Here is a 67,473-nt window from a genome sequence, read left to right on the forward strand (position 1 = left end):
TATCTGATCATTCCTTCTTTGTATGGTTTATTTGCTTCGATTTTCATCATGAAATGGGTGCCATTTTCAGAGGCTACAAATTAAGAAAATGTTTCACACAGTTTCTATCAATATTATGGATGGTTATATTTAAGGAGTGATGCATTTTGTAAGGCTAGTCACTGAGGATTGAATCTACTAGTGACTGAGTGGTAGGGTTTCCTTTTTACTGTCTTACATGTCTTACATGCAAGCCTGTTGAAAGATACAACTGGACCAGTCTTAAAATTGGACCAACTAAGCTATCAGAATATCCTTCTAAGCACTAAAATTTCTAGCAAATGTACTTGTGAATCATAGAAAGTAGCAATGCCTGGATAGTAAAAGAAGTCAGTTCAATAAAAAGAATTGAAATTGAGGTCAACTGTAAATGACAAGTTTGATTATAGAAATAAAGAAAAAAATGTGTTAAGTGGTGAATCAGAGAGGACAAGAATTCAGCTCAATATTTACTAAAGGATGAGTGCAGAAAATGGGGAGCCTGGCTCTTATTGGAACCCTGAAGAGGGAACGTTTTAAATATATTTTAAATACTGATGTATTTGTCATATTAAAAACTCTTTTTTAGCTTGCATATTTTAAAATTTGTGTAGAAGTATCTAGAAAATACGGTTAATGTTTTAAGATGGTATAAATTTGAACACATTTGACTATGAAACAAAAGATGTAGTCTGAGGAAAGATACTGGCAAAAAGCAAACAGATTATGTATAAATATACCAACACATCTCCTGCAAGAGAGTCAATGTAACTTGTTTAAGTTGACAAATCAGGAGAGATTTTAAATGTAGAGAAAGCCAGAAGAAATACAGAGCCAGTAAGTATTTCAAGTGTTTCTGTGTCCAGACTGTCAGGCTAGGATAGGAGGCCGTTTGTCCTAGCTCCAAATTTTTCTTGATGATTTCTTACCACGCTGATGTATCATTTTAATTCAAATTAAGAATTGAATTGCAGGGGCTGGGAAGGTAGCTCAGTGGTAGAGTGCTTGCCTTGCATGCATGAGGCCCTGGGTTCAATTTCTTAGCACCACATAAGTAGAAAAAGCCGGAAGTGGTGCTGTGGCTCAAGTGGTAGAGCGCTAGTCTTGAGCTGAAGAGCTGAGGGACAGCGCCTAGGCCCAGAGTTCAGGCCCCATGACAAAAAAAAAAAAAAAAAAAAAAAAAAAAAAAAAAAAAAAAAAAGAATTGAATTGCAAACATTACTCTATAAATAGTAAAAGGTAGACAAAAACTCAACGAATTATTTAAGATGCTCTATTATTCTGTGATTTCACTAACTTTATAGCTAAATCAAGAAGTTTCCATACTAGAGAGTGGAGCAATCCTGCCTTGAGAGCCAGACAAATACAGTGATTGAAACACTGCCATCCCGATCCTGAAAGAATAGACTTTCCCCCTCCCACAGCAGCGGGGAAGGCACCCACTCACACAACACAATGCAGTCTTTTGGCATGAAAGTGACATCTTTTAACTCTATTCTTTATACGTTGGCAGATCTCGTCTTCAGCCTTCTTTACTTACTTGGAAGGAAATTGAAAGCATATGTAAATTGCAAGTAATCCTGTCTTATGCTGCTAAAAGAGAGGGAACTGATGTACTCAAAAGGCAAACACTAGCTATTTCCATGAAAATCAATGCATTTACATGTAAGGATTTTTCATTGGTACATTTTTATTTGGTTCTACTAGTTCTATGTTCTTCCTCAAATATCTTTGTTTCTCATGCATCTGTGTTACTAAGACACTTGTCTCATTTTCTGTTTCTTTCTTCTTAAGTGTATTAGACTCTGCATAGGATTTAAATGTGCCGAAGCGTTTAATCTGATCAGGAAATCTTGTTTGCTCATTCTCTTTCTATTTACGTGAAGTGTCTCCCTCAATCTAGACAATCTACCAACATGCTCAATAACAAACAGCTTGGATGTCATTTTTAATACAATCAAAATGCCTGAAAAATGGAATATACAACAGAGCCCTTGCCCTATAGAAACAAATCCTGGCACCATAACCTTCACAATGGATAACTTTACAGATGGATTTGGCAAAAAAAAAAAAAAAAAAAAAAAAAAAAAAAAAGCTGAAATCAGTCCTGTCTGTGATTTTACTGTTCTGATCTTTTTTTCAGGATATTTATCACATGTTTTGTATTCCAAACTGTAGGAGAGAAATCCTAGCTGCATCCTGCACATGCAGTCTTAATTTCTCTTGAACTGTTTTGCTCACGATTTTTGGAGGAATCTAAGCACAGACACACAATTGCCAAATTTCAGGATTTCTTTTGGGCCCCTTACATGTTCTAACTTATTGAATCCTCACTACACAGTCAGTCCCTATTTTGGAGATGAGGAGAAACTGAGGTAGACTTTGAAGACTCTAGCCAGGACCATATGGATGCTGTGTGTAGAGGCTGAGATTTAAGCATAGCTACTTTAGCTTTAGAGTTGTTTGTAACCACTATAGGGTGTTATTCCTTTAAAAAAAAGCATATTCCTGTCAGTTTGAAGTTCCTATAATTTCTAAAATGTCCCTATGGATTCTAGCCTTTACACCTTGCCTATTTTCCCAAACTTGTATTGTTTTGGCCTTTTTTTTTAGTCTACAATATCTATCCTATCACTGAGATTACCACTCATTCTGTACTTGAAAATTTCTCATGATGAACAATTGAAGTGACAAGAAAAAATGTGGTGACAAAAATAAATGGTGGGCAACTCTGAAAACCATAATCATTCACCTTTCTATATTCCAGCATCCCCAGTGGATCCCTCAGACTCCAGAGAGGGATATGAATAGTGAGTTTTTCTCATTAATATCCACCTATAATAAAGTTTAATTTATATCCATAACAACCACTATGAATACAACAGAACAGATTTAGCAATATACTTCAATAAAAGTTATGGGAATGTGGTATTTCCCCCCAAAGTCTATTATTGTAATATACTCTCTGTTCTTGTGAAAGTTATGAAAAGTTTGCCATGCCTATGTGGAGTGATATGAAGTGAGGTGAATGTGGGCATTTGACGTAGTGCATGTCTATTGTGGAAAGGTCACCAGAACACAAACACAACAGATCTGCTAACTCAGAGGGTTGAGTGACTAATAGGCAGGTAAGGAACACATAGTGATGCATACTCTAGACAAGACGATTTATGTTCCAGGTTAGATGCAGCAGGAAAATGAACATTTTGTCATGATAATCAGAATAGCACACCACTTGAAATGTATTTTTTTACTTTATTTCTACAGAATTCTATATTTTTAGTCCATGGCTGACCAGGTATACTCAAACTAATACCACTTCTTCAATTCTTCTATGTCTTTATTCTTATTCCTTCTTCCTCACTGCATTAATATTGTTGATACATTGTTTGCACAGGCAAATTTGGGACATACACAAATATGTCAGCCTTTTATTGTGTCATAATGTAGAGGGATCGTTTGAATATTAGTCGTGAAAGAGACAAAAATAACTACCTTTGAGTTGATAGACTATCTTAACTCTGTGTCTGTTAAAGAAAAGCAAATGGATAAAATAGTAGTAGCATCTGTGAATAGAAAAAAATAATCTGCACACATGAAAATGGTGGCCAAGAGCAGCTAGGAATATGCTTTTCATCCTAACACTATAAAAGGTGACCAAATTTCATATCAGAAACATTAACTCTTAAGCCAGTTTTGGATTTAAGCAAAGATATGTTTAAATGATGACAGCTTGAAGAAGCTTGAAGCATGCCATGAAGTCCATTGGGATTGGTGATTTGATTTCGTTTCCATCCAGACGAAGGTAGCTCAGTTGAGGTCCATAAATGAAGGCATCTTGATCTGCACGCAGTATGGTAGGGCATATTACAGAGACGTTCACACCTATGGAGACAAAGACCATGAATGAATGGATGAAAACACTAGAAGCACTAGAGGCTGAAGACCAAGAAGTTATTGTAGTGGTCCAATAGGAGAACCTTCTGACCTGATATAAGAAACTGGTACAAATGTGTGATTACTCATAAATATTTTATATGAATAATATGCATGATGCATATTTATATGATTGACATTTTATTTTATATTTTAGCTGATTATTCACACACTCTCTCTCGCGCGCGCACACACACACACACACACACACATATATATTATAGAAATAGCCCTGAAAAAGTGCAATCCAGGTACAGTCAACTTTTCTCATTCTATAGTCTGCTATACTTACTAAAGAACACAAAAATAAAATATGTAATGAGCTGTGATAGAGACAAAGGTTTTTCAGTATAATTTTTTGACTAAGCTTTCAGGTGAGATAAAGAATGTTTATATTATCATAGGATGACAATTGTCATATTCAGGGGATTTAAGGTGGAGTTCAGACCTGATCCTGATAAAAATGAGTAGTAAATGGGTGAGTGGAAAGCATGGATGGAAAGCCTTATGGTTGAGTGAGTGGAAATTCAGTGTAAATTACCTTTACAAATGCAAAACAGAGTGTGTTGACAATTAATAAAAAGTGCAATTGCTGTAACTTTGCATATTGATTTCTAAAACAACCTTAAACCTTCACATTTAAGTACATGTAATTCAGAACAAAACACTTGACAAGAATTGAGTTACCAAAGACACAAGCCAGGAAATATCCCATCAACACTTTCACCCAGTTAGCATTGGAGAAATTGTGCACCTGCCTTAGATCAGAGCCTTTGGCACCAATGATTACACTAGATTTAAATTATTAGAGCATCCTCAAGAGAGAAGGTGCAATCAACTCATACAAATTAGAGGGGTGTGTGACAATTGATCTAAAATACAAATCTATGCATTCTGCTGCCATTATGAAATGATTTTGAGGAAGGACTCTCTCCTGATTAAAACTCCCAACACCTGAGCAGTCTCTTTCTTCTGCATCCTCATAATGCAGAGAGATTTGTGATTATATGTGATTTATGATTGGTTCTGCCCACTTGGGCATTGTGGAAACAACATCAAGCCCAGTTTTTCTGATGCTACCTAGAGTCCATTGCTTAGCTGAGAAAATTTGTTCCTTTCAGTGTTGTGATTCATATCCTATACCCTTCATTCCTAATAACACATAACTGAATGAAAAAAATATGAGAAACCAAAGTTCTAAATTTAATCATATATTCATAAATTGTAGTACTTCTCAGAAAATGTTGTGAACTTCCTTGAATAGATACATTTTTCATCAATATTTGTGTTCCTTCTGATGTTTGGAAATAGATCTTTTTATAATACTGCATGAGAAATTTACTGGTAAATTTTCAGGACTTTTTATATGAGTTACATTTCTTGGAAACTATATTATTAACAACTATTTGGCTTTTACTACTCTGTTCTTTGGAAAATATCCTCATCTCACTGAACTTCAGTTTTCCTTTTATAGAATTTCTAATTTTATCCCATTTTTTAAACTTTAGTTGGTCACCAGTTATGAACCAAGAGATTAATACCACTGGGTAGCAAAATTGCTTGCCTCATCCCAGACCTCAAATCAGAATTACTTGGAGTAGAACCTAGAAACCTGTTTTACAAAGCAATCTAAGGGATTCTGATGTTGACCGAGTTATGAAAACAACTGGGAAATAGAAATGTCTGAGCAAACCCTCTTAAACAAACCTTTCCAAAATGTGAGTAATAGTAGTATGCACTACTACTTAACTGTACTTTGAATAAAATGGAGCCTCATTCTTAAACATACTCATTTTCAAATTCTCAGGCTGATAACTCCAGTTCACAGTATATGTGATCACCTGAAAGTAACATCCCACACTGAGTATTTGAAAATAAAGAATGAACATAAAAGCACATAAAATGAACATAAAAGTTCATAAAAATGAACTTTTGAGAAGAAAATTGTGCCCTTATATCAGTCTTAGGTATTATATTATTTGGCTCAGCTAAAGATATTCATCTGCTAACCCTGTTTTTCCTGCTACATTTTTGTTTTTGACTACAGGTTTAAACTATGTGTCCTCACTCTGGAAAAATAACCGCAGTGATGGTAGCCATTTAATTCCTGGATTGTATGCTTAAGTATCTGGTTACCAGAAAGCAAAAAGAGAAAAAAAAATGAGTATAGGAACAGCTCCCAGTAGAAAAACAAAAAATAATATTTTCATGTGATCTTTTGCTCTAATGATACATTGGAGCATAAATTATTAAGAGTACAATCTTCTCACATATCTTCAAACCCTCTTATTGAATCTAATTTAGAAATTTACTTCCAAGTGGTATTCAGGAGAAATCTCTGCAAGTTTTGTCTTCCTAAAGGGGCTGTGGTTGAAGATAAACAGATAGCTGCTAGGCTATCTGTATCCCCATGTCTGAATTGAGATGTTGCCCATATTTATACCAGATGCACTTGACATGGGCCAAATGGTGAAGAAAGAGGTCAGGTGTCTTTCTTTTATGCACAGCCTCTGCTGTCTGTAATCACTTCTTTCCTTGATGGCATCTTTACCTTCAGGACTTCATACTCATTCCCTGCGTCCTTACCAAACACTGCTTGCAGGAAAGGAGAGGCTTGCGAGATTGCTACTAAGCTATCATGTCTAGGAAAATGGACTTTCATTTCAATTAAGGAAAGTCTTAAGTGGAAGTAATTGGCTCTCAAGATGTCGCGGTCAGAGTAGCAGTCAGTATCACTCGAGAAGGATTAAAATTCTGACATCCTTTCCCCAGACCTCTCAGTCAGAAACTCAGAGGGTGCAGACACCAACTTGCACACTTAGAACTTTGAGAAACACACACTACTTTGTAGTTGAAGCAGATACTCTGTACAGAGTTCCAGCCCTCCATTGTTCTATATCTTTTAGGATGTTATGGCTTTGCTATTGACTCTGAAATCACATTTTATCTTTTTACTCTTCATGAGGTTATTTTTGTCCTGCTTACTTTCTTAAATAAACCTAGCCCCAGGTATACCTATATGGTGAAACATGCCTATAATTACAATACTTCAGAGGCTGAAGGGAGTAGGCTGATCATGAGTTCAAGGTCAGTCTACCCTCAGAGGCAGAGATTTTAGAATCTCTAAGAGTAAAAGAAGATGGAAACAGTTCAGCTCTACCTAGATAATAGTGCTCTTGGGATTACAAAGGTCTTCTTCGCTATCTTGAATTTGGAGAATTGGACTTCCTGGATCATTGAAACAGACAAAATGTAGTCATTAAAATTGAAAATGCATTAGAATTTTAGCTGATGTTCTATCATTTGAGCACCACCAGCCTTGTTCTTTGCTGGTTATTTTTCTAGTGAACCTTTCTGATGTAAATGGCCTCAAGACATGATCCTCTGGATCTCAGCTTTTTGATTAGCCAGGATGGCAGAAGTGAGCCACCAATGCCTGGCTACGATTGCTACTTCTAAAGAGGATACAGAATGGATATGATGAAGATGAGCATTTTAATCATGGACACCTCCCCCCCGCCCCGTTATCACTTACTTTTAATTTTGTTGTGATCCAGGTGAAGGTGCTGCAAGTGAGCATTGATTCTGGGAAACTTCGTGAGTCGATTGTAAGACAGTTGAAGATCTAAAATAGATGTTACATCGAAACCACTTGATGGGAGACCTGCATCTGATAGTTTATTGTGGTTGAGTCTCAGGAAGGCTACTTTGGGGATCACATTGAAATAATTCTCTGGAATTCCTTCAATGGAATTGTTGTCCAGAAACAGCTGCATGGTGTTGGCTGGTAACCTTGGAGGCATGTTCCTCAGGGCATTCTTGGCCATATTCAGCTGCATGAGGTTCTTAAGTCCCTTGAAGGTATCTCTTTGAAAGGCATTGTCAAATAGTTTATTGTGCTGTAGATCTAGAAGGGTCAGGTTTTCTAGATTGCTGAAGGTCCCTTGAGGAATTCTGGATACCTTGTTTCTAGCTAGTTGTAACTGTTCTAAACTCCTCGGCAGAGGAGAAGGTACCTCCTCTAGTTCATTATCTTCCAGAAATAAGAAAAGAAGCTTCTTCAGCTGGCTCAGGGCCCCCTTTTCTATTCCATAGTTGGTTATTTTGTTTTTGTTCAAGTTTATCCATCTCAGTTGGGTGGCATTCTCAAAAGGCTTCTCAGGGATGGTTTCTATCAGGTTGTTTTCAAGGTAGAGGTACCTGATCCTTGAAGGGATTGCAGGAATTTCTTTGAGACCTCGATTTTCACAGTATAAAGCAGTAGGGAAACTAGGTGGACAGAAACATTCCATAGGGCAATCAAAGTCATCCACAGTCCAGTCCTCTAGCTCTTGTACCTCATAGGCCTGTCTCATGCTTTGAGTCCACACAGTGTCTGTTATGAACAACACTCCAATGAGGAAACAAATTGTGGTTGCCATTCTGTTAACCTATGGAATAAGAAGCACAGCTATTAGATATTTATGGTTCTTGAACTTTAGACTTGTAAATATTGCTTCTCCAGGAAAGAGATGACAACATCAACAATTCTGGGTTAGGAGTGAGGCTCAAGTGGCTAGAAAGTGTGAGGCCATGGGTTCAAGCCCAGTGTCATCAAAAATTAATTTTATATATTAATAAATGATAATGTTTTATTCTTAGATGTAAATCTTTAAATTTACTGTAAAGAAGTTTAACTTTAAATACATTGAATTTATTAATATTATGAAAACTTAAGTAGGCTTATTTGTGAATACACTTATTTAGTGTGACAAACAAGGCATTTTGCAAGCACTGAAAAAAGTTACCAACTTGTAGCTTCCTGGTTTTAACCCAGTCACAATGAAAACTGAGAAGTGGAAAGCAAATTTTAGCAGTCCTAAATGCTTTTCCATGGCAAGCTACTTAATTCAAGGAACTTAACTGAAACCAGTAGTTAAATATAAAAGTACCAAATGTGATCATTTACTATAATTCAAGCTGTGCATTTGTATTGTTCTAAAGGTAGACATATGTTTTTGCTTTTACTTTTACTATGAAATGAGTACATCTGTAAGAGATTTCCCAGGTTTGCTGGCTCTTGAACCAAAGAAATAAACAGATCAAAGAATACTTTAGCAGTTCCTTGTGAAAGAAGGCTGCAGAATCTGAAGAAATATATTATTACTCTTTTGTGGTTGCAGAACTTCATGGGTAAGTTTTATTTTGTGAAGGAAAACATTTCTATAATTTTAAGAATATAATCAAGGTGTCCAACCAAGAAATTGAATTATAAACTCTCATATATAATCATTCTCTCATATATATAATTTATGTAATGTACCTCTTGTATAGTCACTTTTTAAACATGTAGACACACATATATACCTATATATAGACTATTATATTGAGTTGAACATAGCAGTCATGTAATTTCTATATATTTATAATATATACATATGAATATATGTATTCAACTATGTAGTAGTTATGCTTGGTAAAACACAAAGGAAAAATCATGTTTAGAATATAGGTAGAGAATTAACTGATATTCATATCTTCAGTATAGATAATAATAGACCAGGTTAATATTTTCAAATATGTGGTACATTCAGAAGAATATTTTCTACTAATTACATCAGAAATTATGGTCATAAAGAACTCTTAACAGGAAAATATGCAGATACATACATGTGTATACATTCGTATATACACCAATATACACACACATATATATGAGTAGATAAACATTTAAAACATTAAACATTTAAAACATTAAACATTTACTTAGAAAATGCATATGTTACATATACATATATAAAAATAACACTTTGATCAATGTTCACTTAAATGAGTTGATAAAGACAGAATGAGTCGTACTGATTATATGAGAAAAAGATAATGTCAATAATTTATGACCCTTCAATTTTGCCATTAATTTGTAAAAAATGACAAGTGCAGAGCTGCTTCTGCAAGGTGTGGAACTTCCTGCAGTTTAGAATGCTATTCTGGCCTCATTCCAACAGATCCACATTAATTTTTGTTTTTCTAGAACAGGGAATTTTTTAGATATTGAACTTTGTAACTCTATAGCTGATGAATCAGAATTGTGAATTCTTAAAATTTTTTAAATGTAAAATTATTTACCTTGACTTCCAGGAATACACTGTCGAGTCTGGTATCTGATTCTGCAGTTGGCTAAAAATCAGTTGAGGAAAAATTATGTGACTAAAAAAAAATTGTTGGACTTTATACTGTCAGGTCTCCTATGAGAAACAGTAAAACCTACTATGTCCAGTCACCATGAACACCTTTTGATGCATTGTTTCCACTTTGACAAGACTTCACTAGAAGGCTTACCTCAGCCTTCTTGGAACTTCTTCGTCCTTTTCTATTGGTCACTGCTTGTTCATAGAAATGGATTGACTCAGTCTCAGCTGTCCTGGCTTTTATGAGTTCTCTGTTAAACATATGTACCAGTGGCTCCAACCTTAACCCCTCAAACAACCACAGACTTTCAATAGTTGCAAAAGAAATTCTTATTTTCATTTAAGAAACTTACTACAGAATTCAGGGCAATTTTGCTTTTAATTCACAGCTCCGAGTTGTAATATGCTGATTGATAGATAAAACTGATTCCCCTCTGCTCCCCTCTTCTCCTCCCTCCTCCTCCCCCCAACAACTGTAGGGATTTCTTAATTTTAACATATTTTCCTCTAGATGTACTTAAGAAAAATAATGAGATACAAAGAAATAATATCAATGTTCTATGTGTATGTGGACATTATTTTATTCATTTATGATATAAAACAGATGTCAGAAAGTGATGAAAGGCAAAAGGCAAAAGAGGCAAATATACTTAAAAAGTTTAAAAATGGGAAGCTATGCCTGATTTTGGCAGTAAGTAAGTAAACAAGTTTTGTATCTCTCTCCCTTAAACAATGTATGGAGAATAATTATTAAAATGAGATGAGTCTGCTCATTATAACATAACACATGTTTTGTATTTAGTGCTTTATAATGCATTCTGTTGTGCTGCTATTTTTTCTTAAATGCAAATCTTCCATTTATTCTATTCAATAAAAAGCATGTCTTTGAGAAAATACACAAATAAAATATCTTTTTTTCTCAGATAATATTTTGGTAATGGATTGTAAAAAAAAAAAAAAAAACAAAAACAACCAACATTCTTCTGCGTGCCAATGGCTTATGCCTGTAATCCTACCTGCTGAGAAGGCTCAGATCTGAGGATTGGAGTTTGAGGCTAGCTCCAGCAGGTAAATCTATGAAACTCTTCATTCCAATTAACCACCAAACAGCTGAAAGTGGAGCTGTGGCTCAAGTGGTAAAGTGCTAACCAGAACACTAACCAGCGGACAGTGGTGTCCACTCCCTGCCCTGGGACACACACACACACACACACACGCGCGCGCGCGCACGCACACACACACACACACACACACACACACACACACACACACCACATAAATGTATTGTATTCTGAGTCACCACTGCTAATGTGAGCAGAATCACAATGAGAACAGAGAAGAGAAGAGAGCCCTGCCTTGAAAGTCTTGTTTATGAGCCAGCTTCTTTCTTCCGCTTATCCTTACACCTGTCAAATAGAACTTTAATGTTATCATCTTAGAACAATAATGGACTCCTCACATGGTTAGCCCTATTTCCATACATAGAGGCTATTTTTTAACCTTTTTAAAAAGTATGATTACCACATGCTTAACTGAAAATGCATCTGTGTTATTAAAGGGCTTTTGTTGACTATGCTGAATCAAACACCTCTGTTAAGTCCTATAGTATACTCATCCTATGTTAGGAAATTAATCAAGTGTTATTTATAGTCTCATAATAGTGATATCTTCTCTACACTGAATACTTGTTTCCTTTCCTCTTTGTTTTGTGTTTCTAAACTCTCAGTATATAAATAACAGATGGTGCTTGTATCTGCACAGGCAGCCTCTACTTTAGCTCTTAATTTTCATTTTTAGCCAAAGTGATTTCAATCATTTCTTAATAACTCATTTTATGACACAAATGAGGCCACGTGATCATGGTAAGAAAATAGAGTATTATCCTTACTAACTCTAGTCTGTTTTCCATGACATTTGTGATCTACTCACCAATGTACAATTTCTAAATTTTAGACATATACACTCTTCATATACACTTTTCTTCTGAAATCTTTTAGTGTTTAGCTTACTTGGCCTATAACCTTTGAGAATAGTGACCTTCAATTTATATAATTTTTATAAATTATATATATGTATATCTATCTATATAGATATACATAGATACATATACATATACATATACATATACATATACTTGATCTGGATAGTCTCCAGTTCTGAATTTAGGCACGTGCCACCAAACACAGGTCTGACTTTTATTAAATGCTCCTCTAGGTTTTTCTTGTTCATTTTTATGACTTCTCTGTCTATATCTCTGAGCTGTCTATCTCTTCTTTCTAACACTCTGTAAAAATTTGAGTTTCTCTGTTACTTAGTCTTCATGCCTAATTCCATTGTTGTAAGCATATCTTCTATTATGATGACTGCTTAAATCCATACATCCAAACCAAGTGATGGAAAAAGATCATCAATGTGTATGTATCTCTGTTTCTGGATATCTTCTATGACATGCTTCAAAAACATTCATCTACAACACCATCCACTATGTCCCATTACTTCTAAGTGCTCTTGTCATTTCATGTGACCACTGTTGCAATTCAACCTAGGAGAATGAGGCAAATCACTATACCAAACTCTTTAGCTTTTAGGGTTAGGGGAATGAAAAATGGCAGATAACAGGGTAGAGGACTTATGTCTTGACTTAAACTCAGGTCTAGGTGCTCTCTCTTGGCTTTTTTGATTACTAATTGAACCATACCTCTGGTCTGGTATTTTCCTGAGTAATTGAAGACAGAATGTTAAGGACTGGTCTGCGCTGGGTTTTTGTTTTGTTTTTGTTTTTGTCAGTCTTGGGGCTTGATCTCTGGGCCTCGATCTGCTGTCCCTCAGCTCTTCAGTTCAAGGTAATCACTCTACCACTTGAGTCACAGCACCACTTCTGGTTTTCTGGTGGTTTATTGGAGATAACAATTTCATAGCCTTTTCTGCCCAGGCTGGCTTTGAACCAGGATCCTCAGATCTCAGCCTCCTGAGTAGTTAGGATTACAGATGTGAGCCACCAGCACCCTGCTTGCTCTGGGCTTTCTGAACCACAATTCTCAGATCTCAGCCTCCTAAATAGCTAGGATTATGGGTGTAAAACTTCAGTGGCCTAGCTAACTATCAGATTCTTTATGGGATAGTTCAGTTAGCTTATAATTGATGATGGTTATACAAGTCTTTCCTTACAGGCCAGGTGGATGTTTTATTTCTAGTTAACAAAAGTGCAATTCACTTGTATTTCATATAACAGACATTTATTTGCAATCATCATAAACATGCATGTATCAAGTCTTTGCTATAAGAAATTTTCAAAAGTTGACTAAATCACATGTTTATGTTTATTAAGATGAAAGTAAATCATATAATCAGTTAAAATAGTACCTTTTATGAAAAATTAGCACACTACAACTTCTGTGCCATTTGTATTTTTACTCACTTTTGACATTTATGGTTGTCATTGGTGCTAGGTGCTTCAGGAGTCTGTAGGAAAGCTTTCGTTGCTAAATTAAAAATGTTAGATAAACATAGTCTGATAAAGTTCAGGAGGGGGGGAATAGGAGGGTGGAGGGATAGGGGTGGGGGTGAAAGATGGGAAGGGATGGGAAGGGGAAACAAAGGAGGAGGCAACAATGCTTGATAAGAAATGTACTTATTATCTTGCCCATGTAATTATAACCCCTCTACATGGTATTTTCACAAAAAAAACATAGTCTTATAATTGTTGCTAAATTCTGTAACCACCTACTAGAAACACTCTGCATTAGGAGCACTTCTATATAGCTTTCCATTTCTATCAAACTAGACATAATACCAATAGCCTTCAAGGTATTAAGATAACAAGAGGTAGGTAGGTTGGAAACCAATTAATTTAAAACTCATCACTTCAAAATATCAAATGTCTCCCACAAAACTGAGGAGACACCCTTGAATCCAGGATGTATTCTTGTTATCTTTTGCATCTTGTCCAACAGCCCTTTATGATATACTAGTCTACTCTCAACTGATTTCTTATATATCATGTCAGCTACAATCTGACTGTATTTATACCCTTCTCACCTTTCTGGTAAGAGAAAGTTGCTGGACATTATAAATGGGATTTGAGAGAGACTATAGCAGCACACAGAACACGGGACCTGTTTGATTACATTCCCAAGCCCATTTTGTATTGGGCAGATCAGACCTGCTGGACAATTCAGATTGATACATGAGGTAATACATTCTCAGACATTAATTATAATTCATTAAAGATAGTCTGTTTTCGTTTTAGAGAACTAGAAGCTTGATTAACCCTATTCAAGCTTACTAGTTAGTGATCATGTACAGTGTCCACATTTGTCAGTCCTTAAACATTATTTAATCTCATGGATGATGAGTACTGACACATCACTCAGTCCTCAAATACTCAGATATTATCAGAGTCTTTTCTGGAAGTAAGACAAACTCAGAGCTTCTAGCTTCCCAGCACTAGCACTAATTTGGGACCTCCAAAATTCATAGAAAATCTCCATACTGATGCCTCAGCATTAATCAATAGCTACACTTTGAAGAGGTATCGAGCCTTTTCTTAGCACCCCAAACTCCTAAAACAAATCCCCTACATCTTTTTTTTTCATTTAAGTATTTCACTGATGCTTCAGTCTAATGAAATTAACCTTCTAAATGACATTATATAATGTCCCGTGAGATGACATTGCTAGGGCTGAAATATGAGGAAAAGTAAAAGAGTTAAGATAATCTGGGAAGAGTATGGTAAAATTATTTTGCTGTTCTTGTCTGGAGAAAGTAAGCAAACTGCCTCTGGTAGTTTTGTTTATTAGAACAAAAAGATGTTATTCAGATCTTTGCTCCACACAAGGCCCCAGGAGCTGTAATGATTTGGGCTACATAAGGAACAGCAGTTGCGGGAAAAGTTGTCATCTAATTAAACTTCGGAAAATCCATTTTTATCCTCTAGACTATTTCATCCACTTCCTTGCCAAACACTACATTCAGAGATGAATCTGCTGCAACTCATTAACCTTGGACCTTAAAGTGTTTGAAAATGCACTTATATTTTTATCTTTTATCAAAGTGATGCTGCTATGAAATTGGGATCATTTTGGCAGTACTGGGGTTTGAAGTCAGGGCCTCATACTTGTTATGCAGGTGTTCTTTGTGTCATTTGAACCATGTCTCCAGTCTCCTTGCGCTTTCAGTTACTTTTTAGATAGTATCTTTTGTCTGAGGCCTTAGAACTCTGGTCTTTTTACCTATGCTTATTAGCAGCTGGAAGTACAGCCATGCATTAGTACTAATTTGGTATTTTTTGTAGTTATGAGTAGCTCTGCAAATTTTATTTGGTATTTTCAACTGGAATAATTCTTCTCATATATTACAGAGCCAGTGCTGGGAATCAGTTCATTGGTCATCTCTTCCAACTATCCATATAAAAATTTAGGAAGTTGATATCAGAAAAATATGAATTAGAATGAGATAAATTGTTTGCTGAACACCAAAAAATGACTGACATTGGCCTATAGAATTAGCTTACTTCTATAGAAATCATGTTTCAAAATGTGCTCTCTTCCTTAGGATATAGTCACTCTGGTGATAACCACTTAATTATTTTATGGCAATATTGATTTAAAAATAAATTAAGGTACATACATGTTATATAATAAGTTACATGTTAGAGACAAGGATATTTTTTATTCTGGCAGCTGTAGTACATGATTTTATTTAAATTTAAAAATTCAGTGAAGGACATAAATTCTGCATTGTATATTATTATAATATCACAGTTTGGGATTTTACTAATCATAGGACTGTGAAGAATTTCACATCTCTTTTGTCCTAAAGAATATATCTTTTCATCTTCAATTATTAAATTCTCTTTGGGGACAGGACATTCTGACTTTATGCACATTCTAATTCCTTTGTTATAGAAAATGTATTCCATTTACTCACCAACTAGTAAATGACACTAACTAGTGGCACTCTACCACTTCAATTTCTTACTGAAATGAGCAAATTGTTACTTATTATTATTCCTTGCATTTGTTTTATGAGCTGAATGTCTGTTACCCCTGAGTTCCTATGTTGAAATCTTAACCCATAGAGCAAGATGTGTAGTTGGTGGTATTTTCATCGGGTAGAACTTAGTCATTGGGGCAGAGTCCCACAAATGGGATTGGTACTCTTAAAAAATAAAGCTTAAGAGAGACCCCTTCTATGATGCAAAGACAAAACAAGAAGTTACCACCTATGATCCAAAGATAAGAGGAACCACCAGGGATTGAATCTGCCAACACCTCAATCTTTAGTTCTAGCCTCAAGAACTTTGAGGAAACAAAGAATGTGATCTCTAAGTTATCCAATTTATGGTGTTTTCTTATAGAAGCTTGAATTAACAAAGACAATGGCGAGCACCACTAATGTCTTTTTCAACTCCCTCTTTGGTTGAGTATCCCAGCATCTCTATTTCCTAATATTTACCAAGGACAACTTAGTAAATTTTCATAGTTCTTTTAAAGTAATACTTTCATCCTTATGTTTCATGGTTTAATTGAGACTATATTGCTACTTCTCATAGTTAAGAAATCCTGAAGTCTAAGGTGATGGGAACTCTAATTCATCTGGATATTATCGTGTCATCACAGTTTCAACTTTTGCAGAGTCCTCTGTTTCCCAAGCCAGTGCTTTAACTTGTTAATCAAAGGACAAGGTAACAGTGCATTCCTTCCAACCCAGAATGCAATGGTAGGAAACAAGTTATGTATGTATTTTAAACTTCTTTACACAGATCCCATATTGCAAGTCTTAAACATGAGATGAGAACTGACTCAAGCTTTGTATTCTGTCTCTTCATGCAGTTCCATGGACTGCATGGAACTGCAGTCCTACTAGTGCTACTGCCTCTCAATCCTGTTGCCTCATGCCCACCAAAGCTTTACCTTCAAGAACTGTGGAATTTCTAGTGATTGTTGACACTATCTCTCATGTTTGTGGGTCATTGTCTTCCAGAATCTTATTCCTAAATGATCTAAGGCAATGATTGTCTTTCAGGTAAACTATGTAAAGGCTTCTATACATAACCCCTCAAATTTGATGTCAATAACTGATTCTTTTGGAATCTATATCTTTATAAAACTAGAGGCTGGACTGCAAGCAATAGATTGTAACCAGAGTGTTTTAAGCAAAGAAAGGATTTCTTTGAATAAGATGTTGGAATAACATAAATGAGAAAAGATAGGACTTTGCAAATAGGCAAGAGACAAGAAGTCTCTTGAAAAATTGAAATAATCTAGCCTGTAGACCTTACTCATCAGTGTTGAACATTTCTGGGATCAGAGTTCCACTTACAGTCTTCACAAATAAACCAAGAACCAGCAACTTCCTGGTCAAACCTCTTCCAAGCTACCTTTATGAGGGCAGAGAAAGGAGAAATACCAGCGTTCTGTCTTTATAAAGATTAGAATCAAGGCAACTTCTCATGTACAGAAAATGACGCTGGAGTTGGGACAGAGGAAGCTCCAGGCTTTGCTTACAATGCTTCTTTTGCTAGGAATCCACTCACTACCTATCTGCTCACAAAGTAAACACTCAAATGTAGCAGTATTTTCAATAGTTTCCAATACTGTCTGACACCCCTAACCCCTAGTTGAAGATGCACATACACCTGCATAAACTACTGTGTCTATATCCATATTGATTTAAATAACCTCAATTGTTGGTTCTTTCCAGATCTATTTCCAAGAGTGTGAACTCACTGAGGAAAGGTCATTTTTTTCTGCCTTCTTTTTCCCCTCAGAGATTGTTTATTTTATTACAATATGCCATTTCTTTTTAACAATTCAGTCTTACCATGTGCATAACTGGTCCATGATTTCTGACTTTTCCTTTAGAATATATTCTTTGAAAACCAGCTAGGATATTTTATAACCTTTTTTTTTCTTTTCATATTCTTATTGGAATAGTTATTTATGTTCCTGGCTAGAGATCATATCCATATTTTCCATAGTCATAATTTTGGATATGATATTTCTTTCCTATTAAGAGGCTACCATTCCTAATTGAATAATAAGGAAAGAAGGTATTCAAGAAAATATAAGGAAAAATATTGCTTAGGACTATTTATTATGTGGTCACAATAGCAAAAGATGCTGAAGCAGTATATCATAAACCTACTTTTCTTGTGTGCAACTCCGAATCAAATCAAAGCAAATGTGTGCTACTTATACTGTGCCTGATGCCTGTGTAGTAATGGAAATTCCAGAAACCACTGTGAATTTCATTTATTGAATCTGAATAAATAAACTGAACTGATTTAATACAGCCAAACTTCTTCTACCCTCTATCCACTGAATTGAAGAAACAGAAACAAAGTGATTGTAATTGTAGTGGAGAATCTCAATCTGAAGACATCTGAAATGTCTTCTCTCTAAATTCAACAGGATTGGTTGCATTTTCTCCTTTTGATATTTTTATGATGAATTATAATGTTCCCATCCTTCTAACTTGATCTATTGATTCTGAAGATCTAATACTTCTCTCTCTTTCTCTTTCTTTCTCTCTGCATGTGTGTGTGAGAGAAATAGCAGCTATTACAAGTATGAATGGAAATTTTTTTCACTGAATGAACAATTGTTTAACATTGAATTCAGCTATACAAACGCGTGAGTTTAGGTGGGAGCTGGAATATAAAGCTGAAATAGCTTTCTACTATACCAAGCTAGCTTTATATAATAAATACTGAACTGTCAAGGGGAGATCAGGGCCAAATTTTAATTTTATGTAAGCTTACACATTCCCATTCTACCCAAGGGGAAAACTGGCCAGCTAGGCCCCCTAAGAAAGGAAGGTATAAAATGACTGACTGATATCCTTTGAAATAGCCTTTTTCTACTGAAATCCTCCATAGTAACTTAACAGAAGGAATGGTAGGCAACATATTTTCAAATGATATCTTTTCTTGCTTCCATAACTGAATATTAATTCTCTTCATATTTGACTGAAATTTATAGCATTTATAGAGATTTATATAAAAATGATACAATTACTCATTGTCACCATGGTATATTTTCCATTTTATTCAAAGTTAAGGAGAATTGAATTAGATATGAGAAAAAATGGATAAAATGGAATAAACATACACATTTTACAGAAAAGAATTCTCGTAAAATAAAGCAAGCCTGTTGGAATCTGAGGTGTCTTGGCAAGGAGTATTTTATTTTTTATTTTTCCTTTGTGTAGACATGTGTAGATTTTATTTGAAGTATCAGATATTTAGAAAGTACTGGCAATATCATCTAATATACATTTCACAAACTTTTCCCAAGCCAGCAACACATTCTAAATAATACTTTCAGCCAAAAGACTATAAATATTTTCACTGTTAAATTCATTTTTAGTTGCTGACAAAGCTTTTCACCTGTTGGCTTCATGACCACATAAACTCACTTTTTATATTCATTTCTATCATTTCGGAACAACTCTATAAATCTTATGAAAGAATATATGAATTCTTTACCATTATTAATCCTTTAGTACCAAAAGCAGTGCATTACTGAAAAAAATATGCATTCTGTGAATGTTGCAGAGAGGCCGCAGGGTAATTTAAACATACAGCTTAACTTTTTAATATATTCTTAGAAAATATGAATGATAATCTAAACTCATACTTCAAAATCAATGTCTTTTATAGATAATTTAATAGAAATTAGTCAACTATTTTATAACCAATAGAAAAAAAGCAAGGTTTTAAATAAAGATTTCATCTCTAATCTTCCTTACTTAAGAGGTTCTTAACATTTGGAATCAAACTGGGAGCTTGTGACTCATGCCTGTAATCCTAACTACTCAAAAGGCTGAGATCTGAGCTTCTCAGTTTGATGCCAACAGGGACAGGAAAGTCCCTGAGACTCTTACCTCCAATTAAACACCAGAAAATCAGAAGTGGTGCTATGGCTCAAAGTGATAGAGCTCTAGCCTTGAGCAAAAATAGCTCAGGGATGGTGCCCAGGCCCTGAGTGCAAGCCCCATGACTGATCCTCTCCCCCTCAGAACTGGAATCAAATAGAGAATTCACTGATATTTCATGTTAAGTTTTAATTTTAGATGTCTAATTTAAAGAAGTTAAGATGAAATACTGAAATTAGCACTTCTAGTAGGGTCTTGGGGGTGCTGCAGGTCTAATTTGGCCAACCACAACACTCTCAGCAAATCTGCTTCATATTTATGTTAAAATATAATTCCTAACCTCCACTATTCCCTTTCTCCCACAAATCTTTGGAGAGCAAAGCTTAGAGTAAAGATATTCAAACTGTTTTTCTTCTATATTCTAAGTTTCTACCAAGCAGTTATTTGAGCTCTAGTGAGAAGTATGTAATTTCACTCTGTAAAGTCTGAAATGCAGCTTTACTGTCCTTTCCCATTTTGGATTTTCCATCACCTATGAGAAAATGGAGAGAATCAAAAAATCTTGAATTCACATTGCTGCCAATTTGGCTGCTCTGCCAATGTGGGGACTGTAACCAAAAACCTGTGTTGTTTTCTTACCACTTTCACCAGATGGAATCTATCATAACAAATTCACTTTTCAAAAGTCCCTTGGGCTGGGTGGAGTGGAGCACAGGAAAAGCATCAGCTTCAGTGTTGACAGGATCCCCATTTCTAGGCATTACATCTGTCTCTGGGGAAACGTATCATACTGCACCAAAGGTACTAATTAGTCTTTACTGTTAATCCATGTTGCTCAATTCTTTACTTATATGAGCTTTATTAACTGAGTGTAGAAATAAAAGTTCATTCTTTTGCCAACTGCTCTACTACAACAGAAGTATTAGCACATTTCACTTGCAGGTAGAAAGATACACTGTGTCCTCCAATTCTGGCACACTTTCAAATAATAATGCTATCTTTAATGATCATTTGAATAAATTGAGATTAATACCTCTTCCATAGAACTCTAAATGGGTAGGTAAGACTTGTGAAAAACAAATCTGCTGTCATCAACATATTTTGGCTTTGTTATAAAAGACAAATGTTACTTATTTTTGTATACTGAATTATCTAGAAAATCAGTTGATGGAGTATTCTTCACTACCAAGTTAAATGACTTTTAAAAGGTACTTTTCAGATGTCACATTTTTTCCATATACTATAGCTATAGTTTAGCTTTTGGAAACAAAAAGGAACATACTAAAATTGGCTTAAATGTCAAGATTTATGGGTCTTATTGAATTCCTGTAAAAATAATAAAAATATCACATAAAACAAAGAAAACAATGGATAATTTTCTAGAAATTGTTCATACTTCTTATACTAGTTATACTGTTAATAATTTAAAATTTTAATCTAAAACCTCTTTAGTATGCTTTTCTAATATTGCAAGAAAAATCTGGTTGCATATGAAATAAGGAATCTGGTTTACATCAAGATATTTCTATTCATTTTAATTTCTTGACATTTGTTTCTTTTCTTAACTTTTCAATTTCCTATATCCCAGAAGAAAATGAGATTGAATGAGGGCCAAGACAAAAAGGATTACCATGCTTATATCCTGTCCTGATTTTAGTTCTCTTCTTACTCCAGGAATCTGAAGAATGAGTTTGCAGAAGTCAGAGTCAGGCAAATGTATATTTTTCTGACACATTCTCCAGTGTACTTAGTAACAATGATGGGCCCCATGAAGGACCCCCTTTCCATAGGTTAGAAGCTAAGTCATCTGAGGCCATCAACTATGAAGTCAGCCTGAGGTCCTCTCAGGCCCACACCCAAATCTTCCTCGTCTTTGAAAATAGTGTGTCTTAAACAAAGATCTCGCAGGAAATATTTGATGCGGTGTCTTCTGTACCACATCATCCTGTAAAAAGGAACTAATAAGGAAACTAATAAGAAACAGAGACAGGGAGAGAGAAAGAAAATAGAGAAGCAGAAATAGACAAAGAGAAAGAGAAGGAAAAACAGAGCAAGAGACAAGGAGAAGGAAGGGAAAGAAAAAGAGAAAGGAAAGAAATGAAGAGAAAGATAGAAAAACAGAAAACTAAGGACAGAAGGAGGCAGAAAAAGAGAAGGAAGGGTGAAGAGAGGGAAAGGGAGGAAAGTGGAAGAGAAAGGTCAGGAGAGTTCATTAGGAGATTAAAAAGCCCTTAGAGATATAAATCATACTCTAGAATTTAAATCCCATAAATTTCCATATATATATATATAACAAATATTTATATTCTGTTCCTCTATGTACAAAAGCTATTCTAGGCCCTAAAGTTTAAAATTGAGAATAAAGAACGGGAACTTCTGACTTTATAAAACTCATTTGAACTAGAAGACCAAATATTACAGGCTCTATACACCAAAAAACAATAAATATTTAAGGATGATGAAAATGCTAATTATCTTTATTTGATTACATCTGGTTGTACATGTGTATCAACTTATCACACTGTAATCTATAAACATGTATGATTATCATGAGTGAAATGAAATGTTATAAGAGGTAAATAACCAAGTACATTATACATGCAAAAAACAGTGTATCTGCAAGAAGAGGGACAATGTGTAGGAGGGGACTTGGAAAGTTAGTAAAGAGTAAAGGTTAGTAAAAATTATATTTTATTTTATATTGATATTTTATTTTGCCTACCTTGATAAGTAGGCAAACCATCCAGAAGAATTTTAGTCTTTAGATAAAATCCAAATCAGCATTTGTTAACTTAAAACAGAAGGAGGTGAGGGGTTGGGAAGGTGGCTCAGTGGTAGAGTGCTTGCCTTGCATGCATGAGGCCCTGGGTTCAATTCCTCAGTACCACATAAGCAGAAAAAGCTGGAACTGGCACTGTGGCTCAAGTGATAGAGAGCTAGCCTTGACCTGAAGAGCTGAGGGACAGTGCCCAAGGACCAGAGTTCAGATCCCAGGACCGACAAAGAGGTTAATTAGATAGGATCTGAGTAAAGATGATAAGTAAAGAATATAAAACCATTTAAAACTAGAGAAAACTTTGTGACAGAAACTGTCCAAGAACACTCCAGGAACTGAAGAGTTTAGCTCACTATTTCAGGATGACTGCTTCCTTTCCTTCCCTTCCTTTTCCTTCCTTCCATTCTTCCTTCTTTCCTTCCTTCCTTCCTTCCTTCCTTCCTTCCTTCCGTATGGGGCTTGAACTCCTGAGTTCAAGCTCTGAGTCACAGCACTACTACCCATTTTCTTGCACCTAATCAGAGACCCTAGGTCTCCTTGGCACAGGCCGAAATTTTCTTTTTTTTTTTTTCTTTTTTTTTTTTGAGGCGGTCTGGTCATGGGGCCTGAACTCTGGGCACAGCTCAAAGCTAGTGCTCTACCACTTGAGCCACAGCGCCACTTCTGGCTTTTTTTTTCTTATGTGGTGCTGAGGAATCGAACCCAGGGCCTCAGGCATGCAAGACAAGTGCTCTACCACTGAGCCACCTTCCCAGCCCCCGAAATTTTCTTAATAGAGACCCAGAAACACAGAAAATCAAAGAAAGGTTGAACAAATGGGAATGCATGAAATTGCAGAGCTTCTACATGGCAAAGGACATATCTAGCAAGATCAATAGAAAGCCCATGGATTGGGAGGAGATCTTCACTAGCCATATAATAGACAAGGGTCTCATATCTAAAATATAACTGGAACTCAAAAAATTAAATCACCCAACAACAAATCCTCAAAGAAACAACTGCCCAATAAATAAGTGGGCTAAAGACTTAAAGAGAAACTTCTCTGAAGAGGAAAGAAGGATGGCCAATAGACACATGAAGAAATGCTCAAACTCTCTAGCCAGAAAAGAAATGCAAATCAAAACAATATTGAGATACCACCTCACCCCAGTTAGAATGGCTATAATCAAGAACTCTAATAACAACAGATGCTGGAGGGGATGTGGACAGAAGGGAACCCTACTGCATTGTTGGTGGGAATGTAAACTTGTTCAACCACTTTGGAAAGCAGTATGGAGGTTCCTCAAAAGACTCCATAGAGAGCTCCCCTATGACCCAGCAATCCCACTTTTGGGCATTTAGCCAAATGTTTACAAACAAGACCATACTAAAGCTACCAGCACAACTATGCTTATTGCAGCATTATTTACCATAGCTAAGATATAGAACCTACCCAGATTCCCCTCAGTACATGAATGGATCAAAAAAATGTATGGAATTCTATGCCTCCATCAGAAAGAATGGCATTGCGCCATTTGTTAGGAAATGGAAAGACTTGGAAAAAATTATATTAAGTGAAGTAAGTTAGGCTCAAAGAAACATAGGTCCCATGGTTTCCCTTATTTGCAATAACTACTATATGTCTGAGACAAGTAGAAAAGGTCAGATAAATCGATGTTAGGTGAAATGAATCCCAAGATATGTATTCAAAGGTTTTTTCTTTCTTGTGATTGTTTCTATCATATTTATAAGATGATTTCTTTGTTGCTTTGTGTGTCCCTCCCCAATGGTATAACCCCTGCTTTCATAGTATTTGATGTTGGTATAATTTGTGGAGGGGAAGGGCAAAAACAAACCGTTTAAATAGGGATACAGGTGGACCCATTGCAACAATGAGATGTACACGTCGTTATGTTGAAAAACGAACTTTAGAACCTTGGTAGGGGGATGAGAAGGGATGGGAAGGGGAAACTAAGGAGGAGGCAAGAATGTTTGACAAGAAATGTATTCATTACCTTGCCCATGTAATTGTAACCCCTCTGTATGGTATTTTCACAATAAAAAAAATTAAAAAAAAAAGGAATCTCAGGGACTTTCCTACCAGAATGGCTTTGAACCATGATCTGTAGATCTCAGCCTCCTAAGCTTCTAGGATTACAGGTGTGAGCCATGGGTGCCTGGTGAGGATGATCACTTTCAATTCTTTGTCTCCCAAGGAGTTCTTACATTCCTGGAGGAGACCATGACTCATCTTAGGCCATAATGAAATCAACTATGCACAGGAGAGAGAGGGAAAGTGCATTGTGAGCTTGCTGCAAGCTTGTAGAGGAACACTGAGGGCATTGGAAGTGGCCACCAACATGATAGAAAGGAACTGCTTTGTGTCTACATTGCTGGCTTTCCTGTTTCTGCTTTGAAAAATAAGGGAGGCTGGCAGGAAGGGTAAGGTGGGAGGGATGTACAGGGGTAGTAATGCTATTTTCTTCCCAGGGTGTCCATCTTGATGTATTTGAGTAGTGCTCAAGGAGCATAAGCTTATTAAAAGTCAATGAACAATGTGAAAGGTAGACTACAGAGAGGTGGTAAAGAACCAAAGACACAAGATGAACCAGAGGCCCATTTGACTCGCTGTGCAGAATGGCAGGGCTCTAGCACTGCTCTCTGTAATTGCTCTAGTTTATCTGTGTCTGCCTTTCTTACTGATCGACAGAGCTCAATAAAGAGAATACCGAGACACACAGTCAAGGCAACCATGGCTTTCTCAGTGGCTTTGTCTAAATTAAAGAGCCTAGAATCCTAGATCCCACAGGACTCATAAAGAAATCCAAGTTCAGAAAGATAATCATCGTCACACACTTAGTGGCAAAACCATGACAATATTCTGTGTTTCTTTATTGTTCTTTGAGTTCTCTTTCCACTGTAAGAAAATGCTTATGTAGCCAAGAAATCTGGTTTCATTTTCTTCATTTTTCCCCCTAAAATGTGCGTGCTATGGTTTATAACATAGTTCATAGTTTTTTTGCATAAGACTGATTGAGGTTTAAATTCCAGCTGAGAAAATGACCACCCTTATGAAATATGGATGGTTGGTTTATTTCTGCTGAATTTCAAAATCCTAGTTTGTAAAATGAGGAATACATCTGCCTGCTAGAACTTGTGTGATTACTAGAGATTATTATATGAGAGTTTTGAGTCCAAATGCTAATAATTACAAAGACCTGTTCAGATTGTATCCAAGTGCACATAAGTGTATTAACTAATTTAGGATAAACTCAGGGGAGAAATAAAATGATGTGATTTCTTAGAAAGGCAACTCAAAGTCTTACAAGATAAGCAACAAGTACATACTCAGAAGGGGAGCTGGGATCAAGGAGAAGGGGAATGTGAATGAAGAGAGGAAGTGGGGAGGGGAAATGCAGTCATAAAACTCAATGTATATCCTACAAAATTATGAAAATTGAGGTTGAGACTGAAAGATGAAAGGGTGACATTAATTGATATGCATGCTATTTATATCCTACTTTGTTGAGTGGTAACTACTTAAAGATAATTGTGTACAACCACTTCAAGTTAATTGTAAAAAAGGTGTCTAGGGCCAAGCTCCAGTAACTTATGCCTGTAATCCTAGTTACTCAAGAGGCTGAGATCTGAGCATCATGGTTCAAAGCTAGCCTGGGCAGGAAAGTCTGTGAGACTCTTATCTCCAATTAACCACCAGAAAACCGGAAGTGGCTCTGTGGCTCAAGTGGTAGAGCACTCGCCTTGAGCTGAAGAGCTGAAGGACAGCGCCCAGGCCCAGAGTTCAAGCCCTATGACTGAAAAAAAAAATGTCTTGGTTGCTTGGTATAAATTGAATTATTTGTCAATATTGTTGGTGTTTACTACCATTTTATTATCATGCTGTTTAGTCCTTGGAGCCAAAGCTCACACATGAGATGAGTAATAAAACCATCAGACACTGCTCTCTCAATTTGAGAAGGAAAATGTACAAGTAGGTCCTTCTAACTCAACTAAACATTCTCATACTCCCAGGTGAAGACCTGACCCCATGCTATTGGAATGTGTATCAGATCAGCAATGCTGTATGGGTTTACTTGAAAAACAAAGAAAGCATTTCACTTATAAAGTAAAAAAAAATGCAGCATGATAGAGGGCTGCCTGATATTTAATCTTTGAAAAGAAAATTGGATATAGTTTAGGGGAGGTAAAGTCCAAAAAATGAAAGAGTTGTCTGGTATTGAGTGTTGTTATATCTCTCATGGTTACAAATGACATTGACGTTTATCACTAATAGTTTTTTCAAGGTTTTAAGGAAATCTAATTCCTGTGTCTGGGGAAAGATAAAGAGAAGTTAGAGATAAAGGCAAACCCAGAACTTCCTTTTGAAATTGAGCATATTTAAAAACCTATCTGTTGCATAAAGGTAAGCTACAATTGGTCTGGATTTATTTTCTAGCACTTTAGATTGTTTTGAGGTATTATTTTTCATTTGACTTAACTGAAATAGTGAAATGGAATAAGTAGAGGGAACAGTAAAAGTGTATTTTTTAAAAAACTTTGTTTTCTTCTATTTCATTCTGGGTTTTTTTGGAAGGAAATAGCAAGCCTAGAAATAGCCAAGAATACTATTAAAAATTAAGAGAATTCTATCCCTAGCAAAAGCTGAGACATTAAGAAAAATGATCTGAAATTAGAAATCAGAAGTACTTTTAAAGATCATAATCTTTGTGAAGCCTTCCCTGGGGGGGTCTTTTAAAAACATATAACAAAAATAATCCCAATTAGAATCAATTTCTGAAAGTAGATGCTTTTATTTACATCCATGCCGATCTTTCCTGCTAAAATCATGAATGTACCTTTAAAAAGCAGTTAAATGTGATTTCTCTCACTGCACTAGTCTAACTTATGAAATCTAAGCCATAACCAAAATGTTTAGTAAATGACACATTTGATTTCCTGTCATTTTCATCTATAAAATATCCTGCTTAAAGCAACTCTTGGCAAAGAATTTTGGCAGTGTCTTGACTTTTTTGAGGCTAAGACATCTGAAGCCATAATTGTTGTAGTAGCATCTTAGGCAAATAAAGGTCATTGTTTTCTCAGAACAATAAAAGTTGTGTCATAAACGTAGAATTAAGGGGATTATACTCAGGACTCAAGGTCATTAAAGATGTTGGAATGAAACATTTATTCCAGAAGTTTTCTGGGGAAAATGTTAGGGAATAAAAAAAGAAATGTAGATAAATTTTCTTTTTGTGTTTCTTTTCTTTTCTCTTCTTTCCTAGTTTTACCAGTGAGTTGAAAAATCTAAGAGGTAACTATCAGGGTTTGAACTCCTTCAGTGTTCATCTGAGATCGATTACAACAATAGGGCGCTCAAATTTTTAGTCTCTGTGTATCTGGAGGAAGAGAACTACCCTAAATAATTAACTCTTGCCAAGAGTAATCAGCCAAACAAATGGTGCCTGCCTTCCTCCTCATTTTCTCATACAACCTTGAGTTGAAACTGGAGGAGAATGGAATACCAGATGACTGCAAAGATGGCTCCCTTGAAGACAAAGGCTATACCAGTTAAAGGACTTTAGAGAGAAAGGGTGTTTTGTTTGTTTGTTTGTTTTGACCCATAAAGCAAATAACGCACTCAAGTTCCTTCTACGTAACAGAACTAGCTTTGAAAGTTGAATAAGGATAGTGTTGCAAGTAATTGAAAATGGAGTCTCTATGTTCTTCCTTTCAGATATTTCTAAATAATATCACAGAGAGGCACTAGGGTTTATAGTATCAAGATAAAAATATTTAGGTTAATGTTTTTTCTTTTATGCATGTGTTTCTAATGCATTTATAAGATTATCTCTTTGTTGCTTTGTATGTCCCTCCCCCACAGTATAACCCCTGCTTTCACTATATTTGATGTCAGTATAACTTGTGGAGGAGATGGGGAAAAAACAGTTGTTTAAGGATACAGGTGGACCTGTTGAAACAATGAGAAGTACAAGTTGTCATGTCCAAAACGAGCTTTACAACGTCGGTGTGGGGGGGGGGAAAGGGGGGGAAGGAGAAGGATTGGGATTGGGATTGGGGGGGAGGGGGGAGGCTGGGAAGGGATGTGAAGGGTAAACAAAGGAGGAGGCTGCAATGCTTGGTAAGAAATGTACGCATTATCCTGCCCATGTAATTGTAACTCCTCTGTACAGTATGTTCACAAATAAAATAAAATTAAATTAAAAAAAATATTTAGGGAACATAATTAATTTTCAAGAGAATATAAAGGAAACAGACTGAATAGAAAATCTGGGGCCATTCAGGTCAGATTAACTGACAGTTGCACTTGGGGTTAGCAGGGAAGATGGGGAGAAATGGGCAAAACTTGAAGACGTTTTGGTGAATATTCATTAGGAATCACACATGAACTGTAAAAAAACACAACTCTATGAGAAAAAGAGAAGAATCCAGGATGTTTTCCAGGCTTTTGACCTGAGTAAACACTGCATGCCATTTTAAGGATATATCCTAAGACAAGTTACATCAGTTTTGGTTTTTTAACCCCCAAGTGTCTTCAAATGATTTTCTGTTTTTTAAAAATTTATATGCATTGTATTCTTACTTTTATTTTGTAGTCATGTTTAATGATATTTATGGATTTAAAATGGAATCTATAGATTATTGTGTGAAATTTGTTGAAACAAATTTTGTTGTGTGGCTTAGTGTAAAACCAGTTTTATAGATACTGCATTTAAATGTGAAAAATATAAATTCCCTCCTTTTTTGCATGTGAAACATACCAAAATCCTTTTAAAGCAACATTGGACATTTTATGGCTCTAACCTTTTATATCATTGCTAAATTTATACTCTCTGCCTTTTTCTTTCAGTCTAACCTTTCAGGTAGATTTGATGTAGTGTTTCCTTGTGACGGTGGCTTGCAAAATATCTCTAAGGAAAACTAAAGCAGGATAAAAGACAGAGAAAAGGGTATACTCTTATCCATGATGCTACTGATAAAATCTTCCTAAAATATAGTTTGGGATAAAGATCAGAATTAAGTGAAGAAATAAAACATGCTTGTAGATGGGGCACAGGTGGTAACAAATGCAAAGAAACCTTGAACAAGAACATATTTAGCCAGTTATAGTATCCCACACATTAGATCACAGTTACTTGAGAGGTAGAGACAGGAAGACCATGGCTCCTGGCTAGTGAAGCAAAATTTTTGGAGATCATATCTGAAATACAAACTAAAAGCAAAAGGAATAGACACATTGCTTAAGTAGCAAATGTGAGACCAGAACTGAATCACAAGTTAAAACATATATATATTTGGTAAGTTAAAAAAAACAAAACAAGGAAACAGTATGATTGAAAAAAATATATAATATCCAAAGTAGCTCAATAATAAGTAAACAGATAATCCCACTAAATATGGCCAACATGCCAGGCTATATTTCTCTGAAAAGAAGACAGCTTAAAACAACATCTTAAAAACTGTTATATATATATAGGACCTGTTGCAACAATGAGAAGTACAAAATGTCATGTCAAAACCAGCTTTACAATGTCGGTGTGGGGGGGGGGGAGGGGGGTATAATTGGGTGGGGGAAGGGGGGTAAAATTGGGTGGGGGGAGGGGGGAGGCGGGGAAGGGAAGTGAAGGTTAAACAAAGGAGGAGGCTGCAATGCTTGGTAAGAAATGTATGCATTATCCTGCCCATGTAATTGTAGCCCCTCTGTACAGTATGTTCTCAAATAAAATAAAATACAATTAAAAAAAAATAAAAGAAGATGAGATTTAAGAATGGAAACTAAAAAAAAAAAAAAAAAAAAAAAGAAATGCACTCATTACCTTGCTCATGTAACTGTAACCCCTCTGTATAGTATTTTCACAATAAAAAACTTATTAAAAAAGCAAAAAAAACTTATATATATAATATGTAATTTAATATCCCTATCACAGATAATTCAATGTAAAACCATGTCAATTAGAATAATTATTGAAAAGTTTTTTCTGTTGGAGACAAAGTATACAAAAGGAAATTTCTTATATGCAGGAATGCAAATTAAAACATTCTTGTGGAAAAAAGCACAGGGACATCTTAAAAAGTTTTACATAAATCTGCCCTTTAATTCAGCAGTCCAACTTCTAGTATATATCTCTAGTATATATCTGATGGGGTTGAAATCAGTATTTCAAGATTTTTGCATTTGTCTTTCTTTACAGCATGAGTCACAGTATCCAACATATAAAATCAAGTATTGATTGATGGAAGCATGGATTTAAAAAGTTGTTTGAGGGAGGGGGGAGAGAGAGAGAGAGAGAGAGAGAGAGAGAGAGAGAGAGAGAGAGAGAGAGAGAGAGAGAGAGAGAGAGAGAAATGGGATACTATTTAACCTTAAAAAATGAAATCCTGGTATTTGTGATGTAATTCTGCAAGATATTCTGTTGGGTAAAATGGCATTTAAGTGGAAAATTGGAAAAGTGGAACCCAAAGGTTCATGGAGAATGCAGTAGTGATGGTGAGGGCCAGGGAGGGGAGTGGAAAGATGCGGAGAGGTTGCCAAGAGGCACAGAGCTCTAGTCAGGCAGAATAATAATCATGCTGGACTTTCTTATGCTGTGAGGCAATTATAGTTAATACTAATACATTGGGTACAGCTGAACGTTGTTGAGGTGATAGATCATAAATGTTCTCCCAACAAAACATGACAGGAATGTGAGAAATGTGTGTGTGAACTTTACCAAATCATTTTACAATGTATGCATAGATCAAAATGCCTTGTCATTTATTGCAAATGCATTCTATTTTTTATTTGTCAATTATACCTTGGTAAAAATAGATTTTACAGGGAGAAAGGATTCATGAGATCATCCACAACTGAAAGGTTTGTGTAAAGTTACAATGAGTAAACCGAGAGCCACATTTTAAAACTGACTGCCAGGTCCTGTGTTTTGTCAGGAGTAGGAAGACAGAAATGTAAGCACATTTAAGCTCCCTTAATGCTATGAGTGTTTATTGAGTTAGAATATACAGTCTGAAAACAGAGATGTGGTCTCAAATGAGGGTTACACACACACACAACATATATGACCTCATATGTTGTTTTTTCTTCTCTCTGACTGCCTAATAGGCCTGTAATATCATAAATATCATTTGAAGTAAAATAATGCATTAAGAAATTTAATTATCTCCTACATCATAACACTTAAATAAAAGTTGCTTTTATATTTTCTTCCTAAGAAATAGCATTTCTTCCTAGGAAATCTTTGCCACTCTTTCCTTCTTTCTATCCCTTCAGGCAGATTATTTTTTAAGCAGTTTACTTTCTTCAAAGTTTTAACTTATTAGGATATGGATATCGGCTTGTAATTTTAATCACTTAGGAATGATTGACTTTGTTAGGGTAAGGATTTACTGATCTTGCTCACTCCAGTCTCCATAGCATTTAAGCTATTCCTGGAATAAAAACAGCAAAAGTTGAAAGAATGAATATTTGTTGAATGGATTAACAGAACCTGTGCAGAGCGGAATAAATAGAGAACGCTGCTAATAGAATTCATAACTTTGATAAAGAAGTTTTCACTTCATAATTTTTCTTTTATCATAAAAGAAATTAATTCTATCTAAGGAGGCTCAGGGGAGGGACTTTGCTGAGAGGCCAGGATGGCAGAAGTTGGAATTTACCAATTTAACATGATGAATGATGAGGCCTGGTAAGTTCTAGTTAGAGAAGGGGCTAGAAAAGCAGCCAAGGACCGGTGTGCTTGATGTCTTAGGGTATCTCAAATGTTCCTATGAAAAGCCAGATCACATCCAGAAATAGCACATCACTGAGTAATTTCAAACAGTAAAGAGTGAAGGCTTAAGTTTGTAGGTCAGACAATACTTTTTATGATGACGGTAATCAAAGAGAATTAGTCTTTAAGGAACCTGATACAAATTGAACAAGTTCCAAAAGTAAGCAGTGCCACTGGAGGAAAAAGGGACTATTCAACATGTAATGCACAGGGAAAGGTAGCTAAGAATCAAGAACATTTTCTTTCTTTTTTTTTAATTGTGAAAATACTGTACAGAGGGGTTACAATTACATGGGCAAGATAATGAGTACATTTCTTATCAAGCATTGTAGCCTTCTCTTTTGTTTCCCCTTCCCATCCCTTCCCATCCTCTCCCCACCCCCCAACCAATCCTCCCCCCGCCCCCCACCAAAGTTGTAAAGTTCGTTTTCGACATGACAACTTGTACTTCTCATTGTTGCAACGGGTTCACCTGTATCCTTATTTAAACGACTTGTTTTTCCCCTTCCCCTCCACAAATTATACCAACATCAAATACAGTGAAAGCAGCGGTTATACTGTGGGGGAGGGACATACAAAGCAACAAAGAATAATCTTATAAATGCGTTAGAAACAAATGCATGAAAGAAAAAAAATATTCAAAAACATATCTTAGGGTTCATTTTCCTAACATCACCTTATCTGACCTTTTCTGCTTGACTCATACATATACTAAATATTGCAAATAAGGGAAACCATGGGACCTATGTTTCTTTGGGCTTGGCTTACTACACTTAATATAATTTTTTCCAAGTCTTTCCATTTCCTAACAAATGGGGCAATGTCATTCTTTCTGATGGAGGCATAGAATTCCATTGTGTATATATACCACATTTTCTTGATCCATTCATCTACTGAGGGGCATCTGGGTTGGTTCCATATCTTAGCTATGGTAAATAATGTTGCAATAAGCATAGTTGTGCTGGTAGCTTTAGTATGGTCTTGTTTGTAAACATTTGGGTAAATGCCCAAAAGTGGGATTGCTGGGTTATAGGGGAGCTCTATGTGGAGTCTTTTGAGGAACCTCCATACTGCTTTCCAAAGTGGTTGAACAAGTTTACACTCCCACCAACAATGAAGTAAGGTTCCCTTCTGTCCACATCCCCTCCAGCATCTGTTGTTATTAGAGCAGAATCAAGAACATTTTCAAATGTGCTTTCTCGTTCATAAAACACCAGGTACATAAAACATCACATGCATTTGAAGCAAAGTGAAAGTCACAAATCAAGGTGACACCATTTTTTTTTTTGTCTATTGTGGGTCTTGAACTCAGGGCCTGCATGCAATCCCTGAGCTCTTTTGCTCAAGACTAATGGTCTATGAATTTGAACCACAGTACAATTCTGGTTTTCTGGCCATTAATTGGAGATGAGAGTCTCATGGCTTTCCTGTCCAGGCTTTGACCATGGCTTTGAACCATGATCCTCAGGTCTGTCTCCTGAGTAGCTAGGATTACAGGCATGAGCCACTGGTGCCCAGCTGGTGATACTCTTTAAGGAAGCAAATTTTGAAAGATGACCTACTAGGAAAGAAGTGAAATGCACATATAAAATTGAAATTACCATTCATGGGAACTCAATCATTTGTATTGTCTAAATTTCTTTCGTTAGTGTATATTGTATTTCAAGGTCTTATTCTTCAAGTGGAAACAAAAATGTAAATACACAAATGAATAAGTTAAGTACAATTTGCTAGGTATCTTTTATTTATTTTTATTTTTTTATTTTTTGGTTCCCGTTGTGGGGCCTGAACTCTGGGCCTGGGCACTGTCCCTCAGCTCTTCAGCTCAAGGCTAGCACTCTACCACTTGAGCCACAGCACCACTTTTTTCTTTTTGCTTATGTGGTGCTGTGGAATGGAACCCAGGGCCTCAGGCATGTAAGGCAAACGCTCTACCACTGAGCCACCTTCCCAGCCCCAGCTAGATATCTTTTAAAAGAAAATTTGTTTGCATGATGTTTGTACAATTGTCATATATATATGTATATTTATATATGTATATTTTATTGTAAAGATACTGTACAGAGGGGTTACAGTTATATGAATAAGGTAATGAGTACATTTCCTATCGAGCATTGTTACCCCCTCCTTTATTTTACCCCTACCATCCCTTCCCTCCCCACCTCCCCAACTCTTCCCTCTCCACCAAGTTGTAAAGCTCATTTTCAACATAGTGTCTTGTACATCTCAAGTACAATTGTTATATTATTTGCATTTTTAGTTCTGGTATAGTAATGCTGTTTCAGAGTTCCTTTAAATTAGAGAAACATTTTCTTGTACTGTGAGTCAATGTTATGCAAAGATTTATGATGGTTGCAAAACACAAGCAAAGAAAAAGCTAAGGCCTTCATTATGATAAAATTATAGCTACAGAAAAGCCAAAATCTAAAACTTAAATGATCACAAGGAAAAAACCAAAGTTACTGCTTTGTAAACCCAATCTTTTAAACTGTCCACTATTTCTAAAAACTTAGCTTTTACCAGGAAAAAAAATTGAACTAACGCACCAACATTCCTCTAGCTCATTTAGTGGTCTATTATTCATGTCTTTTTTTTATACATATTAGGGCATGATTATTCCTTACAAACCTCAATGTTTGAGTACATTATAGTTTTCCCTCACTAAAAAGACACAATCCAGCCCTAATTTTCACATAGGGACATTGAAAAGACAGACTTTTATTTTTTCCATTGCTTCTCCCCCTCACAGTAAGAGAACATAATTAAAACTGATTTTAGATCAGTCTTAGGAGAGGAAGAATTCTTATGTCTTATAGCTATAGCCATCTTCAGAACAATTAATTCAGAAAGTCATGGATTCAAAAGCATTGTCAGTAAGATAATCGTTAAGAACTTCTTAACGATTTAGGTCATTTTTCTTATTCCTTTCTTGAAATTTTAATAAAGTAAACTCTAAACCATCTATCCGTCTTGATAGTACACAAATTGGGAAAGTAGAGGAAAACAGAACATAGGCAAGGCAGGAGATGCTTCTGAGCAATTCTCGAGAAAAATGGGGTCAAGAAGAGACTCATGCTATTTTCTGTTGCTTGTTTTGAGAGGAAGATCTGGAACGCTTGAGAACATAAATGCATCTGAGTATGTCACAGGTAATATTTATTCTCATATATTTATGTTGTAAACAGCAGGCTTCTTTCTACAGTGATTCTCTAGAGAAAAGACCTTTCCTACTTTTTCACTGTTTAGGGCTTCTCTAGGTTTTGCTACCTTGACCATCATATCACATGATGGTTTTTACAAATGCCTGACACTGAGCACCCGTTAAATAATCCTACATGGATGCCATTTCAAACTGGAATCCTAGGCTTACATGAATGAATGGATCTGTATGTCTGGGACAGTGTGTCGGGTAATGTACATTTAGAAGACTGTCTTAACTGGATCCATACTAGAAAAACACTAATTATGTACTTGGAGAACACCATCCTCACTGGGATAATAATGGAAGAGCAGATAAGTAAGTCTTCAGATGTTTTCTCTTCTGTTACCTGCCTTGACTTAGCCCGGGACATACAGGGTAAACTGACAGCATCCCTCACATTGGTGTCCTGGGAAGACCATTGTCTCCACTGGAGGGAGGAGCTGTCCATAGAGCTAACTGTTGTCTCCATCAGATAGTTGTACAAAGGACATCAAATTTCCCTCATTATATAGGGAAGTACCACCTTCTAGTTAACTCTGTCCTAGCTGATCCACCTCAGGTGTAAATGTAATCACTATTTTAAATTAAAGTTATATTTTATAGACTTAATAATAACAGAATTTATTTTTGTTTTATTTTATTTCTCAGTAATGGGACTTAAACTCAGGACCTGGGCACTGTCCCTAAGTGTCTGTGCTCAAGGCTAGCGCTTTACAACTTCAACCACAGCTCCACTTCCAGCTTTGGGGAGATTAATTGGAAATAAAAGGCTCAGAGACTTTCCTGTCTGGACTGGCTTTGAACCATGATCCTCAGATCTCAGCCTCCTTAGTAGCTAAGATTAGAGGAATACACCACTAGCACCAGGAAACAAAGGTCTTTAAATATGTAGAGAGACTGCCAGCTGGAAGATTTCTTCTAAGCAATCTAGATGTAAAACTCATTTAACTCAACCCATTCTTGGTAAAGAGAATTTATAGTCCATTCTGTACTACCTCCTCCTTCTAAGAAATGGTTGTGACTTTTATATAGAGGGGCAGGAAATTATAATATTCCTCCTTCTGGTCTTATTGAAAGAAAATAATTTTTAAGTTCTTACAAGAAATGACTTGAGTGCTCCCATAGCTAAAGAAAACCACTTTTATGTAGAAAAATCCTGAGAGTCAAAGGTTAATCTCTTTCAGTGTACATCTTGCACATCTGCCAGCCAACTCAATTATAAATGATGACAGTGCTTTGGTAGTAGGACATTTTTACCTAAGACAAAGTCACTAAAAGCTTTCTCTTAAAACATGCAGAGATTCTTTTTATGAAGTTTATACTTGGGAGACTAGAGGTTCACAAGAATTCAAACACAGTGATGCCATTTGCTATGTTTTATTTTGCTATTGGCTTGTTAAAGATAACATGCAAATAATCAAAAAGAAACATACATATGACATAGAGTGAAAAATGATTCTAGAAAAGTTTTGCTAGGTAAGTATGCAAATTATTAATACTAAAAATACTTCTGTAGGTGCACATGACTTCATAAATTTTGTCGAATAATTTGGAAAAAAAGATTATTGTTCTTAAAATGTGCCACCTATTTTTCAACAAAAATGAACTTACCAAGGTAATTTGGCTCAAGTGAAGTAGGTATCAATACATATTATTCTATGCTTTTCTGTCCATTAAATTAAGATTCAGGGACTATCAAACTTAGCTGACTTCTATCTAACCAATGCAAAAGTGTTGCAGATCAATGGACAATAGAGATAGAAGAAACACTAAATTTATAAGTACAGTTTGCAATATGATGTCTATTTATGTGTGTGTGTTCTTGTGATGAAATAGGCCTGCTTTTCATCTTTCTCTTATTTAAAAACATGGTAAATGTTTACAAAACATTTTTCCTTATTATTTAAGACTCATGGAAGTAATAAACAGCAACAAACAATGAAAAGGATGAAAAATCCATCCACACAAGGAAAACCTAAGAGGCTTGGAAATGGAGGATATTAATTCACGGTGATTTCATTTGCTATACGTAGACATTCGTACATATCGGGAGGCAGACTGGATTGGGTGAGGGGATTGCCATCCAAACGCAAATGCTTGATCTTAGAATAGGATAATGGTCCCAGGATCTTACAGAAGCTCTTGACATCAAACTCTGAAAATTAAGAATTAGAAATATAAAGTTTAGTCAACTTTTTATTGTCTTAGTTTGAAACAACCACTTTAAAATGTTCAAATCTATAGTATTATAGAATAGAATGTCTCACTAAAATCATTTGTACTGTGTATCTTTGAAGTGAAAACCACTAAATCTCTAGTCTACTGAATGAGCTATAGTAATATTTAATATATACTAGTAATGGTAGAACAAGATATTGAATGGAATTTTTCAAAGGACAGAACACATTCATTATTAAGACTAGATTTCAGGCAGTCATTCAGGTAATGTGACTTATCTAAGAACTATTATGGTGTAATTCGTCTGACCTGAAGAAATAAATTGATGCTATTCTATGAACAACCTCACCAAATGAGCATTTTGGGTTTTGCACCTAAAAATAAGAGAGATTTAATAAGATTATCTCTTAAAAAATTGTTCCAGCAAACACACACTATGACAATGAACCAAAACCTCAAGACTAAAAATCTCAAAGCTCTGATGCCAGCATCATAGCCAATGGTCTTCTGTAGTTGAAAAGCTGCCATAAGTGAAAAGCTAATTTAGACTTTAATAAAATCTAAGACTATGCTGAATGAAGTAACTATATGAAGACATATAAACTTTGCATGTGGGTCTAAGTCTATTCAAGTTAACCTTATTATATCCTTAGTCTTGTTTACTTTCATTCTCAATTGCTTCAGAAGAGATTCAGTACAATGTTCTTATTTCCTATGTGATACTCAAGTAACTCAGACTTCTACAAAAGCAGAAATGATCATGTATAAGATTTTTTGGAGATTCTATCTCTGCTTTTTATCCATTAGCTGGCATTGAAACACTTAGGTTTTCTTTTCATCTAATATATGCATATAGATACAGAATGTATAGAAAGAATTAAAATATCAAAAGTTTTGGCTTTATAGTTGGTTCTATATCTGTATAAATGTGGGCTCCTCACTTGTTGATTCAACAAACCATAGACCAGAACTATTTGGAAAATAATTGCAATTGTGATGAACATGTACACTCCCTTACTGGGTTATATAGATGGCATTTATATTGTACTTAAATTATAAGTAATCTGAGGTATTTTAGGGTGTGTGGAACAATGTATACATTATATACAACTACCACACTATTTTGTCTTAGGAATATAAGCGTGTGTGTATGTGTGTTTTCTTTTCCACAAGGAATTCTAGAACTGTTCCTTCACTGTAATGGAGTACAATTATGTATTACTTTATAATGGACATTAATGTAATATTGGAAATTAAAACTAGGGGCCCAATTATATTAAGAGAAAATAGTTAATAGGTATATATCATTATTACCTGGAAAAATAACCTAAATTGAATAGATGCTTGCCAATATAAGTAGGAAAATAACTGATTAAATGACAAAGATTGTAAGGAACAAAGGTATTTATTTACATTACATTTCTAAACGATCTCAATCTGCTGAGCACTGTGATGCCCACCTAGGATTAGCATTGACTGTCTGCTAGCCTTCCTCCTCTCTGCCACCTTACTTATCTCCTACACTGTTTCTTTCATCCTTCGTTCATACCGTGAATAGCAGTAAAGGGATTCCCATCTACATCCTTCTTGCCATTTCAGAGAAAGAAGTTTTGCAACTGCAACTAACTTCTACTCACCAAATCTAATGGATTTTCAGCTGTCAACCATCCTAAACCTTTTGTCATTTTGTTTTCTATTAGAGTATCTTTTCTCTAACTGCAACTGTTCAAAAAATGAGATCCTACATGGAAAAATTTATAACAGAAACTGTAGAAGTTAAGCTGTGTTAGCATAATGTTTGTTCATGGGATAGTCAAACAGTCTAAAAACTTCACCTTGTTGACTTCCAAGAAACAACAAAATAGACTATTTGAGGGCTGGGAATGTGGCTTAATGGTAGAATGTTTGCTTAGCATGCATGAAACCCTGGGTTCCATTCCTCAGTACCTCATACACAGAAAAAGCCAGAAGTGGCACTGTGTCTCAAGTAGTAGAGTTCTAGCCTGGAACAAAAGAAGTTCAGGGACAGTGCTCAGGCCCTGAGTTCAAGACCCAGGACTCGGAAAAAAAATGTATATATATATATATATATATATATATATATATATATATATATATATATATATATACTCAAATAGCATATATACTAGTATATATATATTATATATATATACTAGTATTACTACTATATATATAAACTAGTATATATTATATATTATATATATTTCATACATATTATATATAATGTATCATATGTATTATATATAATTATATAATATAATATAATATAATTATATAATATATAGTATAATATATACTAGTAATACTAGTATATATACTTGTAATATATTATTACATATTATATAGTAATATATATTACTAGTATATATACTAATATTATATATACTATATATTATATATTATATAATATATATTATATATGCTAGTATATATTATATATTATTGTAATGCATATTATATGATATATATTATATAAGTACATATACTAGTATATATTATATATTATATATGTCATGTATATTATATATAATATATTATACATTATATAATATATTATATATACTTATATACATACTCAAATAGTATGTATATAAGTATATATAATATAATATATAGTACATATAGAGTATATATTAGTATATATAATATACACAGTATATATACTTATGTATATACTATTTGAGTATATATACATACACACATATATATATATATATATATATATATAATATTTGAGTTGAACACTCGGCCTTCCCAGGATCTACATGGAATTACTGGAAAACTGACATATAGTGAATGTGCAATGTAAATGGTGATACCCACATTTAATTCAGTATGGCAGCTGCATCCACTTTTATCAGACAAAGATGGTCAAGTTCAATAGATCAATTTGCAGCTATAATTGCTTTAAAGTTTTTGTTGGTGTTTAAAGGGAATAGCACATTTAAACATCTTTATTCCTGAATCATGTATTCTTTATTCTTTCACAGACTAAGAATAAGACAGGAAATGATGGGCTTGAATTTCCCACTTGAATCTGCTCTCCTACCCTGAAAGGTACCACAGAAAAGTACATAAACAGCCCACATAGATCAGGTTAAGTTCCATCCAAGTCTTCAATGAAAAATCAAAGAAGGTAGCAAAAGAAAAGGAGAAAGTGATAAATTTAAAGGAAAGACAGGAAGTTAAGTAAAAGAAAAGCAGCTCTGGGGTGCTTCATTATCATCAGAACATTGTATCTGCCTCTTATATCATAGTATGTGGGAGAGGGGATGGTGGCCATGTTAGAATAGTAGCATGTGGAGCTCCCACATGAAGGACATGAGTTTCTTTGATCTGCTCTGTAAGTTAGTGGGAGGCAGGTTTAAAAACCTCTGCCAGAGATTCCAGCCTGAGCTTTTCTGTTCCTTTCTGCAGCTAGATCTTACCAAGAAATTAATGTAAGACACAAATCTCTAAGTCATCAAAGAAGACTGACAGGTAAACAGCACGATATAATTCAGCAGAACCAATTATTCCAGAATATCAAATTTGAAGACATTGGCAATTAAATTTGATGATCTATATTGCTCTTCATCTGGATACTCCAAAGAGAGAAAGAGTTGAGTATACAATGGAGCTAAGTTCTATATTTACAGGAGAAAGATAATACTGTCTTTTTCACTTATTTGTTATTGAATGGAATCAGAGGCAATGTGTGTGTTGCACGGCTGAGGAATTTGAAAACTTGAGGATATGTCAGTCAAACCTTGTGTTCTACTTACTTTCAATTTGGTTGACTTCCAGGTAATAGTTTTCCAGGTTTTCGTTCACTGTTGGTATGCTTTTAAGCTTATTGTAGGAGAGATCCAGCTCCAGCAGGGATGATACATTAAAGGAATTGCCAGGTATTCCTCCATCTGCCAGCTCATTGTGAGATAAACGCAGGTACTGCAGCCCACTAAAACGCTTGAAATACTCATCTGGGATGTTGCTGATCTTGTTGTTATCTAAGTAAAGAGTTAGAAGGGATGCTGGGAGACCAGAAGGTAGTTTGCTCATCTGATTGAAGCTCAAGTCAAGGTACTCAAGTGATTTAAGGCCTTTTAGGGAAGACGAAACGCTGTCTTCTTTGAGCTGATTGTGTTGAAGGTGGACAAAGGTCAGGTTTACCAGTCCATCAAAGGAGCCCAGCTTTGCAATCTTGTTATGAGTAAGCTGCAGGTCCTCTAGAGACTTAGGAAGTGGACCAACAGACTCTGTCAGATTGTTGTAGTTGATATGCAGTTTCTTTAATTGTTTCAGTCTAGAGAAGACTTTTCCTTTCATCTTGGAATTTTCTAGAAGGTTGTGATCTAGAATGAGCCACTGCAGATCAGTCACATTCTCAAAGGCTTTTTCATCGATATGGTCAATTTGGTTGTTTCTAAGGTAAAGGTACTTGATTCCAGGAGGCACCATAGGCACACTTTTTAACTTCAGCTCATCACAGTACATGGCTGTTGGATAGCTATGAGGGCAGTTACATTCTGGGGCACAGTTTGGTGACGGTTGCCCATAAATGAATGCAGGGGAATCATAATCATAGTAGTAACTACCAATGGCACCACTGATCAATACCAAGAGTAGGGTGACTGCAGTTAGATTCATTTTCTGTTAAGTGTTGTGAAGCCTGAAGTAGGAACATAAATTATTAGAAATTAGTATAGCTCCGGGGAGAAAGACATTCAATTGACAATATTAACTTCATTAGTGAAGGTACATCTCATTTAAAAAAAAAAACAAAAAAAAACCATCTTGCACTTTGACATTGCCCTTTTCAATACATCTGAAATATGTTTTTGCTGACTTTAGAATTGTACTCATGTCCTTATTTATGTAACTGTAACCCCTGTGTACATCACCTTTACAATCAAATAAAAAATTTAAAAAAGAATATTTGATTGAAGAATAGCCTCAAGGGTGCACAGTTAACAACTCTTGAGAACAAGTCTCAGGTAAGAGTGAATGCAAGTGTGCCCCCTTCTGGACATAATCGGTGTAACTGTGCCAGTCCATTTTCCTTAGGTTCTTGCTTTAAGTACCCTCCTACAGTTTCTGGGTAGTGCCCATTGTCCACCATGTCATTGCTACACAACATCTCTCAAAACCAGAAGAAATGAAAATGAGAAGACAATTGCAAACTGTGCACTGAACCCTACCATTCAACCTAATTAAAATGCCTCATTAAGAAGATCCTTACTGGGAACCTAGGCCATCTGTGGTTCTCCCTGGAAGAAAGCTGTACTTATCCCATGTGAAGTGGAGAGGGCAGAGGTTATATTCCTTTAGATAGGGTATTGTTGCTGCTTCTAGGGAAGGAAAGCTGAGTTCTTGGTAGGGATGAGTGTTTATGTTATTCGAGTTTTATTCCATGTTCCATGCTTTGAAACACATAACAAAACTCTGTTCTGAAATAAATATTTCACAAATTAACATCAGAAAAGCAAGCATTTATTAATCAGAAAAAATTGCCAACTATTCTGAGACTTATTAAATCTAAAAGGAGATTCAAGTCTTAGAGGAAAAAATATTCTTTCATGGCTTTTACAATAAAGTTCCTCTCACTCTAAGTAACTCCTATGTGTTCTAACTTCTTATCACCAAAATCTCAGGTAGCATTATTTGCCATTTATCCAGATTTTAGATTTCAGTGGCCTCACAGAATAGAAGAGGGAAAGATTAGGGAAGGATTCAACTGAGAACATGTATTTAAAGTAACTTAGAACTGTTATACAAACATTTCTAAGATGAAAATTAGTAAAGAACACTTTCACTGTGTGAAGGATATGCACATTCAGCAGGGTAGGTGAAAGAAAATGATAATATAGATTTTTGTAGAGGGAAGAGCTCTGGAGAAGTTGCCAGTCCCTGGAGAGAAGTTATAGCTGGGAAGTGAATCAACATGCTTGTAGTTGGCACCATCTGGTGTATTTTGCTACAAGAAATATGACACAAGTGTTTGGATCCTGTTAGGAATAAGTAGGATTTAGGAGATAAGGAATTTTACACCCATATTACTTTCTTTCACTTGGAATTATAAGAAAATTTATTAGCTGAAACATTCAAGACATGTTTTTAGAAATACTTCACATGCTCACATAAGTTGCAATCAGATTTCTAACAACTTATTCCCAAATATTATGGTGAAGTTACTTAATTTAATTCACAGGACTTGGACTTGCCAGTTGCAAGGCACTGAAAATGATGATTTATTCATAGGATTCTTTGCAAGTTACATATTTGTCTTGTTCTGTTAATAAGCATCTACTTTTGGTAATTAATTATGCACCCAAATAGTCATGGCAGTGATATAATGTGAGCATTGAATAGTAACCAGAAGTGCTTCCATAATTTTTTGGCAGAGTAAAGCGAAGGCTCTGAATTCAAAGAGAGTTTGTAACCATACAATGCCTCTACTATGAGGCAAAAGCACACTGAACTTTTCCCAATGTTTTCAAATACCTGTGGCTGTAGAAGAAATGCTTTTTGCTCAAGGGGAACTATTTCTCAGAATTTCTTTAAAAGATGTCCCTTAAAACCTACATCCAAAACATACGAATTTTTTAAAGTTAACAAAAGAAAAACAAGCAATCTGTCAGAGCGATTAGATCGTTTAGCTAGCATTTTCTAAAACTGAGTATTTATCATAAACTTTAACAAATGGTAATGGCATGGTACCAACATGTGAACTTCTGATTGAAATGACCATTCTTTGCTTCAAAATTAGTTCTCAACTGTCCTAACATAGACAACTAATTAGCATAAAGACAACACAGTTTCATCTTCCTATCTATCCAATGCATCTAGTTTATGTTCTTATTCTAACTTGCAGTAGTTTATAGCTTCTTTTGCAAATCAACACAGTCCCATCTAAAGTTTATCTGAAATCCATACATCATGGGAGAGCACAGCAAAAGTAGAAGGTGAAAGTAAATACTCAAAATTGTGGCTCTGCTGTTGAATAGCAACTGGCAAAGTTCCTCTGGAACTTTTGCTCTTCTTGTTACAAGAAATATTGTCCCAAACAGCCAGTATCCTCTGGACTATAGTTAAAACAGCCAGCACTTACCTTACTGTCCTGACACTGCTTCCCTTAACTCTTAAAACAGATGCACTGGGGACAAGAATCCACCAATATATGCTGTGAACTCAGGATAGAGCTGCTTGCCAGATCCTCAGTGATACAAGAGCTGAGGAGGGTGTGTGTGTGGGGGGGGGGAGACCAGCCCAGTCACGCCAGTCTCTGAATAGAGTTATGTCATTGTGGGGCTCTTGTGGTGTGGCATACAAATTCTGCTCTCTAACGAAGTGCAGGTGGACGGGGTGAGCAAGAACAGCCCAGCTCATTCCCTATGGAACAGGGAGAGAGAGAGAGGGAGAGGGAGAGAGGGAGAGAGAGAGAGAGAGAGAGAGAGAGAGAGAGAGAGAGAGAGAGAGAGAGAGAGAGAGAGAGAGAGAGAGAGAGAGAGAGAGAGAGAGAGAGAGAGAGAGAGAGAGAGAGAGAGAGAGAGAGAGGTGCTTAACTAGTTGAAATACCATAGCTTTTAACCAAACATTGAATCCTGCCCCCAAAGGAGACAACAGAATGATAATGTTTCTCTTAAAAACTTCTTGACACCGTGTCTGTCTTTCCTTACTTTTATGTTCGTGTGAAGTTCTCATAAATCATAATTAGAGCAAATATTTTCAAAAAATGCAAATGAGTATACTTAGAGAACTTGAATCAAATCTTTTCTGCTCTATCATTTGTGATATCTATCATTCGTGATCATGTCTGGATTTGCTTTGACTTTCTTCTACCTTGGAAGCAATTTATGTTAATATGTAAAATACGAAAAATGCTTTACTAATGCAAACAATAAACACCAGCATTTCCATTTAACTTCTTACATGAAGGGAACTGATTTTTGTGCTGCTCAGATCTGGAAATCATCAGCAATGTCTGGCCTGTTTCTCATTTATGGATTTTTCCCCAAACTTTACATGCAGATATCATTCTATAGCTTAATGCCAAAAAGTTTAAAACAACAAAGAAAAACATTAAGGAATGCTAAAAATATCACAAGACAATAATCTTTCATTCTGTCATCATGTGTTCTTTGATTTTTTTTTTCAAAGCTAAAAGTTGTCCAAAGTTATAGGCTCCCATAGGCCTAGTTTCATAGATCTATGCATGTCAGTCCTGATGCATTTTAGCAATAGAGAAATCTATCAAGTACTTATCTATTTGATGCTTTAACTGTAAAGCTGAATTTAGAAGATGTTGAGACCAAAATTGTTTATTTCCTCATGTTTACAAAAACTCTTAGGCAAGATATTTTAGTATGAGTTACCACATATAATTCTTCTAATATATCTTAAATATTTTTTAGCATGGAAACCTATGCAAAGTTATTCTCCATGACCACTGTCAGATTTACTTTAAAAATAGAAAAAAATGCCCAATTTTGTAATAGTATAGTTGAAAAACAAAACATATTCTCTTTGAAAGTAACTTCTAGTATTTGAAAATAATGCCTAAGCATAAAAATTTACTATTATTATTTTTGAAAATTATCGAAAGATGGAAATATTATAACAAGGGAAATGAATGAATTTAAGAAGAATTAGGATTAAAAGACAAATGGACAAATCAAATTAAATTAAGTGGATTTGTTATAAGTTTGATTAAAAAACTCTAAATTACTTAGAGCACATCTCTATAATATGAGATTTCTTTGAAAATTTTCAGTTACATATTCTTTTTTTAGAAGTTTTTTATTGTGAAAATACCATACAGAGGGGTTACAATTACATGAACAAGGTAATGAGTACATTTCTTATCAAGCATTGTTACCTTCTCCTTTGTTTTTCCCCTTCTATCCCTGCCCTCCCATCTTTACAACTGCACTTCACCCCTGCCTCCCCCCCAAAGTTGTAAAGCTTGTTTTCGGACATAGCATCTTATACATTGCATTGTGGCAATGGGTCAGCCTGTATCCCTATTTAAACAATTTGTTTTTTTCCCTACCCCTCCCCAAATTATACCAACATCAAATACAGTGAAAACAGGGGTTATACCATGGCGGAGGAACATACAAAGCAACAAAAAAATCACCTTATAAATACGTTAGAAACAATAGCAAGATAGAAAAAATCACTTGTGTCCTTATCTTGGGGTTCCTTTCACCTAACATCATCTTATCTGACCTTTTCTGCTTGTCTCAGACTGAAATTTTCTTAATAGAGACCCAGAAACACAACAAATCAAAGAAAGGTTGGAGAAATGGGATTGCATGAAGCTGCAGAGCTTCTGCATGGCAAAGGACATAGCTAGCAAGATCAATAGAAAGCCCATGGATTGGGTGAAGATCTTCACTAGCCATACAATGGACAAGAGTCTCATATCTAAAATATACCTGGAACTCAAAAAATTAAATCCCCCAAAAACAAATCCTCAAAGAAACAACTGTCCAATAAATAAGTGGGCTAAAGACTTAAAGAGAAACTTCTCTGAAGAGGAAATAAGAATGGCCAATAGACACATGAAGTGCTCAACCTCTCTAGCCATAAAAGAAATGCAAGTCAAAACAACACTGAGATACCACCTCATCCCAGTTAGAATGGCTATAATCAAGAACTCTTAACAACAACAGATGCTGGAGGGGATGTGGACAGAAGGGAACCTTACTTCATTGTTGGTGGGAATGTAAACTTGTTCAACCACTTTGAAAAGCAGTATGGAGGTTCCTCAAAAGACTTCACATAGATCTCCCCTATGATCCAGCAATCCCACTTTTGGGCATTTACCCAAATGATCACAAACAAGACCATACTAAAGCTACCAGCACGACTATGTTTATTGCAACATTATTTACCATAGCTAAGATATGGAACCAACCCAGATGCCCCTCAGTAGATGAATGGATCAAGAAAATGTGGTATATATACACACTGGAATTCTATGCCTCTATCAGAAAGAATGACATTGCCCCATTTATTAGGAAATGGAAAGCCTTGGAAAAATTATATTAAGTGAAGCCAGGCCCAAAGAAACATAGGTCCTATGGTCTCCCTTATTTGCAATAAGTGGTATATGTCTGAGACAAGCAGTTACATACTCTTGAATTTTTCCATCTTTTTTCAGCTAGTAGGGGGTTTGAACTCAGGGAGTCATGCTCTTACTTAGCTTTTCTAATCAAGGCTGGCTTTCTGTCATGAGAGTCACAGCTCCACTTGTGACTTTTTGCTGGTTAATTGAAGGTAAAAGTCTCATGGACTTTCTACCTGGGCTGACTTTGAACCATGATGCTCATCTCTCAGCCTTCTGAGTTGGTATGATTATTGGTGTAAGCCACTGGTGCCCAGCTCTTAAATACTTCTTTATAAAGCAATAAATAAAAGTCTGGGAAGCTGGTGCTATCAATATATACATTTAATAGAAACCAGCATTCTGAGAACAATAAATTTAATAGCTTTGTACATTTGAAGTCAAATGGCATGTTTTCTAGATCTATGATGAAGAATTAACATTAATATTTATAGCAAATCTTCTATATTCCATGCTATTTCTCAGAATTTTCACATATTACTTTAAATTTCATATGATAAAAATCTTTGTAATATGTGTTACTATGTTTTCAGAAGTAGAAGCAGAAACTAGGGAGATAGAAATAATTTGCTAAATGTCATCCTGAGGGTATTTGAGGCTGAGCATGTTTTATCCAGAGAGATTATCATGGTGGAATTGTAACCCACACCTAAGAATTAGAGCCCCTATTATGTGATATCAGCAGGGATGCTGAAAAACACTGAAACTATTGCATCCATCACATTTGGAACCCAACCCTGGAAATAAAGACCCAGGGTCTCCGGAGCTTCTGTGTCACCCCTCAGCTGACAGAGCTTTTATATCCAAGACTAGGATGGAAGAAGGGATTCTAAAGCAGCAAAACAACCCAGGATTTCTGGAAACTAAATTTCTTCAAGCAACTTTCAGGAGTGGAAAAAAAAGAAAGAGGTCTAATCTTGATCCTTTTGTGATTTCATGGATCACTGGATGTTACACATGAAAAGAGCATAATGAAAACCACCAATATACTGTTTGCAAAGGGAGGATGAGGAAGAGAGGAATGGGCCTAGGATGGAGAAAGCAAATTTGTTTCAAGAGCATGGTGAGCAATATGGAAATATTACTGAGACCCTCTCATTCTACAAAAGTATGCTCATTCTAAAAGTAAGATTAAAAACGGTAAGAGGACTATTTGAATATGAATGGACATAAACAATAGCATTTATGTAATGCCCTTAGCATAGTATTTTGTAAAATATGAATGATTAATATTGGCATGATTTGTGCTTTACAGTTCTTATAACTCAACATTTACTCTTCTTACTTCATCAGAGTCCTAGAACTATAGAATTGGAATGAATCTGAGATGATGGGTTGTATTAAACAGATTCACCCAAATCTTTTGCCAGTATCTTGACTCTCATGTGAAAGATAAAGCTAATATGCTAGGAATGTTCTGAGATTGTAGGATTTTTTTTTCCTTTTTTCTTTTTATCTTCTGGGTGGATTGGTTGTATTTTAGGTTTCCTGCAGTCTGAATGTAGAGAATGAGGACTTTAATCTATGAATGTGACATTATCTGCAGTCATTGAATGTGATGAACTGCATAGATAGTTCCTAGTCACAGAAAATAAAATATTATTTTACACATTCAAACTCACATTTTCCTTTTCACGTTTTCCTTTGTTACACATTCAAAGTACTATGTTTCAGCAGATTTTAAAAAATATAAATATAAAATATAAAAGAAGAAAGAGTTTTAGTACACTTGGAGAATATTTTTAAGAGAAAACACAATAATGTCCTATCCCAGAATAGCTCATCTGTGGGTTCTTCTGAGTGTGTAGGTGTACACAAACACCAAGTGTGGATTTCACAGAAATAATATAGCACTGGTAGTTCTATTTCATTTTCATACAGCAATAAGTTGTGGATAGTTTCCCATGTTGTCCAATATTATTCTCTAACATTATTTGGTTTGCAACATGAGATTTTCACATAGATAATAACCATATGGCTGTGAGTTTTCAATGTTGATCACTTTTCTCTTCAATTGGCAAATCTCAATCACATACAATGGGATTTTTATTTTGGAAATTGATTGTATGTGATCTGTCTATTCCACATATTTCAATATACTGTATATTGTAAATCACTGATGTCTTATAATTCTTGTTATTCATTAGTTACTCTTATTAGTTTATTAGCCTCGCAGAACTATGCCTTTGGAATAAACTCCAAGATTATTAAATTTCCCCAAATCTCAAATTTACTCTCTCATTGTCTGACTTCAAATTTTTTTTCTAGATCAACACTAATATTACTGCAATTTTCCAGGTGCCAGTGGCTCATGCCTGTAATCCTAGCTACTCAGAAGGCTGAGTGAGGTCTGTAGATCATGGTCTAAAGCCAGCCCTCGGCAGGAAAATCCGTGAGACTCTTAACTCCAATTAACCATCAGAAAACTGTAAGTGGCGCTATGCCTCAAAGTGGTAGAGTGGTAGAGCTCTAGCCTTGAGCTGAAGAGCTCAGGGACAGCACCTGGGCCCAGAGTTCAAGACCCATCACTGACCAAATATATATATATATATACATAAATACAATATTACAATTCTTTTGCTATTACTTTCTTCTGTCAGTATATTCTAGGTTATACACAGATACACATGCATAATTTTTCAATCCTACTTTCTTAATTACTCTTCAGATTTTACCTTTTATTTCAGTTATTTTGGAAACACCTTATACACACAAAATAGCTCCAATTCCCTTTCTATGGAAGCCTATGAGAACTCAGAATCTAACTCAGCACTGGGATAGCACTTTCCTTAGGGAGGTACACAGTTATAGGATCGGGGAAGAAATAGCCCTTCCTCCCTCACTCTCTCCTCTTCTACATTACTTGCATTTCCAAAAATCATACCAACCTTACATACTTTACCATTCGGTTACATATAGCTCTAGACCACATTTTAAATAATTAGATTATCCTATTATATGGTATAAGGTATTACTGTCATTGCTGTTAGGTTTGTTTAAGTACCTTAATACATCCTAGCCAGATGCTTTACAAGTCCTTTTTGCCTCCAATCCTTTTGGTTCTGATTATTTTTGAGATAGGCTATCACTTTTTGCCTCCACCCGAGTGGATTGTGGCCCTTATATGTATTCATTCCACTGTACTCAGTCTTTTCTGTTCATAGGGGGATCTCAGAAACTTTTTATTAGGGCTGCCACTGAACTGCGATACTCTGGATATCTGCCTCTTGAATAGCTAGGGTGACAGAAGTTATCCAGCCACCCATCCATACTGGCACCTAGCAAGGATTTTAAAAATTATTCCATTATCATAGCAAGTAATGTTGAATCAAGCATAACTTTAAACAAGCACATATCTCCTTTAGGAAAATATCCAAGTGAGTAAGTTTTATGGAGAAAAGTGTACTGATATTTTTCTATTTTGTAGTTTTTGTCTTAATTGGTCCCAAAATGTGGTTCTAGTGATAATGGTCATGAATTGTATATGAGGAAAAAGGTTAGCATAGGATACTGATAAGCGAGCTTCACCATTCATTCCTGAGCACCAACAGAGCCCCAGGGCTGGGATGTGAAGGAAGGTGTTACTAAAGGAAGTAAAAAGCCAAGAGAATTCTCAGAGTAAAGGAAGAGCTGGAGTTATCCTAAGAACAAGATCCAGACAATTCCAGCACAGAAAATCTTTCAAAAACTGAAATGAATGAGAAAGCTTATGTTTTCAGGGGCTGACTGCTTTCCATGACTGAATTCATGAACAGAAGTTTATAGTGATATTCTACTTTAGAAGTTAATCCATTCTCTTTTTTAGAATAATTCTATGATGTCTTGGAAAACATGATTTTCCAGGGAGTTAAATTTGTTGAAAGTTTATGTATAATAAAATGCAAAACAAAATTGCTTTTAACTTAACCTTTAAAAATGACCACTTTTCTAGGGTCTCAATAGTTAAATCCCAATAAAAATATAAAGTTTAAAAACTGAAATAATTTTCATGTGTGTTTGTTAGTACCAAAGTCATGTCTAGTGTTTTGAAAATGACATAATGTTGACTCATTACAAAATAGTTTCCACTAAAACAAAATGGCTTTTAAGAACACACGGTGTAAATGCTTATTACTGTAGTGTTAAAACTTTGGTCCTGAAACTTAATATGTACCTGTCATTCTAAATAGCCTTCCTTTATTATATTTGCAAGGTAATGGTTGAGCTTTAAGATTAATAGTTAATACTCTTTCTGATGATACACATTTTCCAAAGTTATATGGTTTCCTCTCAGTTACAAAAGAAAATAGCTGTGGAGGTTTAAAATACAAGTTGTATTTAACTTATTCATAAACCACAATGATGATTTCACAATAATTACTTCAATATTGAAAACTCTAGAATACATCTAAACCTCCCATTCTGCAGAATACACATTTTTCAATATTCACCCAACCCTATTATATTCCAACCCAAGCCTAATGTTTTTTTCTTCCTTTTCATAACAATGGAATTATCTTGATGTCATAGAAAAAAGTCCTTCTCAAGTTTCCCAAAAGAAAATTGGGTGGATACATTACACAAAACTTGGCAGTGATTTGTTTATTTGCAAAACCCATGTATTATTAGTTTTTAATTCTCTAGTTAGGGTTGGCAATATTGTGGATTTTTAAAAGAGACATATTCTTTTAGAGTTTGCCATTGATTAAACTTCTCCAAGTAACTTTAATAAACATAGACACCCAGGAGATTTTCTTTAATGATTCTGCATAAATATTCATGACCCAAAGACTTCATGTGAAACAAACTTATCAAGTAACTACAATAGTAGGGGGAGTTTGGGGCATTATATTCTATTTGTTTGTCTAACTTTATCTCTGTGTAATGTAGAAGACCCCATTTCCTCAGTTTGAAAGACTTAGCCTACCAAACATACAGACCCCTCCTTTGTACTGTCAAATGATCAATCTCCTCCTAAGGATCTTAGATTCCAAATCCAAATCACTAATTTCTTAGAAATTACAAAAAAATACTGATTTCCTTGACTAATAGAAGAACTTCTTTATATAATTTTGTGCACTGTCAGCTTTTTTTTCCCTGCACATAGTGTCTGCCTATTTTTTTGTTTGTCAGTCGTGGAGCTTGAACTCAGGTCCTAGGTGCTGTCCCTGAGCTTTTATTGCTCTGGGTCAGTGCTCTGTCACTTTGAGCCATGTCTCCACTTCTGGTTTTCTAGTGGTAATTGGAGATAAGAGTCTCATGGACTTTGCTGCCTGAGCTGGCTTTGAACATGAGCCTCTGAGTGCAACTGATACAAATAGAAGAAAAGATGTTTAATAATCCTCAAAAATATTTCTGTTCTTTAGACATGGTGTCAGAAACACTAAAAATGGGCTAGTTACCCAGTTCCACACTGAGTGATAATTTGTGAATCTCATTCAGACATTCTGAAATGACTTCTAACACTGGATGACACATAACCAGAAGTTACTAGATAACAATGTTTTATATCTCTATTAATGCTTACTATCTTCAATTTATAAAGTTACTTCAACCTTCCAGAGTTTAATAAGCTTGCCAGTATTTTCTACAGGATGGAATTTAGGTGTGAAGAAGTTTAGTAAATCCACTTGGTGGCTGGGAACTGGGGTAAACAGTGACAATGAAGAGCTTGGTCTTTGTTCTTTTGATTCTCTGGATGCTTTGGGTTTTGTTTGTTTGTTCATTTTTGCAAATGGAAATTGTAGCTCATGAGCATACTGGGTCATATCTTGTGGGGCTGTGTATACCTCATTGTATTATGACTTACCGTCAAATCTGTTGGGTTGTTAACTGTCTAGTAACACAGTTAAGACCTCAGTAGCCAGAGTACAGTGAGGGACAAGGCATACAAGTAAGATCAATTCCAATGCTCCTGGAATAAGTTACAACAACTTTAACACCTTGAAATAAAACTGACTCACTAACATTTAGTTGTTGTAGAAGCCCCAAATTAGTTCTTGTGGGCTAAAATCAAGGTCTCTGTTAGGAAGATGGATTTGCATGTGTCTCTAAGAGAACAGTCATTCATTCAGCTCTTACAGACTGTTCAGGTCTTCTTTCAGCCACGGCTATGGCCACTGAGTCGTTCATATCACATCACTCTGCCAAGAGCTGTTCTGACTCCTTCCTCCCTCTTCAAGGACACTGGAATTACACTGGATCACCCAGTGACCCCAAGGTGAATCTCTTATTTTCAGGTCAACTAAGTAGAACTCTTAATGTGATCATCTACCATAATTTCTCATTGTCACGTAATGTAACATGGTCACAAGGTTTGAGAATTAAAATGTAAGCATCTTTGAAAACTCATTACTTTGCCGACAATGATTCCAAAACATTTTGTGGAATAACAGGTTCACCTAAATAATATCTTCAAGAAGTATTATTTGGAGGAAACTCTTTGAGGATGCATGACTTCTACACTTCAATAATAATATATTTTTACTTGATTGAACCTATTAAAGCCCAATCCATAGTGCCACATTAGAGAATGTGACTTCTGTTTTTTTTTTTAATTGTAAGAATACATACAGAGGAGTTACAATTACATGAGCAAGATAACGAGTACATTTCTTATCAAGCATTGTTGCCTCCTCTTTGTTTCCCCTTCCCATTCCTTCCCATACTCCTCCCCTCCCCCCACCCAATCCTCCCCCCATTCCCCACCAAAGTTGTTAAGTTTGTTTTTTGACATAAGGACAGCTCGTTGTTGTACAGCTCATTGTTGCAATGGGTCCACCTTTTGTTTGGGTCCACAATTTGTTTTTTTTTCCTTTCCCTCCACAAATCATACCAACATCAAATACAGTGAAAGTATGGGTTATACTGTGGCTGAGGGACATACAAAGCAACCTAGAAATCATCTTATAAATATGATAGAAACAATTTCATGAAAGGAAAAAAAACAAAAAAAAATTGAATACTTATCTTGGGGTTCATTCCACTAACATCAACTTATCTGACCTTTTCTGCTTGACTCAGACATATACTAGTTATTGCAAATAAAGGAAACCATGGGACCTATGTTTCTTTGGGCCTGGCTTACTTCACTTCATATAATTTTTTCCAAGGCTTTCCATTTCATAACAAATGGGGCAATGCCATTCTTTCTGATGGAGGCATAGAATTCCATTGTGTATATATACCACATTTTCTTGATCCATTCATCTACTGAGGGGCATCTGGGTTGGTTCCATATCTTAGCTATGGTAAATAATGTTGCAATAAACATAGTTGTGCTGGTAGCTTTAGTGTGGTCTTGTTTGTGATCATTTGAGTAAATGCCCAAAAGTGGGATTGCTGGGTCATAGGGGAGCTCTATGTGGAGTCTTTTGAGGAACTTCTATACTGCTTTCCAAAGTGGTTGAACAAGTTTACACTTCCACCAACAATGCAGTAAGGTTCCCTTCTGTCCACATCCCCTCCAGCATCTGTTGTTATTAGAGTTCTTGATTATAGCCATTGTAACTGGGATGAGGTGGTATCTCAGTGTTGTTTTGACTTGCATTTCTTTTCTGGCTAGAGAGGTTGAGCATTTTTTCATGTTGTCTATTGGCCATTCTTATTTCCTCTTCAGAGAAGTTTCTCTTTAAGTGTTTAGCCCACTTATTTATTGGGCAGTTGTTTCTTTGAGGATTTGTTTTTGGGGATTTAATTTTTTAAGTTCCAGGTATATTTTAGATATGAGACCCTTGTCTCTTGTATGGCTAGGGAAGATCTTCACCCAATCCATGGGCTTTCTACTGATCTCCTTTGCCATGAAGAAGCTCTGCAATTTTTTGCAATCCCATTTGTCCAACCTTTCTTTGATTTCTTGTGTTTCTGGCTCTCTATTAAGAAAATTTCGACCTGTGCCAAGGAGACCTAGGGTTTCTCCTATTCCATCCTGTAATGTTTTTCAGAGTGTCTGCTTTTACTCCAAAGTTTTTCATCCATTTGGAGTTGATTCTGGTGCAGGGTGATATATAAGGATCTAGCTTTAGTTTTCTACAAGTAGTTAACCAGTTTTGCCAGCACCATTTACTGAAGAGGCTGTCTTTCTTCCATTCTATTTTTTTAGCTCCCTTATCGAAGATTAGATGGCTATAGGTCTTTAGGTTCATTTCTGAGTTTTCAAGTCTATTCCATTGGTCCTGGTGTCTGTTCTTGTGCCAGTTCCAAGCTGTTTTGATTACTATGGCTTTGTAGTAGAGTTTGAAATTTGGTATTGATATTCCTCCAGCACTGTTCTTTCTGTTAAGGATCATTTTTGCTATTTGGGGTCTTTTATTGTCAAATCAAATCATACCACTTTATGTCTACACTGCTCATGGACTTCCTATTATATTTAGACAGATTATTGAGTTACTACTTACTCTCACACAAGCAACTCAGAAGGATTTTCAATTACTAGTGAAAGCCAAAACACTCTCTACAAACATACACTTTTCCTTAATTTGGAATGATTGAGGATATATATTATATATTATACATTATATATATATATATATAACACACATATTTTCAACAGTTTTATTCTGTCTATTAAAAACATAAGCAAGAATCATATATAAAGGCTAATGAGGTTGAGATAATAAGTATAAAAGTGATAGTATACCCTGTTCGTACCTTTTTACTTTCTTTTCCTGATCATTCCCCCTTTGGGTTAGAGGACATGAATTCCCCACATAGAACTATTGTGGCTGCACATGAACTGAGAGGAACAATAAATGGATACATAGTCAAAAGACAAAAATGAGGAGAGGGCAGATAAGATTAATATATATATTTTGTGGGGGGGGGTCCGGTCATGGGGTCTGAACTCTGGGCCTGGGCACTGTCCCTCAGCTCTTCAGCTCAAGGCTAGTGCTCTACCACTTGAGCCACAGCACCACTTCTGTTTTCTGCTTATGTGGTGCCTAGGAATCGAACCCAGGGCCTCATGGATGCGAGGCAAGCACTCTACCACTGAGCCAACTTCCCAGTCCATGAGATTAATATTAATATTAATCATTTTCATGGCTAGAGTGACCTTAGGAATTGGAGGAAGATATCTTAGTGGTTATATTTCCCGATCCAGCCCATCTACAGTGTGTTTTTCTACTTAAACACTTGTCTTTCTTCTTTTTTCCAAAGTGACAAATGAGATCATGACTCACTTCAGGACTCCATTCTGAGTCATAATCCTGGTGATCACAAATAAACCCAGACTGGCTAACATTCATGCCTTCTTTCCTCTGGTTGTCCAGTCTACTCAGCAGCATCACTTCTGGGAAGAACAATCAATATACCCACAAGAAAATTTCCCAGTGTGCTTTTGGCTTACTCCAAAGTTTATTCCCAGAAAAGACATTAAACAGACCAGAATAAACCCATTATAATTTTATTTTCCCTGGCTTCCAAAAGAATACATGTTAAATTAACTCTTGACTTAACAGATGGATTACTCTACTATCAATCACATCTTGATTCACCTTCTTAAGTGACTATTAAAAAATCACACAAAAAAACAGAAGACCGTTATAATATATATCCTCAATTATTCCAAACTAAGGAAAAGTTTATGTTTGTAGAGAGTGTTTTGGCTTTCACTAGTAATTGAAAATCCTTCTAAGTTGTTTGTGTGAGAGTGAGTAGTAACTTAATAATCTGTCTAAAAATAATGGGAAGTCCATGAGCAGTGTAGACATAAAGTGGTATGATTTGACCTATGTTCTATAAGGGAACTGAGAGTAGATGAAATATTTATGTAGAGAGAGAGAGAGAGAAAGAGTAATAGCAGAAAAACTACTATGAATATTTCCCAGCCTGTGTGACAAAGCATGATGTTGGTGTTGGTGCATATAATCAAAAAAATTAATCACTGAGGATATGCTTTGGAGATTGTATAAAAAGTAATTACCACTGGATTACCATAAAGTCTTCCTAGGTTTTAAATGGCATATTTTTATGTTTTATGTATAAATATATTATATAACATAATATATTATACAATATAAACAATGTATTTCTTATATAAGTTATATGTTATATGTTAGATAATATAATATATATTTTATATTATATTTTTTTATTTTCTTTTCAGTATATGAACTTACATTTATTTCTATGATTGTAAGTTAATATAAAGTATGTTCTCTTGGACAAAAAAAATCTAAGAATATTAATTAGGATGAGCAGAATGCAGAGAATAAAATCACAATCTTTATTACTTAAAAGTTGTTGAAGTTAGATGCTGGGGACTCATATCTGTAATCCAAGCTACTCAAGAGACTGAAGTCTGGAGGATCACAGTTCAAAGCCAGCCTAGAGAGAAAAGTTTTCAACAGTTCATCTCCAGAATGGAATCATGATTCAAGTGGTAGAACAATAACCAAACAACCACGCCAAATAAGTGCATGAGACCCTGAGCTTAAGCACCAATAGCAAAAAACAAAAAATAATGTGAAAGAAAAATCCTATATTTCTTGTATAGCATTCAAGATTTGTTATTTGGACCATTGTTTTTGTCCTTGTTGATTTGAATAGATATGCTTCTACTTGCATTTATTTTATTACTTCTTTCATCCAATGAATAATTAGTTATTGAGTATCTACTATAGCCCAGGTTCTAGGAAAATAACATAAAGGAGCACATAGGTATGATTTAAATTTTTCAGGATTGATCTATGTGCCGGTGGCTCATGCTTCTAATCCCAGCTATTCAGGAGGCTGAGATCTGAGGATTGTGGTTCAAAGACAACCTGGGCAGGAAAGTCCAATTAACTGCCAGGGGAAAAAAAATGGCCATGGCACTGTGGCTCAAATGGTAGCACTAGCCCTGAGCAAAAGAGCTCAGGGACTCTGTGCCCAGGCCCTGATTTCAAGCCCCATAACCACCACCACCACCACCACCACCAACAGCAACAACAAAAGAAAAACTTAAAAAATAAAATTTCAGAATTGAACTTCTAAGTTCTTTGGTAGAAACTTTTGGATTTGCTGCTTGTTCTACATTATCTTTGTGTGAATTCACTTTTGTTTTTGATACTAGCATTTCTTGGAAACCAAAGTATTTTGTCAGATTTATTTATTTATTGGTTCACTTTCAAATTGCAGATTTAAAATTTTAACTCTATGTTTTGTTTGTAGTCATTTTTCCTGCATTATTTGTAATTTTTTTTTTAAAGTGCTTAGATTTGAAGTTAAGGCTTGGATTTTCTCAGCTTGGTAGTTCTGTGGGTACTCTACTACTTGAGCAGGCCCCCAGCCTTCTAATGATGTGTTTTAACTGGTTATTTTGGACCCTGAGTCTTTTTTATCTTTTCTATCATGGCTGACTTTGAGCTACAGTCCTCCAAGTTTTTGCCTCTTGAAAAACTAAGATTACAAACAGAAGCCAACAGATGCCCAACTGTAATCCTTTTTTTTTTTTTTTTTTTTGTCAGCTATGAGGATTGAACTGATTGAACTCGGCCTGGGCCCTGTCACTGAGTTCTTTTGCTCAGTGTACCACTTTGAGCCACAGTACCACTTATGGTTTTCCATGGTTAATTGGAGATAAGAGTCTCAAGGACTTTCCTGCCTGGGCTGGTTTCCCATTGGATCCTCAGATCTCAGCTTCCTGAATAGCTAGGATTACAGGTGTCAGCCATTAGAGCCTGGCTGGAATCCTGTTTGTTTGTGTTTTTAAAGAATCACAAACAACCCTAGAACACTTTTCTTTCCAGTATGTTTGTTGTCAAGTCAGAACAGTGGTGTTTTGTTTGGCTGTCCTGTTTTATAAGCACCCGGAGATGTTGCAGATTTTTCTGCTCCATTTACTTAACTCAGTGCTGTTTCCAGAGACACATTTTGTCTTCTCCTATTCTGTTTGCCTGTAAACATTGCCTATCCTCCAGTTCTCCATTTTCCTCTATCTCAGAATCTCATGCACTTCTTCATGACTTATTAAAACAGAAGGCAAGAGCTTTCAAAAGTTAAAAAAAATAATTTTCCCTTGTGTTTTCTATTCACAAGTATAGCTTTTATTTTAATGTTACAGAGTTTTCTGCAAAATGTTGTAGGGAATTTTAAGATTTTTTTTTTCATCCTTGAGTGATTTCAGTTTGGGATTTTGCCCCTAATCGAAAGTTTCAGGTTCCTGGCATACTCCTTTTCCTTCTAGCTGTCCACAGGATAATCCCTTTTAGATATTCAGCAGAACATATTTGAGCATGCTATGTTTGTTTCTGTGAATGTTTTCTGGAATGCAGTTCTGCTAAAGAACAAATTTCTGATTCCATCAGCTGATCACTTATCTTGCCAGACTCAGTTGAAAAAAACAAATCAACAAATAGAGACTCCAGAGCACATCATTTGTATGTCTGCCAGAAAAACATAAAAAAATGAAATCTGTATAAGATGTTATACCCCCGATTGCCTCTCTATATCCAATTGAAGATGATTAGACATGAAATAACAGCTATTCAGTTTTGCCTGCAGTATTTGAAATGATCACCCAAACATTGTTGCTAAGGAATTAAATTTGGGCACAAGTTAGAAATGTTCAAGATTTTGCTTCAGCAGAAATTACATATTGTTTGTCTCTATATTCTGGCTAACAAAATATCCGTCATTTATGAACAGCATAACTCAATAGGAAGAATGAATGAGACTCAAATTCCATTGCATATCTCTTCACAATGCCAAGGGCATACTATTCCTAATCTTTTCCTATATCTGCTCTCTTTGGGTTTAAATTCCTGGATTCCAACAGTGACATAATTTACAGTGATGCTGAACACACATGGCTTCTGATGAAGAACACACAAAAACTTTAGATGATCTCCATAGTGTTGTTTTCTCTGTGAAGCAGCTTTTCTATGAAAGATTTCATTTTCTGGCCTTGCCTCTGGCAGAAAGGAGGGCCATGATTAACCCTGACCACTGTGATACATAACTGGAAGCAATGGTGGTCATCCCAGGAGACTGAGGTTTGTTTTTCTTTTTCTCATTGGCTATGTGAGTGATGCCAGCCACCTTGGAAGCCATGTATGGAAAGAACCCAGAAACCTGGCTCTCTGCATCACAATAAGAAGAAAACTGGTTCCTCAGCCAAGGGTAATTTTTATTGAACTCTGCAAGAGCAGCAATGAAATGTGCTTCTATTACTTTAAATCAAAATAAAGAAAACTTCATTTTTATTTTTTCTTATTGACATCTTGACTAAAGCTAGTTTGTGCATAGTACTTCACTGAGAAGAGAGGGAGGATCAGATCAACTGTTTTTCACTTTAGAGTGGCTTCCAAAACTACATCAGAACGGAGAAAAACAAGCCATAAACTGCCTTTACTTCTCCCAGAATTCGGAGTTCGCTTTCCTTTACAATACTAGAATATGGATAAAATATCTCATCTTGCACTGCTGATATTTATAAAATTTTCTTCTTTTGTGTTTCAAAGAATCCATGTGAAAAGGGATTTCAAGAACTTGACCCTCTCAATCTGAACTAAACAAGTTCCCTTTGGTCTGTACATAATCACCATGACTATTCCTAGAGGAATGAAGCCCAATTCCCACTTGACTTGGGTGGGTCTCAGAAATCCATGAAGTACAGACAGAATTTGGATGTCTAGATTAAGGAGATCATAACATGCATGTTTGTAGTCTTTCCCTTGCTGTAACAAATGCTTGAGAACAATCAACTTACAAATGAGGACATTTTGGGCTGGGAAGGTAGCTCAGTGGTAGAGCGCTTGCCTTGCATGCACAAAGCCCTGGGTTCAATTCCTCAACACCACATAAGCAGAAAAAGCCAGGAGTGGCACTGTGGTTTAAGTGGTAGAGCGCTAGCCTTGAGCTGAAAGAGCTGAGGAACAGCACCCAAGCCCAGAGTTCAGGCCCCACAACTGACAAAAAACAAATGAGGACATTTTAATTTGGCTTATAGTTTTGCAGATTAGACTTGCAGGTTTGCAGGCTTTATGGTTTGAGCTTGGGATGCACATTATATTATCTGGACTCATGGTGGGCAGAGCAGGCCTGTTCTACTCATGATTGAGAATCCACATAGAGAAAGTAGAACCAGATACCCAATGTCCAGAAAACTGTCCACTATGTCTTATCCCATAATGGTTCCACCATTTCCCAAGATCACTTCAGCCTTGGCACACACTGACTTTTGGATGTACACACTGACATTCCAGATGCAAACTACAGCAACATGAAGATAAAATTTTAAGCTATGTATCATCATTATTTGGTTAGCCCACTGGGTGTGGTACCTCACCGCAGCCTCTTCTGAATTTTCTCTCTCTGCCCATCCTACACTTGAGTCACATTGCTTGTGTTTCTGGGACAGACCCAATGCCCACATTAATGGTTCCCCTACATCTTAAAATTTTTTCTTATCCAAACATACAATAACTTGAATGTGTATGTAAATGAACTTTTCACTCAGTGACCATAAAGAACATGTCATCATTACCTGCTTCCTCTTTGTATTCTGCATACCATTGACCCTCATTTTACCACTTACAAATAAACTACTAATTTATATATTCCCTTTTACTAATAATGCACTTTTTAGAAAATAAAATCTGTTCACCTGTCAATGGGCAGTGGGGTGATTTAGTGATTGCAAATAAAACCACTATAAAGCCAGTCTTTGTATGAACAGATTTCTTGTGGAAAGTGCTTACAGTGGAATAGCTGGATCTGGTGTACATTGACCTTTAATTTTCTGAAGAATTATTAACAAAGGATTTCAATGTGATTGTCTTGTTATTCTTTGTCACCAGCTATATATGCCTTCTAGTTGTTTTATGTCATTTCCAATTATTGATAACAGAACTGCTTAAAAATGCAGGCATTTTCATACATACATAATATATTTTATGTGGCTTTACCCAGTTCCCATAATCACTATAGGTGTTAATTTCTTGGATTTGCCTCAAATTACAATCCTCTTGCCCCCACATACTGAGCTGCTAAATGTGAACTACTGTAATGTCCCTAGTGCAACTATTCTTTACATCCTGTCACTTTTTGGAGAAAACTACTCTATTTTCTGAGTGTCTATAATTTAGGTGGTAGACATCTTGGTCATAACTCCATGTTTTAAGCTTAAATTAGTAAATTAGTAACATCACATACTTGTAAATGTTATTACAAGTACTATCTCAGGTCAACTTGACCATTGGATTCTGCATTGAAAGCTGTTGTGCACTATATCAACAGCAACTGAATCTGGTATAGTCACACCACCAAAAGACATTGCACTGGGACTGCAGGCACATCCTCTCACCCCTGAGACTTGGACAACACAGTCCTCTGAGTTAAGACAGAGGTATTTTTCTTTGACCTATTCATGTTGCAAGGCTATAACACTCTTTGTGGACAGTCTGGACTCATTGCACCATTCACATACATACCAAAGTCCTTTCAAAATGGTCATTCTTTCTTTTTCTATCATATTATAGCTTAGTCATAATGTTAGTTGTGAATCAGAATAAAAATACATCAGTGAATATGCTTGTAAAAATAATTAGCCATAGAAAATGTTAGACAGCATTATTATTGTCATTATTGCTATTAAAAGGGAAAGAATTATAGAATACACATACTCCTGATATCAGTCTACTGTTTTGAAGAGTTATAAAAGTCTAGCTCCATCCAAAAGACAGGATTGTGTTTTATAAATGGAAGTAGAGATCATTAAGGGAAATATGCCACCCATATGGGGACAAGTACCACCTGACCATATATGGAATGTAAAATGTTTGATCTCACAGAAATGGAGAGCAGAATGATAACTATAAAAAGATGAAGAGGTTAGGGGGACAAAGGAGGAACACTAAAATTAGAGCTAACAGGAACAAGGAGTTTTAGTGTGCTATTGTGTAGTAGGTTGGTCTTGGTAACAATTATACACTCTCCTTTTTAAAAACTTAAAAAGGAGTTTTGCATGTTTATGTCAGAAAGCACCAATGAATAAGGAGACAAATGTCTGTATTTTGGAAGATAGGTATGTATGTTTGATCTCATTGAAACATTATACTATAGCCAAGACATTACTCCACTAATATATACAATTTTTATGTATCTTTATAATAAATTTTTTAAAAAATAGACTAAATAGCAAAATGTGTAGCCAATAAATATTTTTAAACATCATCGCCTAATTTTCACTTTTAGTAAAATGAGGTCTAGGACACCCATTCTGAGGGAAGGACTTAGAATCAGATACTAGTACATGGACACAGTGGGTCCTGTGATTTTTACACCATTTTTCTTCATACTCAGGATAAATTGTGCAGTCCCCACAAGGGAAGCCTTCTGTTCAGTAAACAACTAACTCCATTAGCATTCATCACTTGGAAAATGCAGAAATAACCTACTTATAAATAAGAAGCAACAAGGCTAAGAAACTCCACTTATCAATGTAGATGGTTTAAGACAAAAAGGAATCTTAGTCAACAGAATAGCATCCAGAAACATCTGGTCCCATAAGCTGTGTTTATCATTTTCAAGGCCTCAGTAAAAGCTCTGATTGTGATTTGTAGGTGGCCTGGGATCTGTTTCAGTGTTCCAGATGTTTTTCCTCAAGTTGGAGCAGCTAACAGGAAATTTGTTCAACATTGTACTTTTTAATCATGAATGAGTTTGTAATATTTTCATTGCCTCTCTGAATCTTTTCAGATATTGCCTTTATATTTGTTTAAAAATCATTGAAATTATATCTCACATGTCAAAGTTACCAATTACAGGGTTGAACACAGACACAATTTTGCTGGTATTTCCTCTGGATCTAGTGTAGTTCCTGTCAGATTCTAAGAATTAAGTTAAAACACTGCTGGATGGCCAAATTAATTAAGATTTCATTTTCTAAGTTAAGCACACATTAAAACAACCAGATTAAGAAATTTCTGAACATAAAAAGAAACAAATCCCAGAATCAAAATGTAACCCATAAAATGGCACAAAATCTTCTCCTACTATTTAAGAGACAAATGATTAATATCCAGGACATACAATGAAAACAATAAATAAAACAGTAAAATAAACAAACAAATGTAGGAAAATCAATTGAACAAATATTTCTCAGAAGAATACTACTAGCTAATTAAAACCTTCTGTTGTAAAAAGAAATAAATCAGTTATTTCCAGGAATTTTTTACATTTTCTTCTCATAAGATGATGGATAAAGTGATCATATGGGTTCTTAATTTAAAACAAATAGTCAATGTGAGTTGAATGAAGGAATTGACTTAGTAAAGGATTGTCTGGAGCTGTTCTGTCTTTGGGTCCCATAGAAGGTAGCATTGACTATAAAGTTTACATATAATTTCTGGTGACACATCTCCTGAAAGTCTGAGACTCACTGAAATGACTGCTGTTTCAGGAGTGAACTTTGTTTCTTATTAAAACTATTTATTTACAATGGTCAAACTATCAGTTAGTTATGTGAACCTTGAAGAAAACAGAAAGTATTTTTATACAATTTTAAACTCCTAAGAGAAAATTAAGAGCTGTTTTAAAAAAAGGAAAGAAAAATATAAAATCCTTTCTTGAGGGGTTTTTTATCCAAGCAAAGGAGTGTTTTGGAAATGCTGACAGGATACTAGCAAATGACTCCAGAGAGAAGCATAGGCTGTGTTTATTTATCTTAGGAACCACAAGAACATTGCAAAAGGCCAGAGTTGGCCCTGTAAAATGTGTTGCTAACATGTACAGTATGATTGCTTAGTTTGGCAGAATTCAAGTTATTTCTGTGCTGATAAAGAGACACCACAACCTCTCTTCAGGCATCTACGGGATTTACCTCTACAACCCAAGCTTTTCCTCTGAACTCCAAGTCCTAGCCCCACATTTTCCTTGATAGCTTCACATGGAAACTGAATATGTATCTCAAAAATGAATAATTCCCAAAGTGAACTCTTGATTTCTGCTCAACCTCAGCTCAACCTCTTCAATCTCACTACATTATGATTTCATCTTTCCAGTGTCTCAAGCCAAAATGCTTGAAGTCATCTCTGTATTCTTTTATTCTCATGCCTCTACTGGTAGGCCAGCCAACTGTCATCTCTATCTTCCAAACTGACCTATATCCTGACCCCTTCTCAACACTTCTCTAAGGCTATCTCCAAGCAAAAGCTACTCTCGTCTCTTGCTTAAATATTTCAATAGCCACCTAAATAACCTAAATAATCTTCCTTGGCCCATTCCTATCCCTCCATTAGACTATGAAGCCAGAGCATTATTTCAAGGGCAATCGAATTAAGTGATTCTTCTCTTTTGAAATCCTTTCAATAGCTTTCCATCTTCTTCCAAGTTAATGTAAATGTTGAAAACTGCCTTAAAAGCCCTATAGGATTTAGTTCCCATTAGGTGTCTCCTCTCATATTATTCTTATCTTACTCACCTTCCTGTGCTCACATTTCCCCCCTCTCTACTGTTATCACATGGAACTCTCCATGAATCTTTCTGAGCTGTGGTTCATTTTTTTTTACTTATTCCCGTCTATCTTTCCTACATCTGCTCAAATGTCATTTCCAAAGGTAAGTCCCTTCTCCAACCATTTTAGTTAATATCCCAAGTTCTACCATCTTTCAATCCTCATTTCTCAGTCCTACTTTACTTCCCTCTGCTTCACTAATGCCTTTCAATGTCTCTTCCTGCTGCTACATGCATTGCACAAAGGAGACATACAGTCATTGCTGTATCTCAGCCACTGGAAAAGAGTCAAGATAGTCACTAATATAGTGTTTGTGGAATAATGGCACTAATATATGATGTCAGACATATCCAACTAGAACGAGTAGACTGGATTATTTTCTATTTTTTGAGTATATTTGAAATTGATTTGGGATTGATTCTATACTTGGTCCTGATAGCCTGGAAGTATTAAGTCAGCACTCAAAATCTCTATTGGAAGAAGTGGCCTAAAGATAAAGTCTAATCACCAGTAGCTGTCATATATTAAAGAGACATCTCATCTATTCTGAAGTATGTTTGAGACATATGGCCTCTCATGGTCTTCAAGATTATTTAGTTTATTAAAGGTCACTTTAACTAGTTACAGGATGATTATGATTTTAATAAGCTGGATGTTTTTTCCCTCTCAGTATTTTACTTTGTTTTCCATTAATATGCTTTGTAGTTAAACGTGGCTGTTCACTAGAGAACCTTAAAGTATTTGTGACAGATAGTGTGACCTTGTGAATTGTTTTATTGCTGAAATAAATATTGTGTCAAGAAGGGAGAATTTAGAAATGAGTAACAAAGAGTAAAATGCTTTTGCCTCAGATCAGCAACCCACAATCCCTGGCGGCAGAAGCTCAGCCTCTGAAGGACATGGAGGTCTTGTAAAAAGCTCAGTATGTGAGTGGGGGTAGCCTGGGACCAGGCCTGGCTGAAACTTTGGGTGAATGAGAAACAGCTGAAGAAAACATTTTTAG

The 67,473-nt window shown here is 35.6% G+C and overlaps 2 protein-coding genes across 2 annotated transcripts; both read right to left on the reverse strand.

Moving 5' to 3' along the window:
* Positions 1–3,736: 3,736 nt before the first annotated feature.
* On the reverse strand, positions 3,737–8,375 carry Kera (keratocan). Its single transcript, XM_070036993.1, has 2 exons — positions 7,490–8,375; positions 3,737–3,903 (listed from the first exon to the last, which is right to left on the reverse strand). Exons 1-2 carry the CDS (start codon positions 8,373–8,375, stop codon positions 3,737–3,739), a joined length of 1,053 nt encoding a protein of 350 aa, XP_069893094.1.
* Positions 8,376–34,733: 26,358 nt separating this feature from the next.
* On the reverse strand, positions 34,734–45,298 carry Lum (lumican). The gene is made up of 3 exons (XM_069989741.1): positions 45,035–45,298; positions 41,709–42,595; positions 34,734–37,900 (listed from the first exon to the last, which is right to left on the reverse strand). Exons 2-3 carry the CDS (start codon positions 42,571–42,573, stop codon positions 37,746–37,748), a joined length of 1,020 nt encoding a protein of 339 aa, XP_069845842.1. The 5' UTR covers positions 42,574–42,595; positions 45,035–45,298; the 3' UTR covers positions 34,734–37,745.
* Positions 45,299–67,473: the final 22,175 nt, after the last annotated feature.

This window comes from Dipodomys merriami, unplaced genomic scaffold (assembly GCF_024711535.1).
Source record: "Dipodomys merriami isolate MVZ:Mamm:240054 unplaced genomic scaffold, mDipMer1.0.p SCAF_10, whole genome shotgun sequence".
Lineage (NCBI taxonomy): Eukaryota > Metazoa > Chordata > Mammalia > Rodentia > Heteromyidae > Dipodomys > Dipodomys merriami.

Excerpts from the sequence above, each read along its gene's own strand:
- Kera (XM_070036993.1), bottom strand. The coding sequence starts at position 8,375 with ATGGCAACCACAATTTGTTTCCTCATTGGAGTGTTGTTCATAACAGAC. Across the intron at positions 3,904-7,489 it reads GGATCACAACAAAATTAAAA|GTGTGAACGTCTCTGTAATA; the intron begins GTAAGTGATAAC and ends TTGTCTCCATAG.
- Lum (XM_069989741.1), bottom strand. The coding sequence starts at position 42,573 with ATGAATCTAACTGCAGTCACCCTACTCTTGGTATTGATCAGTGGTGCC. Across the intron at positions 37,901-41,708 it reads GGAAGTCAACCAAATTGAAA|AGTTTGATGTCAAGAGCTTC; the intron begins GTAAGTAGAACA and ends CTTAATTTTCAG.